General features: G+C 36.1%; 1 protein-coding gene across 1 annotated transcript; it reads left to right on the top strand.

The window, feature by feature from the left end:
- Positions 1–34,692: 34,692 nt before the first annotated feature.
- Positions 34,693–35,625, top strand: LOC143673292 (olfactory receptor 14A16-like). The gene has a single exon (XM_077147609.1). The coding sequence runs from the start codon at positions 34,693–34,695 to the stop codon at positions 35,623–35,625; it is 933 nt and encodes a 310-aa protein (XP_077003724.1).
- The last annotated feature ends 36,464 nt before the right edge of the window (positions 35,626–72,089 follow it).

Genomic DNA, 72,089 nt, shown 5'->3' on the forward strand with positions numbered 1-72,089 from the left:
TCTTTCAGTGTAAGTTTTAGGAAAGTATCTTGTATCACATGTTCTTAAGATATTTCCATATATTTTCTTCTAAAAGTAATGTTCTTAGCTCTAATGTCTAGTTCCTTGATCCATTTTGAGTTAATTGCATAAAGTGTGTGATAGGGGTTACCTTTCATTTTTTTGCATATAAATATCCAGTTCTCAAATCACTATTTGTTGGAGAGACTGCTCTGTTCCACTTTAGTCATCTTGACCACATTATAAAGGATCAATTTTCCATAGATGAATGTGTCTACTTCCAAATACTCAATTCTATTCCATTGGTCATTATACCTACCTTTGTGCCAGCCCCATGCTATTTTGAGAACTGTAGCTTTGGAAAAAGCTTTGAAGACAGGCAGTGTGAGAACACCCACTTCATTTTTCTTAGGGTATTTTTAGCTACTTGGAGCAGACACCCTGTACTTCTGAATAAATTTGATTACTGGTTTTTCTATTTTTGTAAACTATTGGGATTTTATTTGATATTGCATGGAATTTATAAATAAATTTTGGCACAATTGACATCTAAACTATATTTAGTATTCCAGTCAATGAACATGGTATTTCCTTCCACTGATTTATGTCTTCCTTGATTTCTTTCAACATTCATTTTTTGTAGTTTTCTGTCTATAGGTCTTTTGTGTCCTTGGATAAGTTATTTCTAAATATTTGTTTTTTGCATGCTATTGTGAATGGAATTACTTTCTTTATTTCCTCCTCAGATAGCCTATCATTTTTTATTGAAACACAACTGGCTTTTGCATGTTGATTATGCATCCTGCTACTTTGCTGTGCTCATTCATTAGCTCTAATAGCTTTACTATAGATTTTTCAGGATTTTTGACATATAATATTATGTAATTTGCAAACTGTAAGAATTTTATTTCTTCCTTCCAAGTGTGGATGCTCTTCATCCTTTATCTTGCCTAATTGTGCTAGCTAGAACTTTCAATACAATGGTGGATAATAATAGTGGCAGTGGGTATCTTCATCTTTTTCCTGATCTTAGAGGGAAAGCTTTCAGTCTTTCCCCAGTGAGTATGATATCTGGCTGTAGGTTTGCCAGATATTCATTTTTTCATATTGAGGAAGTTTCCCTCTGTTCCTATCCCTTTAATTGTTTTCACTAAAAATGAATGTTGAGTTTTATCACATGTCTTTTCTGCATCAATTGAAATGATTATGTGTTTTTCCCCTTTGATTTATTGATGTGGCAAATTTTGTTAATTGATATTTTTGGATTGAATCCCTCTTGCTTATCAGGAAAAAAACACTTGATCATGGTGTATAATTGTTTTAATGTGCTGCAGAATTCAATTTGCAAGTAGTTTGTTGAGGATTTTTGCATCTGTATTCACTAAATTGATTTATCTGAAGTTGTATTTTCTTGTAGCATCCACATGGGTTTGATTTAGGGTAATGTTGGCTTCATAGAATGAGTTAGACTGTTTCCCACCTCTTCAATTATTTTGAAGAGCTTAGGAGGATTAGTACTAATTCTTACTTGTAAGCTTGGTAGAATTCACATGTGAAGCCATTTGATACAGGGCTTTTCATTGTTTGGAGTTTTGAATATTGATTCATTCTTTCTACTTGTGATTGGTTTATTTCTTCAAATCATTCTGTCAGTACTCATTCTTCATGCTTTTTGTCAAAGCTGTGCATTTCATCTAAGTTGATTAGTTTGATGGTATATAGTTGCTCATATTATCCTTGCATTATCCCCTTTATTTCTGCAGAGATTTTGTTATATTTCCCTCAAATTTCTGATTTTATTTACTTACATCCTCTTTTTTTGTCAGCATAGCTAAGAGTTCATTGCTTTTATTGATTTTCTTAAAGAACCAACTTCTGGTTTTGTTGATTCTGTTTATTGCTTTCATCTTCTCAATATCATTTAATTCTCAAATCTTATTTTTTCCATCTATTTTCTAAGGGATTAATTTTTTTCTTTTTCTTCTTCCTTAAGGTGAGCATAACTACTCAATTTTGCATCTCTTATCTTTATAAACATAATCATTTATGGAAATAAATTAAACTCAGAATTGCCCATTCTGCATCCCACAAGTTTCCATATGTGAGGTTCTGATTTTCATTTGCCTCAAGATATTTTCTGATTTCTCTTGTAATTCCTTCCTTTATCCACTGAGTGTTTAGAAGTGTGTTGTTTACTCTCCATATATATATTTCCAGCCTTCCACCTGTAATTGATTTCCAACTTCGTTCCATTATGGTCCAGTGACTTGTTTGGTACAGTTTCAAACTCTTTAAATATGCTGAGACTTGATTGTGAGCCAACATGTGATCTATCTTAGGCAATAATCCATGAACATTTGAGAGAAATGATATCCTGTTGTTGTGTGGTATAATGTGGTATAAATATCTAAGTCTAATTCATTTATGATACTATTGAACATCCATGTTTCCTCATTGATCCTCTCTCTAGAAGTTCTAGTCATTCATGATATTGGTGTATTGAAGTCTCCACTAATTATTGTAGAGGTGACTACATTTGTCTTTAGTGCTGTCAGTGTTTATCTCATGTATTTTGGGACCCTCTGGCTTCATACATAAATATTTAAGATCATAATTTCTTCTTGATGAACTAATTGTTCCCTCTATAAATTTATATTCTTCTTTGTCTCTTTTCATTTTTCTACCTTTGAAGTCTAAATTCTCTGATATTAATCCAGCTACCTATGCTTTTCTCTCTTTCTTGTTTGCATGAAATATCAGTTACCAACCTTTCACTTTTAAACTATTTTTGTCTTTAATTATAAAGTGAGTCTCTTCTAGTCAGCATAGAGTTGTGTCCTGTTTCTAAATATATTCTGACAATTTTTGTTTTTTGATTAGGGAATTTAATCCATTAACATTTAATGCTATTACTGTAAAGGCAGTACATTGCTGTACCACTTTGTTGCTTGAATTTTATATTTCATATCTTATCTTTTTCTTCTCTTTTTACTTTTACTGACGGTCTTCAATTCTTCACTCTTTTCTAAACCTCCCTCTATTGTACTTTCTTATCTGCCCATAGATCTCCTTTTATTATTTCTTGAAGAACAGATCTTTTTATAAAATAATCTCTCATTTTCTGTTTGTCTGAATGTATTTTAAATTCTTCCTCATTTTCTAAGAACAGTCTTTCCAGACATTGAATTCTTAGTTGACAGGTTTTTTTTCCCCTCAGTGTCTTAAATACATCATACCATTTTCTTCTCACCTCCATGGTTTCTGATGAGAGACCCACAAAACAGTCTTAGTGACATTCACTTTATGTGGTGGATATCTTCTCTCTTGTTGCTTTCAGAATTTTCTCCTTGGCTTTGATATTTGGCAATCTCATTAGTAAGTGTCTTGAAGTAGATCTATTTGGATTTATTCTGTTTGTGGTATGTTGTGCTTCTTGGATCTGTAATTTTATGTCATTCATAAGAGTTGGGGAATTTTCAATGATTATTCCCTCCATTATTCTTTATGTAGGAGATAAGATTAACATAAGACCTGTGGAACTAGTTGGGAGTAGATGGCATTAGGGTGGTGGCAGCAGTAAACTGTTTTATGTTATCTGATTTATGTAGAACAGTCTGGGGGGAAGAGAATGTTTGTTTACCCCAAATCGTTATTTTAAGTATAAAGGAAGAGCACTGAAAGATAAAAACTTTGTTCCCTCAGAAAATGCATGCACGCCTTTTGTCATCCTGCAGTATATAAACAGGATCTGGTTAAGAATAAAATTGTCTGATGTCTGTGGTCTCTTATTGCTAAGTTTCAGACCCCCTGAACCCATCTGTGTCTTTCTCTTTCTTGCTTTCTTTCTTTCTTTCTTTCTTCCTTCCTTCCTTTCTTCCCTCCCTCCTCCCTCCCTCCCTCCCTCCTTCCTTCCCTCTTTCTTTCTTTTCTTTCTTCCTTTGTTTCTTCCTTTCTTCCTTCCTTCCTTCCTTCCTTCCTTCCTTCCTTCCTTCCTTCCTTCCTTCCTTCCTTCCTTCCTTCCTTCCTTCCTTCCTTCCTTCCTTCCTTCCTTTCTTTCTTTCTTTCTTTCTTTCTTTCTTTCTTTCTTTCTTTCTTTCTTTCTTTCTTTCTTTCTTTCCTGTCATTCCTTAATATCCTTTGAGCTCTATTTCATAGGAAGCAACATTTATATACCTTCTTTTTCCTTCTCATCTTCTTCTGGGTCACCCATAGCATGTACATATATGCAGTTATCATTCAATTCACTGAGACTCTGCTCCTTTATGTCCATTCTTTCCCCTCTCTTCTTTGCTGTATAAAGTTTCAGTTGGCCTGTCTTCTGTTTCTCTAGTCCTTTTTTTCCACCTCTTCAAATCTGCTGTTGTATATCTCCATTGTGTTTTGCCTCTCTTCCAGTGTGCCTTCTATTTCTATAAATTCTAAGTTTTTTTCAAGCTTTCAGCTTTTTCTGTATGGTTACCCTCTGTCTTTTTTATATTCTTCATCTCTCTGGCCTTATTCCACTTCACCTTATTGATTTTTTAATCTATTTTAGAATACTTATTTGAACATTTTTAATTAGTTGTTTAAACTTCTGCAACTCATTTGAAGTTTTAGTGTTTTTTCATTAGACTAGGCCATGTATTCTTCCTAGTATGACATGTGATTTTTTTCCTGCTATCTGGACACCTGATTTCCTTGATTATTTTATTCCAGAGATTGTTTTCTCTGTTTTACTTAATGTTTTCTTGTTTGGCTTTTTGCTGTCTCTGTTCCTTGACATTCAGTTCAAATTATTCTAGAATACTAGGAGAGCTTCTGTTTAACCTATCAAAAAATTTCAGCTCTTCTTTTTCTGTTTTTGCTCTGCCTATATAAAACCATGTTTTTATGGAGGGTCTCCTCAGATATGATCATCTAAAGCATATATTCCTTGACAAGTCAAGCACAAGTCTACACAATAGGTTGCAATTAATATCAAGTTTCCCTGAGGATGAGACATAGAAGGTTGCCAATTTTTCTTCAGAAGACTCTTGACTTTGTTATTTTCCTGTCCTGCTCAGCAGATGACTTTGTCAGCCTAAAGTTTCCAGTTGGCACAAAGTGGTTGAAATCCTTTAATTATTTGCAGACCTTGTCCCTGTCAAGGGCATGGTTGATATTGAGGCTGAGATAGAAGGTGGGCTTAAGCTATTTCTGTTTTACAGCACATGGGGTTAGGAATTTTCTGAATGAAGCCCATCATTTGTGCTGAGACCTGCTCCCTCCATTCTTGGGGAAGATATTTGTTATGTCCCTCAGGGCATATCTTATTTCCTTTACTTGGCAATATACTTTGTCTCTCAGACATATATTAACTTTACCCTTGCTGAGGTCAATGCTGACATTTGAAGATGCCTGAGGCATTTTGATTAATGATGTGCTAAAATAGTTTAAGACAGTCCTTTTCAGAGCTGGTCTCTAACTCCATATGTTCACCAATCAAGAGTTAGAGTTGATACTCAGTTCTATGTGCCTCTTTTCTTGAGCCACAGCCTTTTTACAGGATTCTGAACTCAGTAGATTCTAAAAGTCACTGTTAGATTTTTTCATCAGCCTTGTGTCCTCTCTGTCTGGAGAAATCTCAAGATTTCATACCTGCTCTTGGTTTATCTGTTTTTGAAACTTGTATCCAAGTGTCCTAATTTGTTATTTAAGTCTGCAAATGGAGCTCTATTGCACTCTCCTTACTGTGCTCCTTGTAAACAGAGCTTTCTTTTCCTATAGGGAAGTGTCTCCAAAATAGCCTGCCATATGAGTGGAAGTGTCACTAGCCTCCACTGTTTAGAAGAATATACTTATAGTTCTGTGCTATAACCTCAGACCTTCCACCCACTCCAGACTGATATTCGATGGGTGTCCGGTCCCAGAAGTCACCTAAACAGTTGTCCCAGGTAGTTCCTCTAGGTAACTGCCCTAGAAGACTAACTGAATTCCACCCTTCCCTATGCCAACATCTTTCTCTTTTTTATTTTAATATTACTGCCTGTTTACTATGCTGACAGGATTTTCTTTGAATAGCATGGAAATCTTGTTATTACTTTTCATGATTTTTCTTTTAATTAAGCAGTATGATATTAGTATTGTTTAGGTAGTAAAGAAGGCTATAATTATTAAGATCTTGCTTCATTTCAACTATGCCAACAGGATATGAACTTATTATTGGTACATAGAAAATATTTAAATAATATTTTCAATCATTTTACTTACAGTTTTTACAGTCTTGAATTTTATGTCCATACATTTTATTCATTTTTCTGTATTTATGCTGGGAGAGCTGATCTGCCAGTATGATTCAATTTATATTGCCATACCTAGATATGCAAGTACCTATTAGATTTTACTGTATTATAAAAATGTTTTATGCTTATTAGCTAAGAAAAATAAAAATGAAATTAAACAAAATATATTTTATGTCAAGTACATATTTAAACTTACATTTATCTGTACCCAAATGCAATTAAATAATAGTGATATTATGAGGAAATTTGACAGTCATAAATACAAAGAAATGAGTAAAGAATGCAGAACACAGGATGTATATCCTCTGTATGACAGGTGTACATGTACATAAAGAGATTAAAACTCCACTTCTCCTCTGGACCTCAGGAGTGAAGAAACTACTATCCTCAAGGAAGAAGAAGTGGGATGTACAGGCTCCAGAATTGAAGCAGATCTTATTCTCAAGATCTTTCACAGATTGCAGGTAGCCAACCTGCACTTGCCAGGGAGAATATTGAGGATTCTTGCTGGAGTAATTAACTCCTTGATGAAATGATACTTAAGATCCCTTAATAGCTTCACATCCCTTCTCAGGTTTTGAAAGTCACACTCCACACATGTAATGTTTTCAATATATTTCCTCTTCATAATTAAGAACTTGCATCCAAGGATTTTTAGGTGTTTGTGGATAGTTTGTAATTTGAAAGACAGAGAACAAAAACATAATAAAGTTGGCAGAAAGAAAGAAACCTATGCAAACAGAGTATTTCAAAGAATGGAAGAAAATATTGAAAAAGACAGAAAAATGTTTCCTAGCAAAAACTTAAGAGTCTGTCTCCCCAAAAGTAGATTAAATACATCTCATAAACATATATGGAATTGTTATTAGCTGAAAATATTATGAAATAAATAAAATCACATATAGAGATGTTGGGAAAATATATGTGGTACTCTCACTTAACGATAAGGTTAATTAAAAGAGCAATTGAAAGTTGGGAACAAATGATAGGAAATAATAAAGATGACAGAAACCCTACTAAAATAATTCCAGATAAAGCTAAGAGAAAGGAAAAGAAGGTAAATAATGCTTAAAAGTTACAAAATCTTTCCTAAAAATGAAGGAAATAAATTTGAAAAAATAGCACACAGATGCAGAATATACTACAGAATTAAGTAAAAATGAAAACTAAAAACATTAGCTCTAGGCACATTTTCATGCAATTATAGTGCCCTGGAAATAGCATTTTCTAACATCATCTGGTAAAAAATATTTAAATGAAGAAGGAAAGAAAAAAAGAAGGAATCTATGATGCATGTGGAATTACAGCATAATTTTTAAGGCAAGTACTGATCATAGATGAAAAACATTTAAACTTAATATTCAACTCAGATTTCTTCACACCATCAAAGCAGAAAACTGTGATGTGGTAGAATTCTTGCATATTAATCATATACTTGTTTGTTGTTTGTTCTGGCCTTCCCACTTGTAATACTACTTTTCTGATTATGATTTTTCTGGTAAATCTAATTTCTGTCAAAAATTAAAACTCAGCAAGCACTGTCTTATTTGAGTGTAATATTTAACCCAAGAGAATAGTATTAACACAACCAAAATTAGAACAGATTATTATTAAACCTTATTTTAGTCTTCAACAATAAAGAAAAGATGTGCAGAACCTGAATACCTCTCCACCTCCAACACCATCTTTTTGCACAAGATAGTCAACCTCACAACCTAAAAATGGGAGAAGTGCAGTAATTCTACATATTCATTTTCAGTAAATCCCTCTATAATTTACTTTACTCAGAGAATGATCAAGTTAAAATATAATTGGTCAGATCATGTCACTTTATTTACATGATTCATGGTTTTCTTGTTACTCAGAGAATTATTTAATAATTGTGATGCAGTGTCACTTGATGTACCTCACCTTTTTCCATTTTCACTCATTACCTAACTTTCTCCCCTGGGGCTGCCTAGCCCTAAAAAGGTCACCTTGAACACTTTCACTGCAGGGATGTGCTATTTGTGGACACTCTTTCACTCAGTCATGGTGTTCCTCAATCTATATTCCCCTCTGCTCCTCACACATCTCTACCTTCCCCCAAAGCATAACTTGATGGTGAAAGGCACTGATATTTTCACCTACATTTGGTCTTTGATTTGGTCCATTGATTTTAATGAAGCAGTGACAATAGAAGGCACTCAAGAAATGAAGAATGAATAATGGGAACCTAGATTTAATTGCATTTCTGTTCATAGGTTTGTAAACCACCAAAAGAGTAAAAATATGCCATAGAGTTCTCACTTGTTAGTCAATGAGATTTTCAATGGAGACAAAGAAAGCACCAAGGAAGGCAAAGTACCAAGGAGAGAAAGGAGACAAATGATGTACCATTTCTCCTTAGGATCAAACTATTTGATAAATTATAATTAGGAACACTGTTCAAGTTCATGGAAGAGCAGTAACAGAGGTAAAATGATAGAGCTCCTCAGCTCCACTGTTTTGGAAAAGTAAACATCCATGAGGCCAGAGTGTGCTGGGATTTTCAGAGGAATAAACTTGGTCTATAATCTCTATCAAATATAGAGTTTCAAATCTCAGAACGAACTCTCAGAAGAGAACTGGATCCTCCATGCACTACAATAGGAGTGACACCAGTAAGTCATTAATTTTTAGAAGAAAATTTAAAAGTTATCTGAGAAATAAAATGGTACTTAAAAATCTTTTAAAGTATAAAATGAAAAATAATAGCTAAATAGATTGTTCTAGTTTGCTAACTGCTGAAATGCAATATACCAGAAATGGAATGGCTTTTAAAAGGGGTGATTTAATGAGTTGCTAGTTTACAGTTCTAAGGCCGAGAAAATGTCCCCATTACAACAAGTCTATAGTAATGTCCAATCAAAGGCATCCAGGGAAAGATATCTTGGTTTAAGAAGGCCAATGAAATTCAGGGTTTCTTTCTCAAGTGAGATGGGACACGGTAAACAGTCAGGGCTTCTCTCTCAGCTGGAAGGGCACATGGCAAATACAGCATCATCTGCTAGCTTTCTCTCCTGGCTTCCTATTTCATGAAGCTCCCCGGGAGGCATTTTCTTTCTTCATCTCCAAAGGTCACTGGCTGGTGGACTCTCTGCTTCATGGTGTGGCAGCATTCTCTGCCCTCTCTGAGTCTCTCATTCTCCAAAATGTTTCCTCTTTTATAGGACTTCAGAAACTAATCAAGACCCACTCAAATGGGTGGAGACATGTCATCCCCTAATCCAGTTTAACAACCGTTCTTAACTAAATCACATCAACCAAGGAAATGATCCAATCACAGTTTCAAACATACAGTATTGAACAGAGATTATTCTACCTTTATGAAATGGGTTTTATATTAAAACGTGGCTTTCTTAGGGGGCATACTTCCTTTCAAACCAGCACAGAGATCATAGCAATCAGTGATATTGAAATTATGCAATGTGACAGGGAAATCTACTTCTGTGGGTGAATTTCTATGAGTGAAAATATTACTATTTATTTTCCTTAATTTTAAGGGTTCCAAAAAGTAGTTGTGATTATAAATATTCTTGTTCTATTATACCATCATGGTCAAGCATTGTACATAAGGAATATTAGGTGTTGTAAATATTAGTGATGTAAGTTAACATTGACTCACTAGGCTGAAAGTGTATTCAAGGTTAAAATTAAAACACAGTATGTAAGGAGGGGTAAGTAAGAAATAATTAATGAAGAAACAAAAATTGTCATTTAGCACATATTCTTTCAGCTATTAAAAATTATTGGCAAGTAACTGAGAATCATTGAGAATGTTATCTTTGAGTTAATTCTCATCAAACATTCAGCTTATGCAAAGAGCCTAATTTACCTCTTTCTGAATGGAGGCCCAGAAACCTGAGGAGTGCACAGACAGGGAGGATGAGATTAGGAAGTCAGCCAAGCAACACTCCTTGAATGTACCACAATCACACATGCCACACACCCATATCACTGAGATCCAAAGCACTCAAGCCCTGTCCCTCCACTCTCCACTGCAACCCATGCCATGCTAACATCCCACATCCCATGCACCTGACCCCCACCACCCACAGACCTGCACATCCACACTCTGATACCCTGCCCAGTGCACATGCACATGCTTATCCTTCCCACACCCATGCACCTGCACCCCAACCCTTCAATCCCAGCATCTGTCACCCAAACCCCACATACACACATGCAGCCCTGGCCCAGACATAACCCCCACCATATGCACACATTCTCCTACAACCTGCCCCTGCCACTCCATGCCCTGCCACCCCACAGGCAATCACATGGGTCTCTGTGCCCTGCATCCACACCCAAACACACACAACAAAGCATAAGCCTCAAGCACACATGCACACCCACCCTGGCACACTTCCATGACCTGTGCATCCATGCCCCAAGCCCCCATACAAGCACATGGGTGTCCCACACATTCCCCACACCATAACGCATGTATGTATGCCTCATCCCACTCCAGGACTCATTAACCCTGTACCTATGCCCTAACCTGTGTGCACCACACCCCTCCAAGACCATACCTCCACCCCCACCTTAGCCCCCTCCCATGCAACACACACCCATACACCTACAGCAGTCACCCCTCACCAGTGCACCTTTGTGTCCTGCTCCCTGACCCCACAATACACGCACACATGTCACACACCCCCACCACTGTGCCAAATCCCAATATGACCAATGTACCTACACTCAAATTAAAGGTTCCTGCTCACCACACCCACACATACATAACCTTAAATATGCCTCCACACATGCATGTATTGGGACCATTCTTCCCCACCCAGCATCCCCACCCTCCACTTCCTCCACACATACACTTGCACCCCATCTCCATTCCACAAACACTGTGCCCTGACCTGCACCACTCCTATATTCAATGCATGCACCTGTGCCATGTCTTCCCTCTTGCCAATGCTTCTTGACACCTATGTCATGCCCCATGTCATGCCTCTACCCTGTAAAACACCCTAATATCACACCACTGCACCCCAACCTATGTCCTGTGTTCTTCCCTATGCCCATCACATAAATACAAATCCTGGAAGGCTGAGGGAAATTACCTTCCAAAACAACATTCTCAAGATAATAAAATGCCTTGAAGATGACAGAAAATACCAAAGCACTTAAAGATGCAGACAGATATAGCTTAAAGTAATGATCAAATTAAGAAACAGGAGGAAACAGACTATGGAATAAAAAATCAAAGATGTTCAACAACTCTATTAAGCAAACTCAATGGGTTAGCTACTGACATAAGGAGATTAAGTAGACACAAGAAGAACATAAAGAAGAATTTGGAAGAATAAATTAAAAATAGCATATGTCACAGAAATGAAAGATACTGTGGACCATATCAGAAATATAGTAGAGATACACAATAGCATATTTGAAGAGGCAGAAGAAATAATAAGTGAACTAGAGGACAAAACAATTGATTTTGAATACACGAAAGAACAAACAGCAAAAAAAAAACAGATGGAAATATTTGAATTGGATTTCAGGGAAATGATGGGCAACATGATGTGCAAATATAAGAATCATAAGTGATCCAGAAGGAGAAAAAAAGAATAAAGGGCTAGGAAGGTCAGTTTAGGAGATATGAGGGAAAACTTCCCAACCCTTGTAACAGACATAAACATGCAAATCACAGAAGCCCAATGAATCACTAAAAGAATAAATACAAATAGTCCAAATCCAAGACACACACTAATCAGTCTGTTAAGTGTTGAAGAGAAGCAGAAAATCCTGAAAGCAGCAAGAGAAAAGCAATCTAATATGTAAAGAGAAACCATATAAGACTGAGGACAAATGACTCAACAGGCATCATGGTGGTGAGAAGGTAATAGTATGCTGTATTTAACAGAATGACTTCCAGTCAAGAATTCTGTACCCAGCTAAATTGCCCTTCAAAAGTGAGAGATAGGTTAAACTTTTCATAGACAAACAAATGCTGAGAGAATTTGTAAATAAGAGCCAGACTTTATAAGAAATATTTCATGGATTTCTGTGAGTTGAAAAAAATACAGGAGAGGGAGGTCTGGAGGAGGGCACAGAATTGAAGAGTACCAGTAAGAGTAACTAAAGGATAAAAAGAAAAAGAACGTAAAGAATATATAGATTGAAAAATAAAATACAAAGGATAATATGGTAGATTGAAGAATGACTTTACAGTAATTACATTTAAACTTAATGTATTAAACTTAACAATTGAAAGATAAATATTGACAGAATAAAATTAAGAAATATGATCCATCTATATGCTGCTTACAAGAGACTCACCTTTGATCCAAGGATACAAATAGATTGAAAGTGAAAGGAAAGGAAAAGATGACCCATGCAAGCTGTAAAAAAAGAAGGCAGGAATAGCTATATTAATATTAGACAAAATAGACATGAAAGGTAAAGAAATCATGACAGACAAAGAAGGACACAAAATATTAATAAAAGGGACAAGTAATCAAGGAGAAATAACAATCATAAATGCTTATGCTCCTAGTCAAGGAGCTTTGAAGTATATGAGACAAATATTGGCACAACTAAAGGGAATGATATACATTTCAATAATCATAATGGGAGACTTAAATACACCACTCTCCTTTATAGGTAGAACAACCAGACCAAGGGTTAGTAAGGAAATAGATAACTTAAGCAATTTGATAAGTTAATTAAATCTAAAAGACATATATAGATGATTATACCCCAAAACACTGGGACATACATTCTTCTCTAATGCTTATGGAACATGCTGTAGGATAGATCATATGATGGGGCACAATAGAGGTCTTTTTAAATTAAAAAAGATTAAAATTATTCAAAATTTCTCTGATCATAATGGAATCAAGCTAGGAATAAAAAACTAACAAAGAACTGGATCTTTCACAAATAAATGGAGATTAAATACTGCACTCTTAGGCAACCAGTGGGTCATAGAAGAAATTCCTAGAGAAATCAGTAGCTGATTTCTGTAACTGATTCTTTAGATAAATTAAAATGAAAACAAAACATATCAGAACTTATGGGATGTGGCACAGACAGTACTGAGAGGAAAATATATTGTTCTAAATGTCCACATTTAAAAAGAAGAAAGGGGCAGGCCATGGTGGCTCAGCAGGCAGAGTTCTTGCCTGCCATGCCAGAGACCTGGGTTCAATTCCTGGTGCCTGCCCATATTGAAAAAAAAGAAAAAGAAGAAGAAAGCCCAAAAATCAAGGACCTAACTGCTCACTTGGAGGAACTACAGAAAGACCAGCAAACTAACCCCAGAGCAAATATAAGTAGAAAGATAACAAAGATTAAAGAAGAATTAAACGAAAAAGAGAACAAAAGAACAATAGATAGAATCAATAAAACCAAAAGTTGGTTCTCTGAGAAAATCAATAAAATTGTTGATCTTTTAGTTAGGCTGACAATGAATAAAATAGATTATGCAAATAAACAAAATCAGAAATGAGAGGAGAGTCATTAGCACAGACCCTGAACAACTAAAAATATCATAGGAAGATACGATAAACAATGATATGTCAACAAACAAGAAAACTTAGATGAAATGTACATGACTAGAAACACATGAACAAACTACAATAACCTGAGAAGAAATAGAAAATAATGACAAACCAATTACAATTAAAGAGATCCAGTCAATCATCAAAAATCTTCCTACAAAGAAAAGCCCAGAGCCAGGTGGCTCCACAGGGGAATTTTATCAAACATTCCAAAAGAACTAAAAATATTCACAATAAAATTTTTTGAAAAAATTCCAAAAATTGAAGGAAAAGGACACTAAATCATTTTCTGAAGCTAACATAACTCTAATACCAAAACAGGGTAAAGATGCTATAAGAGGGCAGGCCATGGTGGCTCAGCAGGTAAGAGTGCTTCCCTGCCATGCCCAAGGACGTGGGTTCGATTCCTGGTGCCTGCCCATGTTAAAAAAAAAAAGATGCTATAAGAAAGGAAACTAAAGGCCAATCTCCTTAATGAATGTGGATGCAAAAACTTCTAAATGAAATAATTGCAAATTGACTCAAATGACAAAGTAAAATTATTATATACAAAAACAAAGTGTGATATATTCCAGAAATACAAGTGTGGCTCAACACACAAGAAAATCAGTCAACGTAATACAGCACATTAGCAAATCAAAAGGGAAAAATCACATGATTATGACAAATGATGCTGAAAAAAACATTCTGCAAAATGCAGCATATTTCACCTTCAAAAGGTAGAAATCAAAGTTAAGTTCCTCAATATGATAAAGTGCATATATGACAAACCCATAACCAGCATTGTACTCAATGCAGAGAGACTGAAAGCTGTCCCCCAAAGATTGGGTACAATATGAGGATGCCCTCTGTCATCATTATTATTCAACATTGTGCTAGAAGTTCTGGTTGGAGCAATCAGGCAGGAAAAAAAATATTCCAAATTGGAAAGGAAGAAGTAAAACTTCCATTATCCGCAGGTAACATGTTACTATACATGGAAAATCTTGAGAAATCTATGACAAATCTTCCTGAGCTAAAAAAAAATTCAGCAATTGGTAGAATATAAGATTAATGTGCAAAAATCAGTAACGTTTCAATACACAAGCAACTATCTGAGGGGACAATTAAGGAAAAAATTCCATTCAAAATAGCAACTAAAAGAACAAAGTATCTAGGAATAAACTTAACTAGTGATGTAAAGACCTGTACACAGAAAAATACATAACATTACTAAAAGAAATCAAAGATCTAAATAGGTGGAAAGGTATTCCCTGCTCATGGATAGGAAGGTTAAATGTAGCTATGATGTCAATTCAACCCAAATTGATCTACAGATTAAATGCAATACCAATCAAAATTCCAACAACCTACTTTGATGACATAAAAAAGCTGGTTATCAAATTCATTTAGGGGTGGGCCATGGTGACTCAGTGACAGAGTTCTCAACTGCTATGCCAGAGACCCAGGTTCTATTCCCAGTACCTGCCCATACAAAAAAGCAAAACAAAACAAAACAAAACAAAAAAACATTTGGAAGGTAAAGAGACCTTGAATAGCTAAGAATATCTTAAAAGTGAAGAATGAACTGAGAGGAATAATATTTCCTGATCTTAAAGCTTCTTATAAAGCCACAGTAGTCAAAACAGCTTAATAGTAGCATAAGGATATAAGTATTGACCAATAGAATCAAATTGAAGGTGCAGAAATAGACCACCAAATCTATAGTCACCTGGTCTTCAACAAGCCCCTCAAACCCACTGAACAGGGATAAAATGTTCTTTTAAATAAGTGGGCATGGGAAAACTAGATATAAATAGCCAAAGAATGAACGAGTACCCTTACATTATACCCTATCTAAAAATTAACTCAAAGTGTATCAAAGACCTAAATATAATATAACCAGTACCATAAAATTCCTAGGAGAAACTATAGAGGAACATCTTCAAGTCCTAGTAAAAATTGGTAATTTCCTAAACTTAACACTCAAAGCACAAGCAACAAAAGAAAAAATTAGATAAGTGGGAATTCCTCAAAATCAAATTCTTTTGTGCTTTAAAAGACTTTGTCAAATAAGTGAAGAGGCAGCCAATTCAACCAGAGAATATATCTGGAAATTACATATCTTATAAATGTTTGATATCCTGTACACATAAAGAAATCATACAACTCAACCACAAAAGAACAAACAGCCAAATTTTAAAATTGGCAAAAGATATGAATAGACATTTTTCCAAAGAGCCTATACAGATGACTAAAAAGCACATGAAGAGATGCCCATTTTCATTAGCTATAAGGGAAATGCAGATCAAGATTACAATGAGATACCATCTCACACCTATAAGAATGGCTTTTTTTGAACAAACAGGAAACTGTAAATGCTGGAAAGTATGTGGAGTTATTGGGACACTTATGCTGAGTTCACGGAAATGTATAATGTCACAGCCACTATAGAAGACAGTTTGGCAAGTCCTTAGAAAACCAAATATCCAGTTGCCCTATGACCCAGTAATACCACAACTTGGTATATACTCAGAGGAGCTGAAAGCAGTGGCACAAACAGATATTTGCACATCAATGTCCACAGCAGCATTATTCACAATTGCTAAAAGTTGGCAACAACATAAGTGCCCATGAACAGATGAGTGGATAAACAAAACATGGTTGTCATGGTTAGGGACAGGTGTCAACTTGGCCAAGTTGTGGTACCTCTTCATCTGATTGGGCAAGTGCTGGCCTGTCTGTTGCAATGAGGACATTTCATAGGATTAGGTCATGATCACGTCAGCTACATCCACAGCTGATTCCATTTGTAATCAGCCAAAGGGGAGTGTCTTCTGCAATTAGTGATGCTAAATGCAATCATGGGAAGCCTTTTAAGGAGGACTCAGAGGAGACAGGTTGCATTCCTGCTTTGGCTGGTGAGCCTCTCCTGTGGAGTTCATCCAGGCCATCCATTGGAGTCATCGGCTTCGGAGCCTGCCCTGTGGATTTTGGACTCTGCGTTTCTATGGTCACGTGAGACACTTTCATAAATTTTATATTTGCAAGTGTTCCCTGTCGATTCTGTTTCTCTAGAGAACCCTAACTAATACATCTTGGTACCAGGAGTGGTTCTTAAGGAACAGAATCTTAAAAATGGGTTTTTATGAATGGTTTTCTACTCTGACTGGGCTCAGAGACACTAAGGACTCTGATTCCCGTAATCAGAATGACACTCCCAATCCATGGACTGAGTTGGCAAAGGAGATAGTCAAAATATCATCACTCGATTCTCCTAATGCTTCGCTTGTACGAAGCCAGACTCTGGGGGATAAAGTTTTTGACACCTTTACAGAGTTTTGTAGAAATAAGAGTTATAGAGATGTTGGTTGGTTGTTGTTAGATACACTGTCTACATTAAAGGGTGAAAGGGATGGGCTTAAGGCTTCAAACAAGAAGCTTAAGTGCCGTCTGAAAGATGTAGAGGTTTCTATGAGTATCCTGAAGGAAAATTTTCTTTCCTGTAGCCGTAGACTTGAGATCTCTGAAAATCAGACTCAGAATCTTATTGTTAGAGTAGCAACTTTACAACATAAACTGAAATATCAGTCTTGCATGGTGTCTGCCGTTAAAGTGAGGGCATTGATTGGAAAGGAGTGGGACCCTGAAAAATGGGATGGTGACATATGGATTGATAATGATGTTGGGGGTGAGGTTGAAACCCTAGACCATGCTGAGCCTTCTTTAGATAACCCTGTAATAGTCTGCCCTGAGGACATAGCCGCCCCACCTCCAGCCTGCCTTGAGGAATTGGCCACCCAACCTCCTCCTGAAGGGATTAGCCCTAGAGTTATTAATCCTGTTTCACCAGATGAAACTGCAAATGAAAGCCCTGAAGCAAATGGCTTGGAAGATATTTCTAATTCTTTTCATGACCCACCCCCACCACCCCTCATTTCTTCTAGACCTATAACTAGACTAAAGTCCCAACAGGCCCCTAAAGGTGAGGTACAAAGTATCTCACATGAGGAGGTACATTATACTCCAAAAGAACTGTGTGAGCTTTCCAATTTATATAGACAGAAATCAGGGGAATATGTGTGGCAATGGATTTTAAGAGTGTGGGATAATGGTGGGAGGAATATAAGGCTGGATCAGGCTGAATTTATTGATATGGGCCCACTAAGCAGAGATTCTGCGTTCAATGTTATACCTAGAGCAGTTAGAAAAGGTGTTAACAGCTTGTTTGGGTGGTTGGTTAAAACATGGATCAAAAGGTGGCCAACATTACCTGAGGTTGAAATGCCAGAACTGCCCTGGTATAATGTAGATGAGGGGATCCAGAGGCTTAGAGAGATTGGGATGTTAGAGTGGATTTATCATGCAAAGCCTGCTCTTACACCCCAGGAATGTCCAGAAGATGCACCTTTTACCAGAACAGTGAGAAATAAGTTTGTGAGACTAGCACCATCATCCCTCAAGAGCTCTGTGGTTGCACTTCTCTGTAGGTCAGATATTACTGTAGGAACTGCTGTCACTGAGCTGGAATCCTTAAACACAATGGGGATGACAGGATCCCGAGTTGGCAGAAGCCAGGTGGCAGCACTTAATCACCAAAGACAGGGTAGACGCGGCTATTATAATAGACAACAAACTCAAAGGAGGCATCAAAATTATATGACACGCAGAGATTTGTGGCATTGGCTAGTAAATCATGGGGTGCCTAGAAATACAATAGAAGGGCAGTCTACTAAATTCTTGTTGGAGCTGTATAAACAAAAGAGTTCTAGATCAAGGGAACAGAAGTCTAACCTGAATTACAAAAACACAGAGTCACAGCCCCTTAATCAATTTCCAGACTTGAAACAGTTTACAGACCCTGAGCCCCTTGAATGAAGGGGAGGCCAGGTCCCTATGGGGAATAAACCTGTTACACTGCCACAAATTTATACCATTGACCTTCCTCTAAGTCTTCCCCAAGGAGACCGACGGCCTTTTACCAGGGTAACTGTGCATTGGGGAAAAGGAAATGATCAGATATTTCGGGGATTATTAGACACTGGTTCAGAAGTGACATTAATTCCAGGGGACCCAAAACATCACTCTGGACCACCAGTCAGAGTGAGGGCTTATGGAGGCCAGGTGATCAATGGAGTTTTAGCTCAGGTCCATCTCACAGTGGGTCCAGTGGGCCCCCGGACCCATCCTGTAGTTATTTCCCCAGTTCCGGAATGTATAATTGGCATAGACATACTGAGCAACTGGCAGAATCCCCACGTTGGTTCTCTAACTCGTGCAGTGAGGGCTATTATGGTGGGAAAGGCCAAGTGGAAGCCACTAGAACTTCCCCTACCAAGCAAAATAGTAAATCAAAAGCAATACCGTATTCCTGGAGGGATTTCAGAGATTACTGCCACTCTTAAGGACTTGAAAGATGCAGGGGTGGTGATTCCCACCACATCCCCGTTCAACTCTCCTATTTCGCCTGTGCAGAAAACAGATGGGTCTTGGAGAATGACAGTGGATTATCGTAAACTCAACCAGGAGGTAACTCCAATTGCAGCTGCTGTTCCAGATGTAGTATCATTGCTTGAGCAAATCAATACATCCCCTGGTACCTGGTATGCAGCTATTGATCTGGCAAATGCTTTTTTCTCAATAGCTATTAGTAAGGACCACCAGAAACAGTTTGCTTTCAGCTGGCAAGGTCAGCAGTATACTTTCACTGTCCTACCTCAGGGGTATATCAACTCTCCAGCCCTATGTCACAATCTTGTTCGCAGAGACCTTGATCGTTTCTTCCTCCCACAAGACATCACACTGGTCCATTATATTGATGATATCATGTTGATTGGACCTAGTGAGCAAGAAGTAGCAACTACTCTAGATTTACTGGTAAGGCATTTGCGTGTCAGAGAATGGGAGATAAATCCAACAAAAATACAAGGGCCTTCCACCTCAGTAAAATTTCTAGGTGTCCAGTGGTGTGGGGCATGTCGAGATATCCCTTCTAAGGTGAAGGATAAATTGCTGCATCTGGCCCCTCCCACAACCAAAAAAGAGGCACAATGCCTAGTTGGTCTTTTTGGATTTTGGCAACAACATATTCCTCATTTGGGTGTGCTACTCCGGCCCATTTATCGAGTGACCAGAAAAGCTGCTAATTTTGAGTGGGGACCTGAACAAGAGGAGGCTCTGCGACAGGTCCAGGCTGCTGTGCAAGCTGCTTTGCCACTTGGGCCATATGATCCAGCAGATCCAATGGTGCTGGAAGTGTCAGTGGCAAATAGAGATGCTGTCTGGAGCCTTTGGCAGGCCCCAATAGGAGAATCACAATGCAGACCCTTAGGATTTTGGAGCAAAGAATTACCATCTGCTGCAGATAACTACTCTCCTTTTGAGAAACAGCTTTTGGCCTGCTACTGGGCCTTAGTAGAGACTGAACGCTTAACCATGGGCCACCAAGTTACCATGATACCTGAGTTACCTATCATGAGTTGGGTGTTGTCTGACCCACCAAGCCATGAAGTTGGGCGTGCACAGCAGCACTCTATTGTAAAGTGGAAATGGTATATACGAGATAGAGCCAGAGCAGGTCCTGAAGGCACAAGTAAGTTACATGAAGAAGTGGCACAGATGCCCATGGTTTCCACTCCTGCCACATTACCTTCTCTTTCCCAGACCAGAGCTATGGCCTCTTGGGGAGTTCCTTACAGTGAATTGACTGAGGAAGAGAAAACTCGAGCCTGGTTTACAGATGGTTCAGCACGATATGTAGGTACCACCCGAAAGTGGACAGCTGCAGCATTACAACCCCTTTCTGGGGTGTCCTTGAAGGACAGTGGTGAGGGGAAATCCTCCCAGTGGGCAGAACTTCGAGCAGTGCACCTGGTTGTTCATTTTGCTTGGAAGGAAAACTGGCCAGAGGTGCGTTTGTATACTGACTCATGGGCTGTTGCTAATGGTTTGGCTGGATGGTCAGGGACTTGGAAAGACCATAATTGGAAAATTGGTGACAAAGAGGTCTTGGGAAGAAGTATGTGGATAGACATTTCTGAGTGGGTTAAAAACATGAAGATATTTGTGTCCCATGTGAATGCACACCAGAGGGTGACTTCAGCAGAGGAAGATTTTAATAATCAAGTGGATAAGATGACCCGTTCTATGGATACCAGTCAGTCTCTTTCCCCAGCAACTCCTGTTATTGCCCAATGGGCTCATGAACAAAGTGGTCATGGTGGTAGGGATGGAGGTTATGCATGGGCTCAGCAACATGGACTTCCAATCACCAAGGCTGACCTGGCTACATCCACTGCTGAGTGCCCAATCTGCCAGCAGCAGAGACCCACACTCAGCCCCTGATATGGCACCATTCCCCGAGGTGACCAGCCAGCTACATGGTGGCAGGTTGATTACATTGGACCACTCCCTTCATGGAAGGGGCAGCGATTTGTTCTAACTGGAATAGACACATACTCTGGATATGGGTTTGCTTTCCGTGCACGCAATGCTTCTGCAAAAACTACTATCCGTGGGCTTACAGAATGCCTTATCCATCATCATGGTATTCCACATAGCATTGCTTCGAATCAAGGAACACACTTCACAGCAAATGAAGTGCGGTAATGGGCACATGCTCATGGAAATCTCTGTTCTTACCATGTTCCCCATCATCCAGAAGCTGCTGGATTGAAAGAACGGTGGAATGGCCTTTTGAAAACTCAATTACGGTGCCAACTAGGTGGCAAAAAGTTGAAAGGCTTGGGTAATGTTCTCCAGGAAGCTGTGTATGCTCTGAATCAGCGTCCGCTGTATGGTGCTGTTTCTCCCATAGCCAGGATCCATGGGTCCAGGAACCAAGGGGTGGAAATGGGTGTGGTGCCACTCACTATTACTCCTAGTGATCCACTAGGAAAATGTTTGCTTCCTGTCCCTGCTACCCTGAGTTCTGCTGGTCTACAGGTTTTAGTTCCAAAACGGGGTGTGCTTTCTCCAGGAGAAACAACAGTGATACCACTGAACTGGAAGTTAAGATTGCCACCTGGCCACTTTGGGCTACTTATGCCTCTGGATCAACACACCAAGAAGGGGATTACATTATTGTCTGGGGTAATTGACCCTGACTATCAGAAGGAAGTAGGACTGCAACTACATAATGGAGGTAAAGAAGAGTTTTCTTGGAATATAGGAGATCCCCTGGGGCGTCTATTAGTACTACCATGCCCTGTGATCAAAATCAATGGAAAACTGCAACAACACAATCCAGGCAGGACCACTAATTGCTCTGAGACTTCAGGAATGAAGGTTTGGGTCACCCCACCAGGCAAAGAATCACAGCCAGCTGAAGTGCTTGCTGAGGGGAAAGGGAACATGGAATGGGTAGTGGAAGAAGGTAGTGATAAATATGAACTTCGACCACGTGATCAGTTACAGAAACAAGGACTGTAATGCTGTTTTGTTTGTGTTATACTATTTAAGTTGTAAGATATCAAGTTTAAGAATGAATGTTGCCCAAGGATTTGCAAGCTATTCTGGAGAGATTTAATGTGTTTCCAGTTATATGCTGGACAGTTGAGTATTGTCAGGTAAAAGAAAAAATGTGTGCTTATTTGTTTTCATTTGGAAATTAAGTATGTTCTAAGGTGATATATATATATATATATATATATATATATATCCCAAGTTGACAAGGGGTGGACTGTCATGGTTAGGGACAGGTGTCAACTTGGCCAAGTTGTGGTACCTGTTCATCTGATTGGGCAAGTGCTGGCCTGTCTGTTGCAATGAGGACATTTCATAGGATTAGGTCATGATCACGTCAGCTACATCCACAGCTGATTCCATTTGTAATCAGCCAAAGGGAAGTGTCTTCTGCAATTAGTGATGCTAAATGCAATCATGGGAAGCCTTTTAAGGGCGACTCAGAGGAGACAGGTTGCATTCCTGCTTTGGCTGGTGAGCCTCTCCTGTGGAGTTCATCCAGGCCATCCATTGGAGTCATCGGCTTCGGAGCCTGCCCTGTGGATTTTGGACTCTGCGTTTCTACGGTCACTTGAGACACTTTCATAAATTTTATATTTGCAAGTGTTCCCTGTTGATTCTGTTTCTCTAGAGAACCCTAACTAATACAATGGTGTATGACTATGATGGAGTGTTATACAGCAGTAAGACAAAATGATGTTCTGAAGCATATGACAAACATGAATTATCCTTGAGGATATAATGCTGAGTGAAATAAGCCAGTCACAAAAGGATAGATACTGTATGATTTTGTTTTTCTGAACTTGATAAAGTTGAACTCAGAGGCATATAATGCAGGATATAGCAATCCACAATATATAGTGATGGGTGAATGGTTGGCTAATGAGGTTGAAATGAAATGTAAGGGAATGGATAGAAATATAGGTTTATTCATTGATGGGTCTATAAATTATATTACCACTTTAGAGATGAACATGTTTGAAAGGGGTTGTATAGAGACATGTATCCATCCCACCAATCATCACTAAAAATATAAACATGTTCTTCCATGAACTACTTCAAAAGTATGAATCTAATGCAAAGGCTTTTCAATCTTGGAGTAGAGGGTGAAATATACTATTGCATGCTATGGACTATGTTTAAGAGGAAGACAAAAAACAGTACCATAGCAAAACCAAGGGTAAATAGTTGGGGGCATAGACAACAGTTAAGGGGAAGTTTGGATATTCTTTGGGGTGAAGGTGTGTTCTAGTTGTTAGCTGCTGCAATGCAATATGCCAGAAATAGAATGGCTTATGAAAGGGGGAATTTATTAAGTTGCTAGTTTATAGTGTTAAGACTTTGAAAATGTCCAAATAAAACAAGGTTATAGAACTGTCCAATGTATGCCATTCAGAGAGACAACTTTGTTCAAGAAAGCTGGCGATGTTCAGGTTCTTTCTCTAAACTGGAAAAGCATGTGGTGAACATGGCAACATCTTCTAGCTTTCTCTCCAGGCTTCTTCTTTCATGAAACTTTCCCAAGGGCATTTTCCTTATCTACAAAGGTCTCTGGCTGTGTGGGCTATTATATTTCTCATGACTCTCTCATGGTTCTCATCATTCTGAAGCTTTCTCCAAAGTGTTTCCCCTTTTAAAGGATTCCAGTAAACTTATCAAGACCCACCTGAAATGGGTGGATTCACATCTTCATCTAAAGAAAAAGTTAATACCTGGAATTATGCATATCTAACCTTCATGGAAATAGTCTAATCAAAAGATTCCAACCTATGGTTATTGAATAGGGATGAAAAGAAATGATTGCTCCAGAAAGATGGGATCAGGATTAAAACATGGCTTTTCTAGGGCACATAATCCTTTTAAAACAGCACAGGTGGGTATATTGTTTTTTTTTCTCTTGGGAGTAGTGAAAATTGTCTAAAATGCAGTGTTAGTGTTTATCACACTAAGTGAGGATAATGTGAGACATAGACTCTTCACTTTGGACATTATATATGATTCCCAATGGATGGAGGTTGTTTAAAAATACATTGATGCAGCTTTAAGACAAGATAAACTTATGAACCATGTAATAACATGGATGGACCTAGAGAATATTATGCTGAGTGAATCCAGCCAAAAACTAAAGGACAAATACTGTATGGTCCCACTGATGTGAGCGACATTCGAGAATAAACTTGAAATATGTCATTGGTAACAGAGTTCAGCAGGAGTTAGAAACAGGGTAAGACAATGGGTAATTGAAGCTGAAGGGATACAGACTGTGCAACAGGACTAGATACAAAAACTCAAAAATGGACAGCACAATAATACCTAATTGTAAAGTAATCATGTTAAAACACTGAATGAAGCTGCATCTGAGCTATAGGGTTTTTTTTGTTTTTGTTTGCTTGTTTGTTTGTTGTTGTTGTTTACTATTATTACTACTTTTATTTCTTTTCTTTATATTAACATTTTATATCTTTTTCTGTTGTGTTGCTAGTTCCTCTAAACCGATGCAAATGTACTAAGAAACGATGATCATGCATCTATGTGATGATGTTAAGAATTACTGAGTGCATATGTAGAACGGTATGATTTCTAAATGTTGTGTTAATTTCTTTTTTTTCTTTCCGTTAATAAAAAAATAAAAATAATAAATAAATAAAAAATAAATACATTGAGAAGTAGAATGGTAAACTGTTGTATATACATATAACCAAATATTATGCTACTAGAGAAAGGAACAAAGTTGGGAAGCATGCAACTAGATGAATGAATCTGTGGGACATTATTTGATGCAAAACAAGCCAGAAATAAAAAGGAAATATTGTAAGGTTTCATATAGAAAATACTTAAAAAAAAATTGATGCCTGGATTGTGAGCTCCAACAGCAGTCACATTTAGTCTGGCACTGTATTTGTACTTCTAGATTTTGAGAGGCTGTGCTATAGGTGCACAATCTGGTATTTTCTTGGAACTTTTAGTACCTGTGTGACACCTAAGACTCAGAGTAGGAGTTCTGAAGTTCTTAAGGTCATCATTGCTATATACAATAATTATTAAAGAAATTGATAAAGGGACATGGCTTCAATTAGTGATAAGAATAAAGCTGATTGGGTAGGGACTAAGGTAAATCAGAATGCAGGAGTATGGAGGAAATTATCTCTATTTTAGAACTTCACATACTGTATGAGATGAAAGGAAGTGACGTTAATTTTGTTCAAAACCTAAATTCTGTGTAGCATATAATCTAACTCAATTTATCTAGATACATCATTTAAACATCCCAAATATAGGAAGCCTAGAATGGGAATGAGAGCTTTTAATTCTATACAGCTTAATGTAATGCCTGGATACATCCCAGAGTATGTTGAGCAAATAATTAAAAAGAATTGGCAAAGTCCCTTGATGGATGGGAGAAAAGCTATGGAACTATTAAATTTACCATTTGGGTAACCCCCAATACTGTCTCAAATATAAGGGACTCCAAGTGAGTAGGCCAAGCCCTTGATCATAAGGCTTGCACTTTTGATGCTTATTGATATAGCAGAAAAACTAAGCTTACCTATAGTCATACCTAAGCATTAGTTCCAAAGGACCTCATATGACCTTCAGTTGTAGCCTCTCTCTCTCTAAGCCCATCTCTGTATGTAAAGTCATTTCCCCTCCACCCATGTGGGGCAAGACATCTAGGGGTGAAAATATTCCTGACAATATGGGATATGACTCCCAGGGATGAGTCCAACCCTGGCACCATGAGATCAGCAATGTTTTCTTGACCAAAAGGGAAAAAGAATTGCAAAAAAAATTGTCAGTGGCAGAGAGAGTTCAAATAGAGTTGAGAGGTTTTCTGGTGTTACTTTTATGCAAGTTTCAGCTAGATATTGTGATTTATCATGGTTTGCCAAACACAAACTAAAATCATCTGTGCCTACACAGAAGAACAAATAGGGTTTTATCTGAGATTCTGCAATATTTTCATGCAGTATGATTACTTTCCAGAAACCTACAACCTAAAAATATGTTCCTAGGCCAAATAAGTCCTGAAACCCAGAGAAACCAGCCACTCCAGAATGTCAATGAGTTCCATTACCGTATCTCATATTATCAACAGCCCTTTCCAACATGAAAATGTTAGAATGGGTATAGCCCAATACCACTAAAAATTGGGAGAAAGTTCAAAGGAGAAAGTGGAGTTATAGCAAAAAAGATAGGGTTTAACAAATGAGCATGACTTTTGAATCATTATATTGATATTTCTTTTTCTTTAATTTTTTATTTTATAGAATAACATATATACAAAGCAAAGAAACAAAAAAGCAATATTTTTCAAAGCACTCTTCAAGAAGTAGTTACAGGATAGAGCCCAAAGTTTGCCATGGGCTGCCATATGATCCTCTTAGATTTTTCCTTCTAGCTATTCCAGAATATAGGAAGCTAGAAGGCCTAAATACTTTTTATCATCACTATTGACTTTTTTCCTTGTTTTTTTAAATAAAAAATAACATGTATACAAAAAAGCAGTAAGTTTCAAAACACAGCACCACAATTAGTTGCAGAACATGTTTTAGAGTTACATAGGTTACAATTCCACTGTACTGGAGACTAAAAGAGATATCAATTTAATGATTCATTTGTTAAATTTGTTAAATCCTATCTTCACTGTATAATTCCACCATCACATTTGATCTTTCAGTTCTTCTCCTTAGGGGCATTTTGGGTATGGCCATTTGAACTTTTTCATATTGGAAGCATCTGTCACTTATATGGGATTGGGGGATGGAACTATCTAATGTTCTGGAGAAGCTGGGCCCTCTAGGTTTCAGGATTTATCTTGTCCAGGGACCTATTTTGAGGCTGTATGCTTCTTAAAAGTTATTCTAGTGCATGAAATCTTATATATTGCCCTAGGTGTTCTTTAGAATTGGCTGGAATGGTCCTGGTTGGGTGTTGGCAGGTTATGATAGGTAGGAAGGTCTAACTGAAGCTTGCATAAAAGAAAACTCCAGAGTAGCCTCTCAACTCTATTTGAAATGTCTATTAGTTATACTTCTTTTCCCTTGTTGGTCAAGATGGAATTGTTGATCCCATAATTCCAGGGCCAGACTCATCCCTGGGAGTCATTTCCCATGTTGCCAGGGAGACTTTCACCCCTGGATGTCATGCCCCATGTAGTGGGGAGGGCAATGAGTTCATTTGCAGAGTTGGACTTAAAGAGAGTGAGGTCACATCTGAGCAACAAAAGAGGCCCTCCAGAAGTAACTCTTAGGCATATGTGTAGGTAGTCTAAGCTTCTCTGCTACCTACATAAGCCTCACAAGAGTAAGCTTCAGGATTGAGATCATGCCCTATTGATTTGGGTGTCCCTAAAGTCTGATACAGTATCAGGTGATTTCCTGATGGTAAAGTTTGATAGTTCCATATACTTTCTTTTATCCTTCAAGGGAATTTGCCAATAGATTTTGATTTTTTTATTATCTGGGTAATATACTCTAAGATGTATATATTGATATTTCTTTTAGTATCTAGTGTCTTGGAGCAGCTAGATGGAAAAATACAAAATTGTGGAAATGTAACCCACACCAAACTCTGAAATCTGTTATATAACTAATTGTTGTGGTATGCTTTGATATTTATTGCTTAATTGTACATATGCTATTTTTCACAATAAAAAGTAATGTATTGATACATGCTAAAACCTAGTAGAGTTTTGAAAACATACTATGTGAAAGAAGCCAGTCACAAAAAGTGACCTATTATATGATTCCATTTACATGAAATATCCAGAGTAGACAAAACCACAGAAATAGAAAGTTGATCAGTGGTTGTCAGCATCTGGAGAGAACAGGAGAGGGAACCACTGCTAATGGACAGAGATTTTCTTTTTCAGGAAAGGAAAATTTTCTGAAATTAGATGATGGTGGATTTTACACATCTCTGCACACACACTAAAAACCACTGAATTGAACACTTTAAAATGGTGAACTTTATGATATGTAAATTATATCTCAATAACAATTCTATTTTAAAAAGAAAGAGTATGGATAAGTTATAAATATGCCTATTTATGGCCATGAGCACTATTCTTAAATCAAACACTCACTGGCTTTGAGTAATTTTGTATTATGATGAGTTCACAATATTTCTTTTTACAAAAGTAGCATCAGAGATAATTCTAACTGGATTTTGATCCTTATAAACATTCACAAATAGGTCATAAATATTAACTACATTTAATAAGAATACATCCTAACCCTTATTGTTTACCTCTAGCAATATATACATAGTTTTCTCTATTAATTGTAATTATTTTTTATCACCTCTTCTCTAAATCCAATAATCAACATTTACTCTATGATTTTTTACAACACCCACAACCATGAAGAGAGAATGAGCATATCTAAAATAAGTTAAATGGAAGAATGTGGGCTGGGAAATAATAAGTATGTTGCCAAATATTTTGCTAAATTCATATGAGATAAGAGAAAAAACATGTACAAATCAGAGGCAAAAACTTTTCACTGTCAACATGGTCATCAGCCACACTATTTCATCAGAATAATAACATCTGAATTTAGTTCCAACTGTGCATCATCTCTACTTCCCTGCTACATAGTTTGAATTAATCTTATTGGAAATATAGAGTGCCACAGGAAGGGAGAATGGGTACTGGGATAGACATTAAAATTGTTTGTAATATTTCCATTATTTCAGATGTACAGTTCATAAGGTCATCTGTTCTTTCATGCAATAATGTGTATATATAATGAAAGAAAAAACTAAGCTTATGGTATAAACAAAGTTTTTCATTTTATGAGATGTGGGGAAAATGACAAAGAGAGAATAATGAAGTAAAGTAAATTTTGATGAAAATGGAAGCCAAAAATCTTAGCTCATATATTGGGTACTGTTTACAGTTATAGTAACCAGGCTGTGTCCTATACAACTTCACATATATGATGGCAAATGATAAACAATTTGGGTATTATGCGGGAGCAAATAAAGCTAACTATTAGACAAATCCATTATTGAAATTTCCAAATGAGATAACAGATCTAAACTTGATGTTCTTGCAAAAGCAATAAGGCTAAATATTTTGTAAACTGGATGAAGTAAGTTAGTGATTGTTCAGTATTCATTTTCTATTGTAAAACTTTTTGGAATCTGTGTATAAGCTGTGATTGAGTTAGCCATTGGAAAGAATGTAGGGATAGCAAGACTAGTGCACAAATGAGCATTTATTAGTGTACCAATTTGGTTTTACCAAGAGGATTAGGATGTATTCTTATTCAGCCAATCAGCTTCTTTACCAGAATATATTTGGAAAACATTATAATGAGAAATTTATCTGAACTGGAACAAAATTGCTTCAGTAAAATGAATTACAAAGGAAAAATTTTGATGATCAATAAACTGAACATGATTTATTTAGAATAATTTTGTGGTTAATTAATTGATTGTGAGATCACCATTTGCAGATATCCATTGTATTTTAACATTGGAAATAGATATTGATGATTATTCATTTCTATCTCCAATGTTTTATAGACTATGCCTCCAGGAGTGACAAATCTAACATTTGTGACTAAATTTATGCTAATGGGATTTCCTGCCAATCAAAATATGAACACTTTACATTCAATGCTCTTCACAATGACTTACTTGTGGGTCTTAATGGGGAGTTTCCTAATTATCATGATCACAACTTCAGACAAATACTTCAAAACTCTTATGTATTTTCTCTTGAAGAATTTATCATTCTTTGGTCTCTATCTAATCCCTAAATCCATCTATCAACATGGTCATCAGCCACACTATTTCATTTGCTTCAGTAAAATGAATTACAAAGGAAAATTTTTGATGATCAATATCTCCTCATCTCTGTCATTGGCCATGTCACCTAAGTATTTTTGGTGGCATTTTCAGCTGTATCAGAGCTTTTTCCCCTGACAGTGGTGTCTTTTGACTGCTATGTTGACATCTGCCATTCTGTGTACTATAATGTCATCATTAACATAGACACATTCATGCAATGCTGGCTGTGTCTTGGGTGGGTGGGCATCTGTCAACTTCTCTGGAGAAAGGTAATCCTCAAGGGTAGATGACTTAATGAAGAGGGGAATGGGGATATCTTCATATGAAACAAAATTCAAGCACTAGTTACTATAGGAGAAAGGAGGGAAAATTATCTTAAGCTTGGGTTTGGCAACAATGTAGTCACTTGCTCTGCTTCCAGAGTGAGGCATATAAGGGGTTGAAGGAAGGTCTGGTGAAGGAAGCTCTGCTGAGCTGAAGGAAGCTCTGAAGATGCTATAAGGTGGGAAGATTTTGAGAAATGGCTGGAACTCTGAGAGATGTTGCTGATTAATGGCCATAATTTCAGAGGCCAATGAAGAACATTTTCAATAATTTTAAATGATGAAGTCATAAGGTAGAAAAGTCAGAATCCAAAGCTGTATGGAGATAGATTGATGTATTTACAGGTATTGTGCTCAGACAAGCTGTTGGCAGTTAGACGTGAGTTGGTTTTGCACAGCAGACAGTTCTCCAGAGGATCCCTCAATGTTGGTTTCCCTGTAGTGATGGGAGAAACCTGATGTCCAGATCTGTAGGTCTCGCACTCACCTGCAAGTGTGTCATTTGGTTGCTCCCATATCTATAATAGCAAATAGTGACAGAGATTCTTTAAGTTTTTCCTGTGTCATCCCATAGATGCTGTCAATTGTTATTTAATTTTTCAATTTGATTTATGATGAAAAAGGATTTAATCTTCTGTGAATTTTACATTCCCCTGCCTGTTTATGATATTTCCATTTCATATGGTTGTTTATATATTTGTTTGCCTGCATATTTGTAAGATATCTTTATTCAGAACTCATATTAATACTTTACCATCATACATTTCATAATTTTCCCCAATTTTTTTCTTTAACATTTTAAAATTATGAAATATAACATACATACAGACCAAATAAAGAAAACAGCAATAATTTTCAAAGCACACTTCAACAAGTAGCTACAGAACAGATCTCAGAATTTGTCATGAGCTACCTACCTTTCCAACATCTCATATTTTTCCTTCTAACTGCTCTGAAACACAGCTAGTGGAGTGAGACTGTAACATATGTAAATGAACTGGGAGTGGGGTTGTGGAGATACATTCAAATTATTAGGAAAGACAATTTCCTACTTAATCTATTCACAAAATCAAAGCAGCAATATATGACAGGGTACAATTTTTTGCATATCTGGAGTGTATGCTTGCTTGTTGCTTGTTTTAGTGGTCCATATTGTAGTATTATTATGTTCATCATAAATTTATAGGTATAAAATTAATTTCTCTCAAAATTATACCTCAGAATAATATCTTAATCTGAATAGTGAAACCCACAATATGAAAAACATGAAAATAAGCACAATGATGTATTGCTAAATCAAAAACAAGTATTTTAAGTTTCACCATAAAATATACTCAGAAGCTGTAGTTCTCTCCCAATTGTACCATTACCTCTTTTGACCAAGTCCATGAGCCTCACAACTTCACTAGAGGGATTCCATTGATAGTCAATATTTGTCACAAAGTTGTCTATTTCAAGTAAAGTTGGATTATATCACTCTTTTACTAAAATCATTCGATGTTTTCCTTTCACTCATAATCCAAATGAAACAATTCCCATGTATAACACTGTCCATGGATGCAACCCTCTTTCTTTATGTCCTGTCTTGCTCATCTCCTTTATCCACTCCCATGGGGCCACAGTGCTCTCCGCTGATAACTGGGATCCCTCCTACTTGGGAAGGGCTCTATGAATGTTCTCCCAGTCACAGCCTCCTCACGTACTCTTCCTCATCTGCTGATAACACAACACTGCCTTCCACCTGTTAGTGAGAGGAAATGACAATTCCAGGTATATCTGAACTTAGACCACTGGGTTGATTTAACTGAAAGAGTGCCATGGAAAGCTCTCAAGTAATGAAGGCTAAGGGATTGAAAAATAGAATTAATTATGGTCCTGCCAATGACAGAGTAAAAATTATGACATACTAGTTCACAAATTACTCAGTAAGATTTCATTATTGGCTGATACCAAATAAAAAAAAATACAATGGAGAAAATGGTAACCAATTTTCCCCTTGGAATCATCTGCTTGATAAATCATCATTCTTTGGCAATGTTCAAGCCCAAGGGAGAGCAGAAATGAACCAAATAATGGAACTCTCCCTCCCTGTGTCTGCTAACAAAGACACCAATGAAGCCAGATTTTGTGGGCATCACAGGAGTGCTAAGAATAATCAACAAATTCTTTCATTTCATTGAAATGAAAGTTCATAACCTCCTTTGGTCCTTTTACTCAGCTGTAATTTCTTTAGTCCTGAAACTCAGCAGACTGCTGGAACCTTCTTCCTGCACAGGGATCAGAGAGATACTAGTAAGTCATTATTTTTAGAAGAAAATTTGTTTTATTTTTAAAATAGTCTGAAAAATAAAACAATAGTTAAAATCCTTACCTAATAAGTACAGAAAAATAACAAAATATAAAGGGAAATTATAATGTATATTATTGTCTGTTGTTCTAATTTTTCAAGATGCCAGCTTTTACCTGGAATGAAATTCAAAAATTACATTTGTCTTCCTCAACTTAGATGTTCCATAGTGTCATGGTTTTTTTATATTCTTGACATATTTATAAAATCTTGTTCAGAATTGCATATGATGGGTAAGAAGTATTTTATATCTCAATAAGCCTGAAGTGTATTCAACATTAAATGAAATTACAATTAATGAAATTATATAAGAAATAATAAATGTAGAAAATTAAAAATAATCTTGTGTTCATAAACAGTGTACTGTATTTTCAGCCTTAAAATATTGGCAGGTAAGTGAGTCAAATATAACTATCAAGAATAATGTCTTGATGTGTATTTCCTAGTTTATATCCCTCATGCTGAAAGACACAGTCAAATATAGATAAGTTAAAAATCTGTGCATGTATGATATTGAATATGTTCTTACTCCACCACTCGGGGCATTGAGCAATTTTTTAAGATGAAGATTTCACAATACTTTTAGCAAGAAGAGCAGTGGAGAGATATCAAATCAAATTTTATCATTGGAAACTTTTTAAATAATTCAGAAAATATTTACCTACATCCCAAATCTTATTTATTCTCTTTAATGCAACATATGAATTATTTCCCTGTAATAAGTTGGTAGATAATAAAATAGAGTTATTAAATTATAAATTACTTAACCTCACTGCTATCCCAAATGCAATGAACAACATTTACTCTCTGACTTTTTTGCTATTCATGATCATGGGGAGGGGACTAGCATAATATTTAAGAGAAGGAGGTAAAGAGGACAACAGGGGAGATCAAATCCTAAAATACATTTTTAAAAATTGGCTACATTTCCAGGAAGGTTAAATATCAAAATCTGTACAAATAGAAGGCATCAACCTGTAACTGCAAGAGGGATATCCAACTGCTATTTTTATTCACTATGATCCTATGTGAATTTAGCCCTATTTCTCTGTCATCACTTCTCCCCTATTAATTTGCATTAACTTTTTGAGAAGGATAGACAAACAGTAGGATGTGGAAGTAACAGTTTAGCTGACCTAAATATTGTTATAAAATATTTGACTTATTTCAGATATACTGCAGATATGCTTTGTACCTTGATAGTTGAAGATGTAGCAGCGAAAGAGAAAAAATGAGCTTGTGGGGAAAACATAATTCTTTAAATTATTAGATGTAAAGGAAAGCCAAGGAGAAGGAATTTAAAAAGTAAGTAATTTGAGTAATATGAGGGTAACAATCTCATCTCATACATATTTAATAGCTTGTTTAATCAGATTATGTGTCATATGCATCTCTAAGTATAAGACTTGGTGTGGTGAAGGAGAAAAACAATCCAGCCATCAGCTAAATGCTTTTTTTTAATTTTGAAAGTTGTGAACAGCTCTAAACTGAGTGTTCTCTAGTGACATATGGTAAAGATTTTATAGTGCAGATAAAAAACATGAATAAAAATAGTTCAAGATTTTTTCTCAGAATTATTTACTTATCAAATTTTCCAAAGTTCTCTAAAAATAACGTTATATTCATCATGGAACAGGATGCAGGATGCAATTTAGGAATGGCTAGTTTCTATTTTCTTTGAGTGTTTGAAGTATTTTGCAAAGATCAGTAGAAATTTTTCAGAACTTTTCTTTCACAGATACATTTGAACAATATTATAACATCAAATATATATGAACTGAAATTAAATAGTTTAAATATACTAAACTAATGAGGGAATGATACTAATATATGGAAGAGGTTCTAGATGGAGGTAAAATGTAGTAATTTGAATGTGATATTACCATATGTACATATTCATTATATATTTAATATTGAGATTCTTGGCTTTGTTGGTGTTTTATTCTTCTCTCTCTGTTTATTGATTGCATCACATTATGCCTGCAGTAATGAAAAATAAAACAGCCATGATGGAATTTATCCTGATGGGATTTTCTACAAATCAAAATATGCTAATTTTGCATTCAGTGCTCTTCTCATGTGTTTACTTGTATGTCCTGATTGGGAACATCCTCATTATCATGATCACAACTTTGGACCAGCACCTACATACCCCCATGTACTTCTTCCTGAATAATTTATCCTTCTTGGATCTCTGCCTCATTTCAACCACAGTCCCCAAATCCATTGTCAACACCTTGACAAAAAGAAACACCATTTCCTATTTTGACTGTGTCACCCAGGTCTTTCTGGTGTCTTTATTTGCAATTGCAGAGGTGTTCCTCCTCACAGTGATGTCGTTTGACCGCTATGCTGCTATCTGCCATCCTCTGCACTATGAAGTCATCATGAACAGGGGCACATGTGTGTGGCTGGCCATTGCATCTTGGGTGGGGGGAGGAGTGTCTGCTGTGATGCATACAGCTGGTACCTTTTCTTTATCCTACTGTAGGTCCAATGTGGTCCATCAGTTCTTCTGTGACATTCCCCATTTATTAGCTATTTCTTGTTCAGAAAGTTTAATGACAGAAATTGGGCCCATCATTATCAGTATTGTTTTGGATTGCTGCTGTTTTATTTTCATTGTCATTTCCTATGTGTACATCTTTTCAACTGTCAAGAAGATTCCATCAACAGAAGGCAAGTCAAAAGCTTACTCCACCTGTCTTCCACACCTGGTGGTCATTGTATTATTTCTGTCCACTGTCTTTATTGCACATCTGAAGCCAACTTCAGGGTCCCCTTCTATTTCTGACCTTGTAATTTCCATGTTTTATACCCTGTTACCCCCAACCTTGAATCCCATAATATACAGTCTAAGAAACAAGGCCTTGAAGATGGCTCTGGGCATGCTGTTGGAGGGAAAGCTCATCAAAAAGTAAGATATGCCTCTTTTTTCCATTTGCAGATAAAACTTATAAATATTTATTCATTTGCCTGCCAACTTTTACAAGTAACTATTTGAAAGAAGGAAAGGAGAAATGACTCAATAGGAATTTGTATTGGGTAGAAAAGTTACTTTTTCTTTTATTATTTAACTTCCACTATTCCTATAATCATGGATCCTTTTTTCTTAACCCCTTCTCATGTCATATTCAGAAGCTGAAATCTAGATATTTTTACATGATGCAAAAAAGTTTTCTCAGAAAGCAGTACTATAAATTACCAACTATTACCAAGCAAAGCAAAACAAAGAAAAACTTCCCAATGTCTCTATTTTCATATTATCTCACAAATTCAAATGAGTAAAAATTTGTATAACTTTTTGTCACATTATTATTTATTCCTTGTTTTAGATGTTTCATTTATATATCATTATGAGGGATAGTTTGTTTCAAAATTAAATGTGGTGCTCCCACTCACCTCAATCACTTAGAAATTCTATCCTTCCTTTTATACATCATTTAGGATTTGCTGTGACAGGAGAAAAAGAAAATGAGTGTAAATAAATTTTGCAAGAATGTTATCTAATTTAAGGAAATATAACAACTATGTTTCAAGTGTTATAACAAAATTAATATTAATTTGGCTGATGCTTTATTTTTGTCCCATTGTAACTATAATTCACTGATATATAAAAATAATATATATGTAATTATAAAATTTTTGAATGCATATTTGTACTTTCTGAATAAAACTACTCTTGTATTTTTATTTTCATTTTGCCTTTACTTGAGGATTCTCCTTAATCATCAAAATTTGTCTCAATAGCTGATGATAATATTCTACTAGATATCTCATTACTTCCCTAATCATTCTTCTACTATTTTAAACACTTTATTCTTGTATTTTTAAAAATATTTCATTGAAATAATCATAGAAATGTACATAAATATTTATTATCCTGAATCATTTGTACTGGAAATTACAAGGTTCTCATTTACTAATCATGAAATATTATGAAATTATTCCTCTAGAATACTTAATGTTTTTAATATATTTTAGGTCTATAAAGACATTTAAAAATTAATGAATATATGATTTTCACAAGGATATAATTCCATTACATTCTGTAAACTATATTTCAGTTTTCATGAAATATTTTTTTCACCTAGGGATATAACAGGAATTTCTCTAAGTTATTATTTGTTCCCCATCAGAGGCACATGGTCACTTACTGTTTATTATTCTGCAGTCTAAATCCTCTATATTTTGTGGTGTCATAAAAATGTGCTTAACAGGAATGCATTTTAAAATGTTATAAATACTAAAATTGTCTTCATGTTAATATCTGTGCTTGGACCTTTAATTCATGTTATATAATTTTTTCTAAGAATTATGCAATTACAGTTTTCAAGTGATTTCCTTGTTTTTATTACTTCAAAATGATGATATTAATTCATTACATTCAGTTCACATTCTTTCATATCATTTTAACCTTATGCACAGAGATGTGTTCATGAATACTGAGGTAAGAGTGATTTGTGGTTTTTTGTGCAGAAGTTAAAGAAAACCAGGAAATATTTTCCCAGAATGCTGAAAAGATTTCTCAATCAAATCCCTTTTTATTGCCATCAATTAATATGAAAAGCAAATTTCATCCTTTTGAATAAAGTGTCAACATAGTAAGCTTAATTTTGACATTGTGAATATTACAATAGGCACATCACAGCCCAAATAAGTTGGTATTTTACATAATTGACTGCTGCTGACCTGTTTTTAATACACTCTAACAACAATTTTCTTAGTTTAAAACTTCAAGACAGTATAATATTCAAATCTGTATGTATTGTCCATTATCATTCAGTCCTCAGTTTTACTATGGACAATTAGGTGACAATACCCAAACTGTTAGTCTTTTAAAAAGGCATTCACTGGATTATTCAATGCTTTCATCAGTAATACATGTACCCACAATTGGCAATAAAAAATGCTGAACATCATTTATCAATTAACATTCATTGTGAATTCTTATGTTTAAACTGAATAGATTTATGCAGATTCTTCATAGAAGCTATTATGTTGACTAATGTTCTTCAGGCATGATTGTCTTGATACCAAACAGAAAATAAATGCACCTGGTGAACTTTTGGTCATCAAGCAGTTTCTGCTAATCAGGGCATCACAGTCCCATGTGCTATGTGGGAATTCTCTGGTCTTTCTACCTTCGATCCTACTGAGACTGAAAGAGCACCTTGTATCTCATCACCCACTGAGTTTCTGGGCAATGCCCATGCACACACCAACATCATTTCCCACTATTCCACAGAGAGTCATGGACAAAAAGAATGAATTCCTTCATTTCTCAGATCCTATATATTCACACTTTTGAACCAATGGAATTAGATTTATGTCTAATTTGCTATACTGATAAGGAAAAAATGTTTAACTAATGTTTCCTCTATACTTGTTTTTGGAACAAAATAATTTAAAATGGTGAAGAATGTATGCTTTATTGGCATGTTTACCCCCCCAAAATGAATGTGCTATTTGCTAAAAACAAGCAAGCAAAATAAGAAGCCTAAAAGCATGATTATTTGGAAGGAATGCAAATTATTGTATTATTGGTCCAAAAAATATTTCCTTTTACATCTTTATTGAGTGGTGATAAGCATATAATTAAAGTTAAATAGGCAATCTTGCTTTTTTATTTATCTAAATAGTAAAAGTAAAGATGAAAATTCTCTTTTGTATTTGGCATGCAGGAGGAAATAAGCACTGCAAATATTAGAAGAAAAAATTAAAAACACACAGTATAAAAGCCACATGGGAAAAAATTTAAAAGTGGAAAATCCTTCTAATGAGTTGCAGTGAAAAAGTACTTCAGAAAACTATAGAGAATATTTCGTATGTACAAATTCTGAATCAGAAATAAAATTGTGCCTTTAAAGGTTGGAATAGGAATTGAGGCACATTCCTAAAGAGTAAGCTGCTTAATACAGAAAGTGAAAATTGGAGGGAAATGTTTCAATAAATGAATAAAACTTAATATAATTCAGAAATAGGAATGTATATAAAGGGAGAATTATAAACAAAAAATTAAATAAGAGCACTCTTCAGCATAATAGACATTAATTTAAAAGAAAGAATCTGGAAGCAGTGGGGGAAAAACCAGTGCTATATCCTTGTAAAATTCAAAAGCACAAATATATACTCCTTAAAGTCATTCAGTTAGGAAGGAAACATAAGTAGAATTAATGGAGAATGTTATTGGAATGAGACTGTAACATGTGTAACTGGAGTAGGCGTTTGGGTTGTGGAGACATATGCAAATTCTTAGGAAAGACAATACCCTATTTAATCTTTTCACAAAATCAAAACTGCAATCTATGAGAGAGTAGAATTCTTGCATATCCAAAATGTGTGTTTCCATGTTCGTTATTTTGGTGCTCCAAATTGTAATATTATTTTGCTGGTTATAAAACTGTAGGTATAAAACTAATTTCTCTCAAAATCATGGCTCAAAAATAGTAACTATATCTGAATAATATTGATGCTAATTAGTCTGAAGCATTTGTGTTCTATGTATGCTGTTATAGTAAATACATGAATATTTATTATAAAGTGCTTGATTAAAACATAATTTTAATTAGATATTGAATAATAGTAACTCCTTTTAATAAAGTTCACCCTAAGATGACAATTTTCAGCTTTGAGTTTAAATTCAGCTACATATTGATTTTGACATGGAGTACATCCATGAATGATTATAGAAGCTTAAAAATATTCTTCTTTTGAAGTTTTGACATGATTTCATACTGTAAATTTTTCTCTTAAATGTTTAATTTTTTTAATTTTTCTGCCTCAGAATCATTTATTTTTTAACATGAATGCATTCCCCTATTACAATTCTATTACCTTATTGGAATGGGCAGTAATATGAATTAGACAGATAAACTGAGTAAAAAATATGTGGAACACTTTAACAAGTATTATCATAATTTACAAAGTTAACATTTTTGTCAACTTTGTCCAAAAATGAAATTTAAACACTTTAGTAAGTTAATAAAATATTATGGTATTCAGTTTTCTTGATTCAAACATACTTTATCATAATTTTCTATGATTATGCAGATATCTGATTTTATCTTTTTGATGTACTAAATGACTTTTTTTCTCTTTTTATAGTGGATGTGAAGGAATTAAATGTCAATTATATGTGTTAACACATCCCCAATATAGTTTTAGAACTGGAAGCAAAAAAACAAATTTCTCATTAGGCAAATAGTTTGTGTAAAAAAATTGCTCCACTTGGAACCTAAAGGACTATGTGTCACATACTTCAAGGGAAAAGGAAGATTAACTTGCAAATGTGAAGATGATAAATAGTCACACAGATTTGAAAAACAAATAACTGAAACATGAATAAATTGAAGCAGATTGTATCTTAAAGCAAAGATGAAAGGAAAATGAAAATACAAAATAGTTAATAAAGTTAAAATGGACCTGAAGAACACTGAACACTTCACAGAGAAGGAAATGAAATTTCACATGCACATACACATGCACACGAAATAAAAGATATAACAAGTGAATGAGTATGGAGAAAAAGAAAAGAAGAAGAATTGGCTATTTTTTTTAAAAAAAAGTAATAAATATGTGAATCTATGTGTTCAGAAAGAAAACATTATTTCAACCTTGGGAAATGAAAAATAATCTATAACTGGTGTATACATAACTTTTGTTTACTCCTCCAGATCCACCCTTCATCTTTCTCCAGCTTGCTGTGTTCCCTGGTATCAAAACATTCTGGAATGCATGTGGGAGCTCAGTGTTCTTGACTTCTTGTTGGATGTGGGCTACAGAGGTCTTTCAGGAAATCATATGGAGTGAGATTCCTGCCTTCAGAGGAGTTTTTTCTTAGCTCTCTTTTTGTGGAGGATTCTGAGGCTGGTAGAATTCTCTGAGGCTCCCAGCTAATGCCAGTCAGCTCTTCCATTAGCCCTCTCCCTTTTTCTCTCTTCTATTTCCTTAAACCACTCTCACTCCTCTCCATTCTAAATTGATGGATATTCTATGAAATAATGGCCTACACTCTTCAAAATATCACAGAAGAAGACTATAAAAAGAAAAAGCCTGTTCCAGATTAAAAAGAAATATGCATTGAAAGTTTGGGCACTAGATATTATGACACAGATTTAGAAATAGACCTATACATACATTGATAAAGACGTAATTATAGATATAAAGTTATTATTGGGAAATTTTAACACATTCATATAAGGTGTGAGGATTTTTAAACAGTAGTGAATCTATAGTACTTGTTTATTTTTGTTATTTGCTATTTTATTTATTGCTATTAATTGTGTATTCAACTCTCCATAATATTTTAAAATTTTGCTTAATTCCACTGCTTTTCCATCATGCTCAAACAATGTTACTATGAATAATGTGGGAATTCTTTCATCCATTTCCATGCATTCTGCTTTTAATTCAATTCTATGATACTAATATTTCTCAGCCTGAATTTTGGAAGGGGAGGGTGCTATAACTACTATAAGGCTGGCTTCTTTTCTGAAATATTAAGAATAAGTCAACAATAATATCAATGTCTTCACACTCCAAAAAGTTTCACTATGTTATTCTATCATTTTTCTTCAATATTCCCAGTCTGAACCCTGTATCTCAAATCTGCCTGAAAAGAATTGTCTTCTACATTTTATTCACTAAAAATAATGAAAAAATTGTATGCATGTTTGGAGAGTTAATAGGCATTGTGATGTCATTTACATTATCATGCCTATATGTGGAAGTCTATATTTTAGGTTAATAGAAAACTAACTGTTTTGTATGGCTTAGAAAAGAAAAAATCCAATCAAATCAAAGAAAATACAGTTTTTATAATAATGATATTTAAAACATACTTATCTCCACTTCATCCTCTAAAACAATTAAATGGGAGGTTAAACTCACAAAGACAAAGAAGATGTGGAAAGATGCCACTACAGATGGGAAATACCAGGTAATTTGTATCATAAGAGAGTTTGTGCAAAAGGGGATAAAACTGCACTGCTGCTTTTATCTCAAGAGAGAGGAAACCTGTGTCCTCTTGACAGAAATAGCAGAATGTAAATTCTCCAATGGTTGAAACAGAATCATCATTCTGGAGAAAAGTATGTTCTGTGAAATACGAGGTGGGGATGAAGGCTATATATTAAAAAGGTCATCTGGATATTATATAATGTAAATGCACTAATTTCTTTCAAAGATATTTACCAGAATGATGGTGGCTAAGCTAATGCTCCATTCAGAGATCCTTGGGGGATTCATTTCTGTAAGCAATGACTTCTTAAATTAATAGATATTTAAGACCATTAAAATCTCTCCATCACCAGTCAAAGAAGTAGAGAGCTACACAAGACCAGTCCATGCTCATTGCACTTCCAATCACCTGATTGTGGAAAGTTTCTATTTAAAGACAGAGAGCAAAAGAAAAATTATACAGTCAGAATAAAGAAACAAAGAGGAAATAAGCATTGCAGATAGCAAAAGAAAAAAGAAAATACTCATATTAAAACTTACCACAGGGGAAAAATGGAGAATATTTACAATGAGAACCAGAAAATAAATACCTCAATAAATTAGAGAAACATCTTAATATGTGAAAATTCTATCTCAGAAAAAATTGTGCCATAATAATGCTAGAAGGAGGGTTGAGGCACATTCCTTAAGGGTAAGATATATGATAGAGAAATTGAAAATTGAAAAGTTTAAAAAATAATGTCACTGAAAAAATCCCAACTGACAAAATTCCAGAAAGAAGAAAAAGATGAGAAAAATATCAAAAATTAAAATAAAATAAGATCATTCATCAGGATGAAGGAAATGAACTTTTAAAACTACCTACTGGAAAACCCAGAGCCAAATATTATACCATGACAGGTCCTTGTAAAATTCCAAAGCCCTTGTAAATAATGCTGCTATAAATATTGGTGTGCAGATGTCCATTTGTGTCCTTGCCCTCATGTCCTTTAAGTAGAGACAGCATATAGATAGATCTTGTTTTTAAATCCATTCTGCCAGTTTATGTCTTTTGATTGGGGAGTTTAATCCATTAACATTTAGTGTTATTACTGCATGGATAGTACTTTCTTCTACTATTTTGCCTTCTGGATTTTATATGTCATATTTAATTTCCCTTCTTTTTACCTTTACTCATAGTCTTCCTTTCCACACCTCTCTTCTCCACAGCTCTCTCTCTTGTCTTTTCATATCTGTCCCTAGCACTCCCTTTGGTATTTCTTCCAGAGTTGGTCTCTTGGTCACAAATTCTCTCAGTGATTTTTCATCTGAAAATGTTTTAATTTCTCCCTCATTTTTGAAGGACAATTTTGCTGGTTATAGAATTCTTGGTTGGCAGTTTTTCACTTTTAATAATTTAAATATATCATCCCATTTTCTTCTCGCCTCCATGGTTTCTGCTCAGATATCTACACATAGTCTTATTGGGCTTCCCTTGTATTGATGGTTTGCTTTTCTCTTGCTGCTTTCAAGATTCTCTCTTTCTATTTGACCTCTGACATTCTGATTAGTAAATGTCTTGGAGGACGTCTATTTGGATCTATTCTCTTTGGGTACACTGCACTTCTTGGATCTGTGATTTTAAGTCTTTCATAAGAGTTGGGAAATTTTCAGTGATAATTTCCTCCATTAGTTTTTCTCCTCCTTTTCCCTTCTGTTCTTCTTCTGGACACCCACAACACATACATTCATGTGCTTCATATTATCTTTCAATTCCCTGAGACCCTGCTCATATTTTTCCATATATTTTCTTTTTCTTGCCAGGTTTCAAATGTCCCATTCTCCAGTTCAAAAATCCTATGTTCTATCTCTCAAAATCTACCACTGTAGGTTTCCATTGTTTTTTCATCTCTTCTACCGTGACTTTCATCCCTATAACTTCTGTGATTTGTTTTTTCAAACTTTCAATTTCTTTTTTGTTCATTCCTTACCTTCTTTATATCCTCCCTCAATTCATTGATTTGGTTTTTGATGAGGTTTTCCATGTCTGTTTGTATATTCTGAATTAAATGTTTCGGCTCCTGTATCTCATTTGAATTGTTGGTTTGTTCCTTTGACTGGGGCATATTTTCAATTTTCCTGGTGTGATTTGTTATTTTTTGCTGGTGTCTAGGCATTTAATTACCTTAATTAGTTTATTCTGGAAATTGCTTGCACTTATTTTACCTAGGGCTTTCTTGCTGGATGAATTCATTTTATATCTGTTCTTTGACATTCAATTCAGCTATATCTGGACCTCTAGCATAAGTTTTGTTTTACAGAGGAGAAATTTTCAGTTCTTGTTTTCTTTTTTCTTGCCTTGCTTTGGTGCCTTTCCTCCCCACACTTAGGAGGTCTGCTTAGGTAATATAGTCCACAGCCGGATTTTCCCTGACCAAACTGGCCTCCTATCAGGAGGAAAGAGTCACCTGTGTCAGTTTTCCCCAAGGGTGAGACAAAGCAGTTTGAAAGACTTTACAATTACCAAGAGATGGAAACAGCCAAAATGTCCATCAATGGACGGGTGGCTAAACAAACTGTGGCATATACATATGATGGAATATGTATATAAGACAGAATAAATTTATGAAGTATGTAACAACATGGATGGACCTTAAGGACATCATGCTGAGTGTGATTAGCCAAAAACAAAAGGACAAATACTGTATGGTCTCACTAATATGAACTGACATTTGTGGATAAACTTGGAATATTTCATTGATAACAGAGACCATCAGGACATAGAAATAGGGTAAGATATTATGTAACTGGAGCTGAAGGGATACAGATTGTGCAACAGCACTGAATATAAAAACTCAGAAATGGACAGCACAACACTACCTTACTCTAATACAATTATGTTAAAACACTGAATGAAACTGATTGTGAGAATGATAGAGAGAGGAGGGCTGGGGCATAAATGAAATCCCAAAGAAAGATAGATGATAAAGATTGAGATGGTATAATCTAGGAATGCCTAGAGTGTATAATGATAACGACTAATTGTACAAATTTTAAAATGTTTTTGCATGAGGAAGAACAAAGGAATGTCACTACTGCAGGGTGCTGAAAATAGATGACAATTAATATTTTAAAATTTCAACTTATGTGTGAGACTAAACAAAAAATGTTTATTTGGTACAAAATTTATATTTTGACTAGTGCATCTCCTCATATAACTTATGTAGATAGTTGGTTGAACAACATAAGCACATGGAACCTTGGGTAGGACATTAGATTTTATTGCTTTGTTCAGAGTGATGCCCTGATGAATCCCAGAGTGATTTGATCAGTGAGTGGATAAGTATTTGCAAAGTCCCTTCAGGAAATGGTGAAAACAGGGGGAAATTCAACCTTCCCAAGTTGAATTACTGATATTCTCACAAGCAGTATGGACAACCAAAGCTAGAGGCTGAGCCCCCAGTCTTAAGGCTTGTTCATATGAAACTTAACCCCACAAAAGATATGTCAAGCCTACTTAAAATTAAGTTTAAGAGTCACCCACAAGAGAACCTCTGTTTTTGCTCAGATGTGGCCTCTGTCTCCAGCCAATACAACAAGCATACTCATCACTCTTCCCCTGTCTACATGGGACATGACTCCCATGGGTGTTGACCTTCCTGGCAACATGGGACAGAAATCCTACAATGAGCTGAGGCTCAGCATCAAGGGATTGAGAAAACCTTCTCGACCAAAAGGGGAAAAGTGAAATGAGACAAAGTGTCAATGGCTGTGAGATTCCAAACAGAGTTGAGAGGTTATTCTTATGCATTAAGTAGATATCACCTTGTTATCCAAGATGTAATGGAGAGGCTGGAGGGAACTGCCTGAAAACGTAGAGCTGTGTTCCAGTAGCCATATTTCTTGATGATGATTGTATAATGATATAGCTATCTCAGTGTGACTGTGTGATTGTGAAAATCTTGTGTCTGATGCTCCTTTTATCTACCTTGTCAACAGACAAGTAGAACATATGGAATAAAAATAAATAATAGGGGAAACAAATGTTAAAATAAATTTAGTTTGAAATGTTAGCGATCAATGAAAGGGAGGGGTAAGGGGTATGGTATGTAAATTTTTTTCTCTTTTTCTGTTTTTGTTTTATTTTTCTCTTGTCTTTTTTTTAATGAATTGATGCAAATGTTCTAAGAAATGATCACGATGATGAATATGCAACTATGTGATGTTACTGTGAATTACTGATTATATATGTAGAATGGAATGAGCATATATTAAGATGTTTGCATTTCTTTCTTGTAATTTTTTAATTAATAAAAATTATTTAAAAATTCCAAAGCACTGTGAATAGAGAGACCTTTCTAAGACAATCAAATGATAGGAAGAAAAAAAAGAAAATATAACTGAGGTTGAATTTTAATGGGATGAGCATTTAACACACGCAATTTTACTGGAGGCAGGTATGGGGTAAAGAAAGATACAAAACCTTAGGAAAGCCAATACAACTTAATTTGTCCAGGTTGTCAAGGCAGCAATCTATGAAAGAATAGATTTCACACATATCTTGAAAGTGTTCTGATTTGTTGATTGTTTTGGCCATCCAAAATGTAATATTACTTTGCTGGTTACTGAATTATAGATACAAAACTAATTTCTTCCAATAATTAAAAGTAAAAAATTTATCTTTATTTGAACAAACAGTTTAAGCCAAGGTCTTATGGTAAGTAAAATTGATCAATGAATATGTAACTCAATTAAATGATGTATTATTAAATAAAATGTGTATTTTAGGCTTCACAATAAAAACTATACCCAGAAACTCAACTCTTCTCCCACTTCTGCGACTATATCTTTTGTCCAGGACCATCAAACCAAAAACCTCAGAATAGGGGGTCAATGGTCAATCAATATAATTCAGTCAGTGGACAAGTTCAAATATATATCAGATCATATTACTCCATTAGTCAAACAATTGTAAGTTTCCTTGCATGCATAACACAAATTAAAAATATTTCCCATGAAAATTGATGCTTTGATGCAAACCTTTTTCCTCATTTCCTCTCCTGCTCAACTTCTCCTTGCCCACTCCCCTAAGGATGCAGTACCCTCTGCTAGTTATCTGGAACCTTCTAACTCAGGGATGGGCCCTTGATGAACCTGCTTCCAGTAAAGTTCTCCTTAGGTACTCCCTCATCTACTCATCACAAACCTCTGCCTTTAATCAAAGCAAAACTTGTTGCTGAGAGACAATGACATTCCCCCAAAATATTGACTTTGATTCACTATACTGATTTAACTGAAGTGGTGCCATTGAAACTACTCAAGAAATGAACACTGAGTAATTGGAAACTAGAATTCTTTATGTCTCTGCCCTTAAATCTGCAATGGACAGAATGAAAATATTATGTAATACTAATTACACAGTAAGATTTATTACTGGCTGACACCAATTAAGAAAGACAATGGAGACCAAGGTAGCTTATTTTTCCTTTCAAACAAATAGATAAATTATCATTCTTGAGTACTATTCAATCCCCTGGGAGAGGAGTAACAAATGTAAAATGTTCAAACTCTTTAGCTTCTTTCGTCTGCCAACATAGACACCTATGAATGCAGGTTATGTGGGCATCATATATGCAGTATTTATTTAAATTTAATAAAATATTTTTGTTGTGAAACTTTCACACACATACATTTCATACATGGTGTACAATCAATGGCTTACCATAAAATCATATAGTTGCTTATTCATCACCATGACCATTTTAGAACAATATCATCACTCTAGAAAAAGACATAAGAAGAAAAAAGACTCATACTTCTCATACCCATTATCCCTCACTCTCATTGACCACTAACATTTCAATCTACCAAATTTACTTTACCTCTTATCTCCCTATTATTCATTTATTTTTATCCATTTATTTTTACTTATCTACCAACACCCAGGAAGAAAGTAGCAACAGACCTAAGGTTCCCACAATCACAAAGCCACTTTTCAAAAGCCATACCACCATACAATTGTCTTCAAGAATCAAGGCCACTGGAACACAATTCAACATCCCCAATTACTTCTCTCCAGCCACCCAATACACCAGAAACTAAAAAGGGATATCTATATAATGCATGAGAATAAACTCCAGGATAACCTCTCAACTCTATTTGAAGTCACTCAGCCACTGAAACTTTATTTTGCCTCATTTCTCTTTTCCTCCTTTTGGTCAAGAAGGCTTTCTGAGTAACATGATGCTGGGTCCTGGCTCATCCTGGGAGCTGTGCCATATATTTTCAGGAACATTTACATCTCTTGGTGTCACGTCTCATGTAGGGGGAAGGGCAGTGAGTTGATCTGCTGAATTGGCTTACAGAGAGAGGCCACATCTGAGCAACAAAAGAGTTCCCTGGAGATGACACTAATGCATAATTATAGGTAGGTTTAGCTTATCCTTTGAAGGAGTAAGACTAATAGTGGTGAACTGCAAGATTGTGGACACAGCCTTTTGATTTGTGTTCCCTACTGCTTGAGATAACATCAGAACTTCCCCAAATGTGGAAGATGAATATTTCCTCCTTTTTCCCCAGACCCCCAAGGGGACTTTGAAAATACTTTTTTATTCATTGCCCAAATTACTCTGGAATACATCAAGACATCACACTAAACTTGACAAACCAACAAGATCTCACACCCTTTTCAAGATTCCCTGTATTTATGGTGGTCAGCTAAACTGGCCATACAAGTTAAATTAGGTAATGCACTACCCAACTTTTAAATTTTGCACCAAATAAACATCTCTGTTTTTCATCTCACACAGTAGTTGAAGCATTTAAAATATGGACCATATCCTCCTAAATCTTGTTTTCTGATCTACCTGAGTGTTATACAGATCAGTTTCCTGCATCTCTAGTTGAAGTCTGGTCTCTTTTTCAACTTTTTAAACTGTTCCTGTATGGGGTACTGCTGACTTACATACCTTCAGATCTTTAACTCTGAGTCTCAGGTGTGACATAAACACCCAAAGTTTCTGGAACTGATCAGGTTATGGACAAACAGCTCAGTACCTCAGAATTAAGAAATAGCAATTACAAATTCTTAATATATAGGACTGTTGTAAGAGCTTACATTCTAGGACCCTTTACAATAGGCCCCAATATGATATCCCATGTTCTCAACTTCAATTCACTGAGTTTGTATATTGTACCTAGATAAAAAATGAGTGAAGTTCTAATCAAAAGTTACCACCCACAACTGGGTGGGTCACATCTCCATGGAAACAATGAAAATGTTTTCACCCAGCAATACTGAATGAGGGTTAAAGGACATGGCATTTGTAGGGACATAAAAACTTTAAACTGGCACATTCCAGCCTTTGATCACCACAAAAGTATGTTCTTTCCAAATGCAAAATACATTCATTCCATAACAATGTCTGAAAATCTTAAACCATTTCAGTAACAATACAAATAAAATTCAATGTCAAAAACAGTACAAAATCTCATCAGTCAGCTACAAGTATGGTCTGTCCTAAGGCAAAATTCTTCTCTGGCTCTGGACCTGTAAAACTCAGAACAAGTTATTTCCTGCCAACATAAAAAGGAGAAATAGTCATGGGATACATATTCCCATTTCCACATGGAGGAATTGGAAGGAACACAGGGGACACTGGACCCAAACAGTTTCAAAAACCTACAAGGCAAACTCCATTAAGTTTCAAGTTCTGACGGTCATTTGCCCTCAGGGCTTTAGAAAGCAGCAGTCTCACCCTTTCCAAGGGCGTACACAGTGGTCCATCTGTCCTTGAATGCAACCTTGGGGGACACTGGGGACTACTTTTTCTCAGCTCTATCCTTTCCAAGTATTGAGACTTCCTTGGGGCTCTCTGTCATCACTCAACCCCTCCAGAACAATGTGGTGATGGCCAGTTTCTCCCCACTCCACAATGAATGTGCTCCTCCCTGTCCAGGGCTTGGAGTACAACTCTTCCCAAACAGTGAAGAGCAAGGCTTATCCTTTGGCTTCAGGGCAAACTCACTCTCTCAAAATACTTCAATGGGTCCACTCTCCTAGCACAAGGGTGCTTGACTTGAGACCTTAGCTTCCATGGTTCTGTCTTTGAAGTTATTTCTCCTCCAACATTTCCTTTTTCTCCCCTTCTTACTCCAAAATGGCAGTGGCTCCATTTATACAGACCCCATAGCACTCTTGCTGGTTTTCTGTAATAGACAGGGTTCATAACAATCAGACAATAGGACTTTCCACATATCCTTCCTGGACAACCCCACCTCCAATTCTGACTTTTTATGAAATGGCTGACTGGTTCCAGGTTGGATTAAATCCTCACATGGGACACTATTCTCTGACTCTTCCTTTCTGGAAACTCAAATTTTCCAGACCATAAATTTCTGGTTTCTTTATATCCAAGAGTTCAGACATCAACTTACTTCTTTCTTGTCACATTTTGCTATATGGTGCAAACAGAAACCAGACTAACATTTCCACATTTAATTTGTAAATCTCCTGCTAAATATCCAAGTTCACAGCTTTTGAAATCTGCCCTCCACCTAAGACCAATAGTCAGTTTTGACAGATTCTCTGCAACTTTAAAACAATGATCACCATCCTTTCAGTTTGCAATTACATGTGCATCATTACTGTCTAAGGTCCTATCAGAGGTATCTTTAGAGTCCACATTTCTAACAACATTCTCCTCAAAGCACTCTACACCTTCTCTATCAAGCTCCTCATAACTTTTCCAGAATCTTCCCCTCATGCATTTAAAAAGCCATCCCAACATGTTTGGTTTTGCAGAACACAGCAGCACCCCACTTCTGGTATAGTTTGTAAGCTTCCAGAATGCGATATACCAGAAACAAAATGACTTTAAAAAGGGGAATTTATTAAGTTGCAAGTTTAGAGTTCTAAAGCCATGAAAATGTCCAAATTAAGGCATCCAGGGAAAGATACCTTGGTTCGAAAATGCCAATGATGTTCAGGGTTTCTTTCTCAAGTTGGGAGAGCATACAGCAATGTCTTCTAGCTTTGTCCCCTCGGTTCATAAAGTTTATCTGGAGGCATTTTCCTTCTGCTCCAGAGGTGTCTGGCTGCATGGACTCCATTGGTTCTGGTGGCTCTAATGCTTTTTCCAAAATGGTTCCCCTTGAGAGCGCAAGCATAGTTCAGTGGTAGAATTTTCACCTGCCATGCAGGAGACCAGGTTCAAGTCCCAGTCCCTGTCCTTCCCAAAAACATACAACACAAACAAAAATTTAAAAAATTGTGCTGTAATAGGACACTCACAAGGGCAAAGAATGAAATGTCCCCCCTGCCATACAACATACATAAAACAAAAATAAATAAAATGGTTCCCTCTTAGAGGTCTCCAGTAAGCAACCCCGTCTTGAATGGGTGAAGACACATTTCCACGAAAACAATCAAATCAAAGATTACCACCCACAATTACATGGGTGACATCTCCATGAAAACAATAAAAAAGACTCCCTTTAGCAACACTGAATGAGGATTAAACGGGTGCATAATGACTTTAAACTGGCACAAAAATTAAGTGAAGATACTGTGAGAAATGGATTGTTTTTTCTGGACATTATCCATGATGCTTAATGGATAGAAGTGGCCATAGGGTACAGTGACTAAGAAGCAGAAATATGAACTATGGTGTTTACAGAGTTGGAATACTATGTGACTACAGAAAGGAATGAAGTTGTGAGGCCTGTAATGAGGTGAATGAAGCTTGGAAGTTGGGAAAAATACCAGAGAAAATTGGACAGATATTGTAGGGCATCTTTAGGAAATACTTGTCAGAAAATTAGGGCCTCAACTGACAGCTCTTATAGAAGTCACAGTTATGCCTGTGCTGTGTAATTTCCAGATTTTGAGATCCTGTGCTATATGTGTATAACTTGGTATTTTCCTGGAACTTTGTTTACCTGTGTAACCCCGAAGACTCAGAGTTGGAGATTTGCAGCTCTGAAAGTCAGCATTGCTACATACAACAGTTCAACAAAGCAAAAAAGATCAGGTTTCATTTATTGATAAGAATGAAGCTGATCTGATTGGGACTAACATATATCAAAAAGCAAGGTAAAAGTTGATATTGTCTGTACTTCAAAACTTCACCTACTGTATGACACCAAAGGAAGACATCTTTATTTTGTCCAAAACCCAAATTATCTGAGCACTTGCCTTAATGCAAACAGTCTGGATAGTTCATTTAAACACCCCAAACACACAGAACAAAAAACGGGACCAAGGGTTCATAATTCTGTATAGCTTAATGTAATTCCTGGATACATTTCAGAATATGTAGGTCAGATAATCAAAAAGTATTAGCAATGTCCCTTGAGGGGCTGGAAAACAATATGGAACTATTAACATTTCCCATATGGGAAATGAAGTAATAAGCATTACTTCAAGAGAAACTCTTTTGTGCTCAAATGTGACCTCTCTCACTAACCCAGCTGCACAAGTAAAATCCTTACCATCCCCCCTACATAGGGCATGACATACAGGGATAAGGCTTTCCCTGACAATGTGGGGATTACTCCCAGGGATGAGCCTGGCCCTGACACCATGGGATCAATAATGCCTTCATGACCAAAAAGAGGAAGATAACTGTAACAAAATAAAGTATCAGTGGCTGAAAGAGTTAAAATAGAGTTGAGAGGCTATTCTGGAATTTACTCTTATTCTTATGCAAGCTTAAGCTAGAGATTGTTAATTTTCATGGTTTGCCAAACCCCAAGCAACATCATTGCTGCTAACCCTAAAGAATACCCAGGATGCTATCTGAAATTCTACAAAAGTTTCACATATTAAGTTTATTTTTCATAAACCAAAAAACCTTCAAATAGTTCCTAAGACAAATAGGTTTTAAAACCCAAAATTGCCAGTCTCTCCAAGAACATCAACAAGTTCCATCCCCCTACCCCATAAAGTTGATACCCCTCTTCACTGCAAAAAAAATAGAACCTGCATAGCCCAAATATCCTGAAAGATTGAGAGGAGGAGTTATAGCAAATGAGTATGACTACTGATTTATTATATTGATTGTTGTTTTTATTTCCAGTGTCTGGGAGCAGCTAGAAAAAACTTGGCAGAGCTGAAACCCACATAAAATTTTGAAACATGTTTTATAACTATTTATTAAAATGTACTTTTCAATACATGGCTTTTTTATATATATGTTTTCTTTATACATACTTCTATAAATATGTTTTTATTTCTCATAATGAAAAATGTTTTAAAAAATTGTAGGAAAAAAAAATGTCCACTTTCCAGTTTAAGACCCTGGTTATGAGATTCACAAGACAAATGAATTTTCACCAACTCCTTATTGGTATTCCCAATATCACAAAGCCTCAGTAACTGAGGACAGATGATTTTATTCATAGTAATCTGTCTATAAAAAGTATCAACTTGGCTATAGTTAAGTTGTTCTTTCAGGCTATCCTTTTACTTGAGGATGCTTTGGTAAGGTATTTGCCTGGGCACCTCACTGACTTACCAGATGGGAAATGTTCAGCCAAGATCCATTTGATCTCCTACAAGACCCCTGAATTAGTTAGGGGTCTCTAGAAAAACAGAATCGAAAGGAAACTCTTGAAAATATAAAATTTATAAGAGTGTCTCATGTGACTGTGAGAACACAGAGTCCAAAATCTGCAGGGCAGGCTGTGAAACTGATGATTCCAATGGAAGGAATGGACAAACTCCACAGGATAGGCTCACCAACCAAAGCAGGAAAAGAGCCTATCTTTTTGGAATCCTCCTTAAAAGGCTTCCAGTGATTAGATTAAGCATCACTCATTGCAGAAGACTCTCCCCTTTGGCTGATTACAAATGGAATCAGCTGTGGTTGCAGCTGACATGATCATGATTTAATTCTATGAAATGTCCTCATTGCAACAGACAGGCCAGCACTTGCCCAACCAGATGAACAGGTACCACCACTTGGCCAAATTGACACACGAAAATGACCATGACAACCCCTAAGCAATTTATAATCAGTCTGGAACTTCTCATAGGACAACTCCCCTCAATCTAAATTCCTGAGAAAAAATGGGAAGTACCAAGGGAGTTCATGATTCTGGGTTTGCCTCTTTTGGCAGATTGTTGCTATCTTGACATGGGTACTCATGAAAACATATTTAGAAATCTATCAGTCACCATAGAACTTGCTGAATCTACTGCTAGAGCCATTACTACAAAACAATAGTCATTAGATTCACTAGCTAAGCATGTTTTAGACAATAGCATTGTTGTCCTTCACTACATATTTGCTAAAAAAAGAGGCATTTTTGCCATTGCCGACACAACCTCTTGTACTTGGGAAAATACTCACTGGGAAGTTGAGTCACAGCTGCATGAAATAACTGGAAAAGCTATATGGCTCAAAGAAGTAAGGTCTTCATCAGGATCATTTTTAAATTTTGATTTCAGCTGGTTTATCATGTAACTTGAGTTTAGGAGTATATTAAGAGATGAGAAATTAGGCATTTTTTTACTCAATAGTACTCACTGTTGTCTCCCTGGTGCATTGTTTTCTCACAGGAGTATTAAATGGGGGTACCCAGCTGCTTGTTAACCAGCAAATGCTTTCTTTATGTCTATAACAGTTGCAACATCAAAACAAGCTGCAATTACTTCTCAAAGACCTTAAGCAGTAACTGAGAGCTTTGCACAACCCCAAATATGTTGACCACAACTGTCAAAAGCTGAAAGACAGATCAAAATGGGGGAAACTGTTGAATATATGAAGTAGTCCAGAGCTGGTGTCCTACATGCTAAGCCCTATGTCAGCAAACTGAAGATAAACTAAGTGCCTATTTTTTGTAAGTCCTGTTTTCCCAGAACTTCAAATCTGAAAATACCCAATCATAATTGCCAGCTCCAATTTTCTTCTAGACCTTAGTCCCACTCCTGGTACGGTACAAAGATGTGTTAGAGTTCTCTAGGGAAACAGAACCAATAGAAAATACCTGTAAATACAAGGTTTTATAAATGTGTGCCATGCAACTGTGGGAATACACAAGTTCAAATTCCATAGTGCAGTCTGTAAGCTGAAAACTCCATAGAAGATCTATAATGAATCCCCCCATGGAAGCTAGTTGATTGAAGAGGAGAGGGAGAGTGTCTTCTGTTGTCTCCTTTAAAGTTCCCAGCTGAGTAGATTACACATCACCAATTTTGGAAGACACTTGTGGCCAACTGCAGATGTTATCAGCCATGGATGCAATTAACATGCTGATGATTTAATAAACCAGTCTTCTGATTTATTAACCAACTATGGAATGTCCTTGCAGTAATGACCAGTCCAGTGCTAGTTTGTTCAGTCAATGGGGCTCCATCACTTGGTCAAGTTGACACATGAACCCAACCATAACAGTCCACCCCTTATCAACTTGGTAGCTCGACATATAACCTTAAATCATATTTCATCTTTTAAGGGAACACAAAAGACATATATTTCACCTAATAATACTCAACTGTCGTGCATGCAACCAGAAAAACAATATATCTCTCCAAAATAGCTTACAAGTCCTTAGGTGACATTCCCTCTAAAACTTTTTGTTGTATAACTTAAATACTATGACATGATGAATAGAAGCTATGTTGTGTAACTCGGGGCCAAACAAGGGGAAAATTTCCTGTACCAACCAATAAGATTATGTTCTTTAAGACTTCCTTTTTCTGCCTATATAACCCCCTCTGTTGTTCCTTGGACCTTGCCTCCCTTTTATGGATTGAATGCCACCCAAATCATGAATCACATAATGAAGCTCCAAAATCCAAGCAATTCATCTCCTTTGTATATATTTTTGGTCTGCTGACACAAAGAAGACATAAATTAATTACTGGTTCTGATCATTCAGGACTTCCAGATGTCTCCACAGAAAGATTAACTCTTATGTAGACAAGATAATATTCAAAACATAAAACAGCAGGAATGAGAGACAGATTTCATGACAATGACTAAACATGTTCACAGTGAAGAGAAAGAAAAAGGCAGTTTCCCTCTTTCCTTTCATAAATTATGTTTGCTTACAAAGATATGAAGCTTATTTTGGGAAAAATATTTTCATATAGCAAAATCTTGATTTCCTCCATGCCCCAGAAAAAAAAGTTTCTATTTCAGGACTGTGCAAAGAAACAAAAACATACTGATACTAGAGTCACAAACTTCAAAACAATAACCTAATGGTGGTAACCATCTACTTTACTTCAGAGAAGTTTAATTTTCTTTCATTTATACCAAGCAGTGCACTGATATTTTTCCCTAATGAAGTGCTCAAAAAATTGAAGGTAAATTAGTATCATTTTGAAGGGCAGGAAAGGATGTGCAAGACTACCATTTGCTGTGTATGACTCATAAAAGACACATATTCCTGCAATAGCATGGGCCCAAGAAGTAATACATGAGGCACTGTATGCAGGACACAGTGACTCATGAAGACTATCACAAAGAAGAGTGCACTTGCAGCACAAGTAAAGGGAAATTCCTGATATTCTATCAAGCATTAAAGACTCCCAATTTAATAAGCCAGACCTTTGGACCTGAAGCCTGACCTTCTGAAAGTTACTTCTATAATGATGAAGTAAGTTGAGCGTACTTATAATTATGCCTAAGTGTCACCCCCAGAGAGCCTCTTTTGTTGCTCAAATGTGGCCTTTGTAAGCCAAACTCTGTAAACAGGCACACTACCCTGCCTTCTATGTGGGACATGGTTCCCAGGGATGAGATTGGCCATGGCACTGTACAACAGACACTGTCCTCTAGATTGAAAGGGATAAAAGAAATGAAACAAAGTAAAGTGTCATTATCTAAGAAATTTCTAATGGAGTTTAGAGGGTCATTCTTGGGGTTACGCTTCTGTAATCTTCTGCCAGATACTGAAATGGCCAAAGTATGCCAAACCCCAAACAACAGTATTCAGGAAACTTGTGAAGAATACCAGGGGTATTATTTACTTATTAAGTATATAGTTTTCAGAAACTTAAAGCCTCCAGATTGTTCCTATGCCAGATAAGCCCAGAAACACAGAGGTATCAATCTCCTCAAGAACTTCAACAAGATTCATTCCTTTCTCTATCCATAATGTCAACAACCCCTGCCAGCATGAAGAAGTTAGAATGATAATTGTGCAGATATCCCTAAAGACTGAAAGAATGGTCAAATGAGAAGGAAGAGGTGTAACTGAAAAATTAGGATTTAACAAATGATTATGCCTATTGAAACATTATATAGACTTTTTTTTAGTTTCTAGTGTATTAGATTAACAAGGAAATATGTTAGATTACTAAACTGTAACCCAGTCTTGATCTTTGATAATGACTGTTTATATAGCTTTTATCATGTTATCATGTGATTGTAAAAACCTCATGATTGACAACCCCTTTATTCAGTGTATGAGTAATTGAGTAATAAAATAAGTGCTCAAAGCACATGAAAAAAAGAAGCAGAATGAAATAAGGATAGCTATGCTGACAAATGGATTAGAATTGAAAATTCAGAGTTAAACCCTCTTATTTACAGCTATGGGAGTTTGGAGATGTTGTGTACCATAGAAGAGGCCATGCTGTTTTAATTCATTCCAGTGGATGCAGAGTTATTATGACTTGGACATTTTGGTTAGATTTTTCAATGAGATGCAGTCCACTCCATTCAAGGTTTGTCACAATCCTTTTCCTAGAATCCTTTATGGAAGGATCCAAGACAGAACAGACCCAGGAAGCTGAAAGAAGCTGAAAGATGATATTTAGGGAAACTCATGAAGAGAATAGCCCTGAAAAAGCTAAGGGAGGACTCACAGGTGGACCCACTGCAACTATAAATGAAAAACAATGGAACCTGGAATCTAAGGACTAGCAGGTTCCAGGCATGTCCATGTCTTCCAACATAACAATTGTCCTGGATAACAACAATCTGTCTTCAGAATCAAGGTATAATTGTGTTGATACCTCAATCATGACACTTTTGTGAATGTATAAATAAAAATTGTAAGTTATTAAATTCCATTGTAAAAGTCAATCCATTTCTGTTGCATTGCATTCTGGCAGCTTTAGCAGACTGAAACAATGACCAACCTATTTTTGATTAAGCAGTGAAGTCCACTCAAATGGGAAAGAAGAGCCTCTTTAGCAAACGTGCTAGGAGAACTGGATATCCATATCCAAAAGGACAAAAGAGGATCTCTATCTCATACCTTACACAAAAATTAACTCTAAATGGATCAAAGATGCAGAACATTAGAGTTGAGACCATAATATCCTCAGAAGAAAATGCAGGGAAATATCTTAAAGATCTTGTGGTAGAGGATAGTTTATTGGACCTTATACCAAAAGCACATGCAATAAATGAAGAAATAGGTAAATGAGCTCTGCTCAAAATTGAATACTTTGTGCAAAGCACTTTGTCAAGAAAGAAAAAGCAGTCTACACATTGGAGGGAAATATTTGTAAACTACATATGTGATAAAGGTTTAAAAGCCAGAATACATAATCCTACAATTCAACAACAAATGGACAAACATGACAATTTAAAAATGGGAAAAAGTCATGGATAGATGCTTTTCCAAAGAGGAAATGCAAATGGCTAAAAGGCATAGAAAAAGATGCTTCATTCATTAACTATCAGGAAATGCAAGTCAAAACCAGAATGAAGTGACATTTCACACTACAAAATGGCCTTTATAAAAAAATAGAGAACTACAAGTGTTGGAAATAATTTGGAGAAATAGGAACACTTTTTAGCTGTCAGTAAGACAAAGAACAGTGCTGTTACTCTAGATACCCCATTACCAGGCAACATCATACTTCACTCCAAACAAATGATGAAACCCATGTTTCATAAGTACTAACAGGATCTTAGTATCTTTCAAAATGGGAACTGGCTGAGGTAAATAAAATGCAAGTCCCAAATTTTAAAAGAGAACAGAATGAATGCTCACTCTCTCAAAACCTTTTCATTGCAAAAGATGAAGTATGCTGCTGGAAAGTTGAGGTTTCAAGGCATAGGTGAGAGTTTGGGAGTGACTTGTCCTTTCTATGCTGTCATTTTCTGCTCTTTGAAGTAGGGACCCAGAAGCCATACTTATCACTCAAGCTTATAACTGGTGATCCTCTGACATTCTTTAAGGATGACTCTGATTGGCAACTTTTATCATCAGAATTTGTCATGTTGCTTATCATCTCTTTGTTTAAAATTTCTCATATATCAACGTGATCAATAATTATGACTACCTTCTATGTAATATTTTGTGAAAAAGAATGAAGTTAGTACATTCAAAGTACACAGAATTTGACATGATGCACATTAAGATTTCAAGTACAATTAAGGTTATAACAAGACAACCCTTCCATACTTTCAAAATAAAGGTTAATTTCCTTTAGGCAAATTTTTATCAAATTGGAAAAAATGTATGTGAATTTATAAGAACCATAAGGAAGAACTGAACTAGAAATGCAATAAACAAATACAAGTACATTCAATCACTTAGAATGTGCTAGAGAATAGACACAATTTTCTTAAAACACATCATCTTCTTGAAGTCTTAATGCTTTGTTATCAGAACAGCAACATTTTATAGCTGGTTTTCACTGGCTTAAAATAAAATAACATAATTAAAAACTTACACAGCATTCGCGGGCAGGTGCTGCCAGCTCACTCCTGCCCCGCCCTCTCCACCAACTTCCCCAAGGCCTCCGTGACTCAGAGCCAGGAGGTCTCCTGTGGTGCAGGGAGCAGCCACCATGCCTTTGGGGAACCTTCTGCTCCAAGGCCGAGCCAGCGGCCCACCCCCACCAGCTAAGGTGAGGCCCCTGGTACAGACACACTCAATTACCAGAGCTATGGCCACCATTGTCATCTTGAGGCCATCGTGGCTGCCACCCCCTTTGAAGGTTCAAGTGCTCTGGGCACTCACCAGTACCTCCTAGAAATATGGAACTCACATGATATTAAGCCTTTCTTCCAGCGATGTGAAGAATGAATGTACTTCTGGAGTCATCCTTTCACTTACCAGTGAGGCTGGTGAAGCAAAATTGAGTATTGAGTGTTGTTTTCTCAGATATGACTTGACCTCATGATTTTGAAAGGTTTTATTTTTGAAAGAGAGAGAAAGAATCTGTGAAAAGCATTTTGTATCAGATGGTTTTTTTTTTCAATTTTCTTTATAGGGAATTGCTTCTGGCTACAGTAGAAATGTAGCTATGATGCACTAGGAATGCAATTTTTTTCATGGGCAGGTTCCAAGAATCAAACCCGAGTTTCTGGCATGGCAGTTGAGAATTCTGCCATTGAGCTACCATTGCACTGTCCTTTTGATTTGTTGTTGTTTTTAAGTAGAATTGTAATATTTATGGAACATTTCTCCCCTTTCCTATCTGGCCACTCTAGCTTTTAATTGTGTGACCCAAGTGTATTTAATCATGGGAGTTAATAGCATGTGGTGATACCATGTTTTCAACCACACAAGCAAAAAAAAATCATTAGCTGATTTCTGTGCTTTGGGATTAATAAATACGATCCTTGAAATCCATGAACTCTGTTCTGGACTGGGACATGTGACACTCTACCCAGTCTGTATTTTATGTGTCTGCTTGGGGAAGCATTGCTGTTACACAGAAGAATGTTTGTTGCTTTTAGTAGCTGTGCTCAGGAAACATATTGGACTGAGCATTCCATGAGAATAAAATCTACTGTGAAGTATATTTTCTAGGAAATATTTCTTCAATTCAATTGAACATGTGTAGTGTGTCAGGTACACTGCCAATGCTAAACTCTTGCCACCCAGATATTTCTTAAGTAGGAAATAGAATGTTTATGTATATTTCCTTTATTTTGGTGCATACAGAATATAGCATGTTTCTACATATTTAAGTATAAAAACACATTTACAAATATTTATAGAATGTTTAAGTATATTTCCTTTATTTTGGTGCATACAGAATATAGTATGTTTCTGCATATTTAAGTATAAAGACACATTTGCAAATATTTATTTTTAGATACAACTTTGAAACCTGAATTGTATCACATGCTGTTTTCTCAGATGTTCAGAAACATGAAAAATATTTCATTTGGGTTCAATTATTTAATGTTTGATTGCTTATGCTCTTTGCAAATTTGAATTAGCTTTGGATCTGTATAGTTCATATACTTTGGAAGTGTTCGTATCTGCAGAGACTTAAGATTTGACATAGTAGCATTTTGTTACCCTATTAAAAATCTCTTTTGTAGTTTTATTTTAGGAGTTAATATTTATTTGCCTAAGTAAATCTTATGCTTATATGATGGCTCACTAAAACTATGATGTTATCATAGCTCTTGGTTTTTAGGTGAATCAAATATGTAAAATTGCATGTAAAATTTATATATGGTGATTCTGTTTTCAACTTTTCAAAAATCACTAACTGACCAAATTGACTTTGGGTATAATGGGGCTATATTCCAAAATCAGTGAACATGTGAAAATAGATGGTCATTCATATCTTAAAACTTCAACTTCTGGGTGAGACTAAAGCAAAAAAGAATGTTTATTTAGTACAAACTTTACATTTTGACTAGTGCATTTCCTAATATAACTTATATGGACAAGTTAATTGAACACCACAAATATAGGGAACCTTGGCTAGGGCATGAGATTTTGTAAGTTTGTCTTGTGTGATGGCCCAACAAATCCCAGAGTGATTTGAACAGTGAATAAAGAAGTATTTGTGAAGTCCCCTTGGACAAATGGTGAAAAGGGGGGAGAATTCAATTTCCCCATTTGGAGAATTCCTGACATTCTTGGAAGCAGTGGGGACAATCAAATAAATAGGCCAATCCCCTAATCTTGGGGTTTGTTCATATGAAACTTATCCCTACAAGGGGTAGGCTAAGGCTACTTAAAATTAGGCCCAAGGGTCACCCCCAAAGAACCTCTTTTTTTGCTCATATGTTGCCTATCTTTCTCTCAGCCAACACAGCAATCAAACTCATTGCCCTCCCCCTCTTTATGTGGGACATGACTCCCAGGGGTGTAAACCTCCATTGCAATGTGGGACAGACATCCTAGAATGAGCTAGGACTCAGCTTCTAAGGACTGTCAACTGAAAGGGGGAAGAAATAAATGAGACAATTGTCAATGGCTGAGAGATTTCAAACAGAGTCAAGAAGATATCCTGGATGTTATTCTTATACATTATATAGATATACACTTTTTAGTTTAATAGTTTAAGGTATATTAGTGAGGCTAGAGGGAAGTGCCTGAAAATGTAGAGCTATGTTCCAGTAGCCATGTTTCTTGAAGATGATTGTATAATGAGATAGCTTTCACAATGTGAGTGCGTGATTGTAAAAACCTTGCATCTAGTGCTCCTTTTATCTATGGTATGGACAGATGAGTAAAACATATGGATGAAAATAAATAAATAATTGGGGTAACAAATGTTAAAATAAATTAAATAGACTAAAATACTAGTCATCAATGAAAGGGAGTAGTAAGGAGTATAGAAAAAATGGGGGAACAAAGTTAAAAATATATTGGGTAGATGGAAATAGTCATGGTCAATGAGAGAGAGGGGTAAGGGGTATGGTTTGTATGAGATTTTTCTTTTTTCATTTTATTTCTCTTTCTGGAGTGATGCAAATATTCTACAAAATGATCATGGTGATAATATACAACTGTGTGATATTGTAAGCCATTGATTGTACACCATGTATGGAATATTTGTATGTTGAGAATGTTTGTATTTGTATGTTGGCTTTTTTTCAATCTAAAAAACCAGTGAACATGGAAATTAGTAAATGTTGATGCCACATGCTTAAGCTTTCCTTCTTCAAAATATACCAAAGGTTTTGTGTTTCAGTTTTAAGGAAGTGATTTGTGTAATGCAGGTATTCAAACAATTTTTTGACATATTACAGCTTAATTTTACAGTATCAAATTGAACTTTTCATGAAACATGGTGTGATTAATATTGTGTGGGCAAGGAATTCACTTTTATTAATTATTATCCATGTTTCAGAGCCATGCTTTCATGGGTAAGAAACTGTTAGTGAAAGGGAACATTAACTGCAATTGCTATATAAATCTCCTACAAAATCTGTTAAATTGATAATAATAGCAGATGTGTATTTTTTATTTTTAGTTACTGCCTTTTAATTTTGGAGCAGTATTCTGTATTAATTGAAGGTACACTATTGTTTTCTCTGGTTATAGAGGTTTCATTTCATGCTTGATTATAACATCTGTTTTTCTTTTTAGCCTATGTCTTTGGAATGGCTATAAGAAATATTAAGATTTTTTGTTTAATTTTTCTCTTGTAGGTTATCCATGGATGTTCTAATTTATTTGGAAAAGTCATACTCAAATATCTGATGTCTTATATCTTTGGCATTACAGATTATGTGGGTGCATTTCTTTTTTTTTTTTTTTGCTTATAATTCAATGACTTGAATACCAGTGGCTATGTGTAATTCTCTATTCTCCAAGTCAAATTTCTTGATACATTTATTTTATTGATTTTTCTATGTCATATATTTATAATTTTTAAAACAAGAAACTTTAGATATTTAAGCACACAGTTTAAAAAAATAATTTTATAGATAAATCTTCAAACACATACAATCCATACATGGTGTACAATCAGTGGCTCCCAATACCATCACATAATTGCATGTTCATCACCGTGATCATTTTTTAGGACATTTGCATCATTCCAGAAAAAGAAATGAAAAGACAAACTCAAGTATCCTGTACTGTTAATCCCTCCCTCTCATTGACCACTAGTATTTCAATCTTTACAATTTAGCTTACTCCTTCCACCCCTCCCCATTATTTATTTATTTATATACACATTTTTTAAACATCTCACCATACTCTGGATAAAAGGAGCATCAGACATGAAGTTTTCACAATCACACAGTCATGGTGTAAAACATATCTTTATACAATCACCTTCAAGAATCAAGGTTATGGAAACACAGCTCAATAGTTCCAAAAACTTCCCCCCAGCCACTTCAATATACCACAAACTAAAAAGGATATCCATAAAATGCATAAGAATAACCTGCAGGGTAATCTCTCAATTCTGAAATTGCTCAGCCACTGAAACTTTATTTTCTGTCTTCCTCCTTTTTATCAACAAGGCTTTCTTGATCCCATGATTTATACTGGGAATTCTGTCACACATTTTCAGGGAGACTTATACCCCTAGGAATAATGTCCTATGTAAGGGGGAAGGTAGTGAGTTCATCTGCTGGGTTGACTCAGAGAGAGAGGCCACATTTCAGCAACAAGAGAGGTTCTCTGGAGGTGACTCTGAGGCATGATTTTAAGTAGGCTTGGCTTTCCCTTTGTAGGAGTAAGTTTCATAGGGGTGAGCTCCAAGATTGAGGGCTCAGCCTTTTGTTTTGGTTGTCACCACTACTTTCAACAATATCAAAAATTCTCCAGATGGGAAAGCTGAACATGTCCTCCTTTCTCCAGGCCTTTAAGGGGACTTTGCAAATACTTCTTTATTCACTGCCCAAATTACTCTGGGATATAATGTGGAGCATCATATTAATCTGAACAAACCAACAAAATCTCACACCCTATTCAAGATTGCATGTCCTTATGATGTTCAACTAATCTGACCATACAAGTTAAATTAGGTAATGCACTACCTATAATATAATTTTTGCATCAAACATCTCTCCCTTTAGTCTCACATGGAAGTTGAGGTTTCAAAATATGGATCATATCATCCTTTACCCTATATTAGATCTACCTTAATCCTATCCAGATTGGCTTCCTTCATATCTCTAGTCAAAGTCTGATCATTTTTTCAACTGTTTAAACAGTTCCTGTATGGGATACTGCTGACTTTCATAGATTCAGAGCTCTAACTCTGAGTCTTAGGTGTCACATAAATACCTGAAGTTTCAGGGAACAATCCAGTTATATATAAATAACTCAGTATCTCAGAATTTAGAGATAATAGTCACAACTCCTGAATATATGTGTCTGCTGTAAGAGCTTATAATCTAGGATACTTTACAATAGTCCCCAACCTGATAGCCCATGCTCTTGAGTTCAGCACACCAAGTTTTTTAATATGATAGACCATAGGAGTTGGGCATGATAATATTTGTCTTTTTGTTCGGACATTGCGTTCAACACACAGTCCTTACAGTTCACTCAACTTATTTGTGTGCCTCACAATTCCATTCCTTCTTGTGACCACACAGTAGTCCATTGTATGCATATACCATAGTTCCCCCTTCCATTCCTCAGTCATTGTACACTTAGACCACCTCCATCCATGTTGAATAGGGAACACTACCACCATGAACACCAGTGTGAGCACACATTTTATGTCTATATAATGAATAAAGACACCATATTCAGAACCTCTTATACTATAAATCATAGTATATTCCTGCTTTATTTTTAAATTTTTTCCAGATTTACAGTCAGTTCTTTTAAAAGGTTTTATCTGTTAGATTTTGTAAGCAATAGAATTTCAAAAGGGATAAAGTATTTTCAAATTTAATTGAAGTTGGTCTTATTCAAAGAATAAGGTAAATAGAAGATAAAATATGAGAATTCTGGTTTGTATTTAAGGATTCTTCCCAAACATGATTATTTTCCTATTCTATTTTTATTTTCTCAGCAATATACCCTGGGGAGGTTCTGAGAAGATGGCAGAATAGGATAGGTCAAGTTCACCCCTGCTTCAAGAAACAGCTAGAGAAGGAATTGGAGGGTGACTGAAGCAGTGATTCCAGGATGTAACGACCTGGGAGAGTCTTCTGCACCACATAGTTGCAAAAGCTGAAGAACTGAGAAGCAGAGAATCAGACACCTTCCTGCTCATACGAACAGCCTAACATGGAAGCCCAGCACCCTTAGGAGTACACAGACAAGGAGATGGGAACTAGGAAGTAAGCCAAGCCACTTTCCTTGAACGCACCACCCTCACTAGTACACCCCCACAACCCATGACTGACCCCACACCCCTAAACCCTGTCACCCAACCCCCATGCTCCAAATGCCCCCAACTCTGGCAATGACCCTTGTGCTTCCTGTCCCAAACCCCTACCCCAAATGTGTTCACAACTGCCCCAGCCCAACCCACCTCTCCTGCAAAAGTGCAATCTTACTCACCCCTCCCAAGACTTACCTCCCTTCCCTGACCCTGCAGGCAGTTGTCAGCACATAAAGACTGTGGACACCTACCTCCATACTCAGGTTACACCCACCCCCAGCCATATAGCTGCAGAACCCCATCCCAACCCTCTGTGCTCTGCATACATGTGCATCAGTTTATGACCTTCCCAGATGTGTGCATATGCATGGCCCCCAGCCAAGCCACCCAGCTCTGGGCAAGTGCTAATCTGCATATCAGGCACATCCACCCCCAGACCATACAGGCACAATGTTGACCCACTGCCCTGAGCTCTACCTGCACATAAAGGGACATACACCATAGACCAGTGCACACCAAGGTCCAAGTTCCTAGATTTGTGCACCTGTACAGCCACATCCTCCACACAACTGGGTGTCCATGCTTGCAGGCACCCATGTAGCATCCTCAACCTGCACCTATACCTGTGCTGCAATGCATCACTGCAGTGATGTGCCCTACTCTGCACCTTCCATTCTGCTCCATATCCATCTCACAAAACAAGTCTTTAGACTACTGAGGGAATTCAACTTCCAAAGTAAACCATTTGAGATATTTACATGCTCTGAAGACAACAAAAGATCATGAAGCATATCAACATGCAGACAGATATTGGCCAGCTTAATGACTAAATTAAAACACCAGAAAAGATACAGATGTTGGAACAACTAATCAAAGATGTACATATAATTCTACTAAAGTAAATGGGAGAGCTAATGACATGAAAAAGATCAAGAAGACACTAAAAGATCATAAAGAGGAATTTGAAAGGATAAATGGAAAAATAGCATATATCACAGATATTAAAGATGTTGTAGACTAAATAAAAAAATACTAGAGACATACAACAGCAGATTTGAAGGAGCTGAGGAAAGAATAAGCAAGCTAGAGGACAGGACAACTGATTCCTAACACTCAAAATATCAAATGGCAAAAAAGATGGAAAAATTTGAATTTCCTTCAGGGAATGATGGGAATATAAGAATCATTTGGGTTCCAGAAGGAGAAAAGAGGAGTAAAGGGCTAGGAAGAGTAGTTGAGGATATAATGGGGGAAAACTTCTGAACACTCATAAAAGGCATAAATATGCAAGTCAAAGAAGCCCAATGAACTCTAAACAGAATAAATCAAAATAAGCCTTCCCCGAGACACTAATCATTCTGTCAAATGTTGAAGAAAAGCAGAAAATCCTGAAAGCAGCAAGAGAAAAAACAATCTACTATATACAAGGGATTACTGCATAAGACTGAGTTCAGACTACTCAACTGGCACTATGGAGGTGAGAGTAATGGTATGATATATTTAAGATCCTGAAAGAGAAAGACTCCCAGCCAAGAATTCTGTGCCCAGCCAAATTGTCCTTCAAAACTGAGGGAGAGAAGGGCATACCGTGTTCATGGATTGGAAGGCTAAACATAATTAAGATGTCAATCCTACCTAAACTGATCTACACATTCAATGCAATACCAATCAAAATCCCAACAACTTATTTTTCAGAATTAGAAAAACCAATAAGCAAATTTGTCTGGAAGGGCAGGTTGCCCCAAATTGCTAAAAACATCTTGAGGAAAAGAAACGAAGCTGGAGGTTTCATGATGTCAGACTTTAAGGCATATTATGAAGCGACAGTGGTCAAAACAGCATGGTACTGGCATAAAGATAGATATATTGACCAATGGAATCGAATAGAGTGCTCAGGTATAGACCCTCTCATCTATGGACATTTGATCTTTGATAAGGCAGTCAAGCCAACTCACCTGGGACAGAACAGTCTCTTCAATAAATGGTGCCTAGAGAACTGGATATCCATATGCAAAAGAATGAAAGAAGACCCATCTCTCACACCTTATACAAAAGTTAACTCAAAATGGATCAAAGATCTAACATTAGGTCTAAGACCATAAAACAGTTAGAGGAAAATGTAGGGAGATATCTTATGAATCTTACAACTGAAGGCGGTTTTATGGACCGTAAACCTAAAGTAAGAGCACTGAAGAAGTAAATAAACAAATGGGAGCTCCTCAAAATTAAACACTTTTGTGCATCAAAGAACTTCATCAAGAAAGTAGAAAGACAGCCTACACAATGTGAGATAATATTTGGAAATGACATATCAGATAAAGGTCTAGTATCCAGAATTTATAAAGAGATTGTTCAACTCAACAACAAAAAGACAGCCAACTCAATTACAAAATGGGAAAAAGACTTGAACAGACACCTACCAGAAGAGGAAATACGGATGGCCAAGAGGCACATGAAGAGATGCTCAATGTCCCTGGCCATTAGAGAAATGCAAATCAAAACCACAATGAGATATCATCTCACACCCACCAGAATGGCCATTATCAACAAAATAGAAAATGACAAGTGCTGGAGAGGGTGCGGAGAAAGAGGCACACTTATCCACTGTTGGTGGGAATGTCAAATGGTGCAACCACTGTGGAAGGCAGTTTGGTGGTTCCTCAAAAAGCTGAATATAGCTAAAAACATCTTGAGGAAAAAAAAACGAAGCTGGAGGTCTTGCACTGCCTGACTTTAAGGCATATTATGAAGCCACAGTGGTCAAAACAGCATGCTATTGGCATAAAGATAGATATATCGACCAATGGAATCGAATAGAGTGCTCAGATATAGACCCTCTCATCTATGGACATTTGATCTTTGATAAGGCAGTCAAGCCAACTCACCTGGGACAGAACAGTTTCTTCAATAAATGGTGCCTAGAGAACTGGATATCCATATGCAAAAGAATGAAAGAAGACCCATATCTCACACCCTATACAAAAGTTAACTCAAAATGGATCAAAGATCTAAACATTAGGTCTAAGACCATAAAACAGTTAGAGGAAAATGTAGGGAGATATCTTACGAATCTTACAATTGGAGGCAGTTTTATGGACCTTAAACCTAAAGCAAGAGCACTGAAGAAGGAAATAAATAAATGGGAACTCCTCAAAATTAAACACTTTTGTGCATCAAAGAACTTCATCAAGAAAGTAGAAAGACAGCCCACACAATGGGAGACAATATTTGGAAATGACATATCAGATAAAGGTCTAGTATCCAGAATTTATAAAGAGATTTTTCAACTCAACAACAAAAAGACAGCCAACCCAATTACAAAATGGGAAAAAGACTTGAGTAGACACCTCTCAGAGGAGGAAATACGGATGGCCAAGAGGCACATGAAGAGATGCTCAATGTTCCTGGCCATTAGAGAAATGCAAATCAAAACCACAATGAGATATCATCTCACACCCACCATAATGGCCATTATCAACAAAACAGAAAATGACAAGTGCTGGAGAGGATGCGGTGAAAGAGGCACACTTATCCACTGTTGGTGGGAATGTCAAATGGTGCAACCACTGTGGAAGGCAGTTTGGCGGTTCTTCAAAAAGCTGAATATAGAATTGTCATACGACCCAGCAATACCATTGCTGGGAATCTACTCAAAGGAATTAAGGGCAAAAACTCAAACGGACATTTGCACACCAATGTTTATAGCAGCGTTATTTACAATTGCAAAGGAAACAGGCAAAATGTCCACCAACAGACGAGTGGCTAAACAAACTGTGGTATATACATATGATGGAATATTATGCAGCTTTAAGACAGGATAAACTTATGAAGCATGTAATAACATGGATGGACCTAGAGAACATCATGCTGAGTGAGTCTAGCCAAAAACTAAAAGACAAATACTGTAAGGTCTCAATGATGTGAATCGACATTCGAGAATAAACTTGGAATATGTCATTGGTAACAGAGTCCAGCAGGAATTAGAAACAGGGTAAGATAATGGGTGATTGGACCTGATGGGATACAGACTGTGCAGCAGGACTAGATACAAAAACTCAAAAATGGACAGCACAATAATACCTAATTGTAAAGTAATCATGTTAAAACACTGAATGAAGCTGCATCCGAGCTATAGGTTTTTGTTTTGTTTTGTTTTGTTTTGTTTTTACTATTATTACTTTTATTTTGTTCTCTATATTAACATTCTATATCTTTTTCAGTGGTGTTACTAGTTCTTCGAAACCGATGCAAATGTACTAAGAAACGATGATCATGAATCTATGTGATGATGTTAAGAATTACTGATTGCATATGTAGAATGGTATGATATCTAAATGTTGGGTTAATTTCTTTTTTTCTGTTAATTAAAAAAAAGAGAGAAGGGGTAATTGGAGCTGAAGGGATACAGACTGTGCAACAGGACTGGATATAAAAACTCAGAAATGGACAGCACAATACTACCTAATTGTAATGCAATTATGTGTTAAAACATTGAATGAAGCTGCATGTGAGGTACAGGTTTTTTTTTCTATTATCGCTTTATTTCTTGTTCTGTTGTCTTTTTATTTCTTTTTCTAAATCGATGCAAATGTACTAAGAAATGATGAATATGCAACTATGTGATGATATTAAGAATTACTGATTGTACATGTAGAATGGAATGATTTCTAAATGTTTTGTTAATTTTTTTAATTAATGAAAAAAAAGCTGAATATAGAATTGCCATACGACCCAGCAATACCATTGTTAGGTATCTACTCAAAGGACTTAAGGGCAAAGACATAAACGGATATTTGCACACCAATGTTTATAGCAGCATTATTTACAATTGCAAAGAGATGGAAACAGCCAAAATGTCCATCAACAGAAGAATGGCTAAACAAACTGTGGTATATACATACAATGGAATATTATGCAGCTTTAAGACAAGATAAACTTATGAAGCATGTAATAACATGGATGGACCTAGAGAATATTATGCTGAGTGAGTCCAGCCAAAAACTAAAGGACAAATACTGTATGGTCCCACTGATGTGAACGGACATTTGAGAATAAACTTGAAATATGTCATTGGTAACAGAGTCCATCAGGAGTTAGAAACAGGGTAAGATAATGGGTAATTGGAGCTGAAGGGATACAGACTGTGCAACAGGACTAGATACAAAAACTCAAAAATGGACAGCACAATAATACCTAATTGTAAAGTAATCATGTTAAAACACTGAATGAAGCTGCATCTGAGCTATAGGGTGTTTTTTTGTGGGTTTTTTTTTACTATTATTACTACTTTTATTTCTTTTCTCTATATTAACATTCTATATCTTTTTCTGTTGTGTTGCTAGTTCCTCTAAACCGATGCAAATGTACTAAGAAACGATGATCATGCATCTATGTGATGACGTTAAGAATTACTGTTTGCATATGTAGAATGGTATGATTTCTAAATGTTGTGTTAATTTCTTTTTTTTCCGTTAATAAAAAAAACTGAGGGAGAGATTAAAATTTTCACAAACAAATCCTGAAAGAATTTGTCAGCAAGATACTGACCCTATAAGAAATAATAAAGGGAGTTCTGCTAGTTGAAAAAAAATGGTAGAGAGAGTTCTGGAGGAAGGCAAAGAATTGAAGAGCACCAGTAAGACTAACTTAAAGAATAAAAATAGAAAGAGGGAAAAGAATATTTTGATCTAATAATAAAATCCAAAGGATAAGATGGTTGTTTCAAGAAACACATTTTCAGCAATAACTTTGAATGTTAATGGACTAAACTTACCAGTAAAAGATACAGATTGGCAAAATGGATTAAGAAATGTAATCCAGCTATATATTGCTAACAAGCGACTCATCTTAGACACAAGGATACAAATAGATTGAAAGGAAATATGGAAAAAGATGTTCCACACAAGTTGTTACCAAAAGAATGTAGGAGTAGCTATAATAATATTGGACAAAATAAACTTTAAATGTAAAGACATCATAAGAGACAAAGAAAGACAACATGCCCTAAGTCAGGAAGCACTTAAAAAAGACTTAAAAAAAAGAAAAGCAACACAACATCCAACGTGGAAACTGTAAAATATACATTATATCTTTCTGTATTCATTTTTGTTGGCTATCTTTCTTCCTTCCATAACAGATTAAATCCATGGTTTTCAAAATGTGTTGAATGCAATCCTAGGATTACCAAGGCCCCTCCTAGAGCCCATCTGCTTATCTCCGGCACCACTCTCCTAATAGCCTCTCTTTCCTCCAGAGTACCTTCACATCAATCTCTGACATATTGGGCATTCGCATAGATTTTCATATGAACATGACAATTTGTTTGCTTAATAAAAATTGAAGGTCTTCTCCCTTGCTTTACTCCCTCTGCAGTGGCCACACAGACTCCTCCCCTCCCCCATGCCACCCACCCTGCGTGCTTGTCCAGGCATGAGATGTCTACACTTTATAGGTGAATTTATTGAGGATCAGGGGTAGTGA

Source organism: Tamandua tetradactyla, unplaced genomic scaffold (assembly GCF_023851605.1).
Source record: "Tamandua tetradactyla isolate mTamTet1 unplaced genomic scaffold, mTamTet1.pri scaffold_80_ctg1, whole genome shotgun sequence".
In the NCBI taxonomy this organism is placed as follows: Eukaryota; Metazoa; Chordata; class Mammalia; order Pilosa; family Myrmecophagidae; genus Tamandua; species Tamandua tetradactyla.

Bases quoted from the DNA above. Each gene is read 5' to 3' on its own strand.
- LOC143673292 (XM_077147609.1), top strand. From the start codon at position 34,693: ATGAAAAATAAAACAGCCATGATGGAATTTATCCTGATGGGATTTTCT.